The sequence below is a fragment of the Triturus cristatus genome, chromosome 3_1, assembly GCF_964204655.1.
Source record: "Triturus cristatus chromosome 3_1, aTriCri1.1, whole genome shotgun sequence".
Taxonomy (NCBI): Eukaryota; Metazoa; Chordata; class Amphibia; order Caudata; family Salamandridae; genus Triturus; species Triturus cristatus.
The window spans coordinates 992,092,429-992,164,517 of NC_140583.1; the positions used below are offsets into that span (position 1 = coordinate 992,092,429).

General features: G+C 43.0%; 1 long non-coding RNA gene across 2 annotated transcripts; it reads right to left on the reverse strand.

Moving 5' to 3' along the window:
• Positions 1-11,403: 11,403 nt before the first annotated feature.
• LOC146861366 (uncharacterized) lies at positions 11,404-26,409 on the reverse strand. 2 transcript variants are annotated; one of them, XR_014979252.1, is made up of 4 exons: positions 26,355-26,409; positions 26,213-26,270; positions 14,650-14,750; positions 11,404-11,898 (listed from the first exon to the last, which is right to left on the reverse strand). It is a non-coding gene; the product is annotated as an uncharacterized LOC146861366 (long non-coding RNA). The 2 variants fall into 2 exon arrangements; XR_014979253.1 differs by lacking the exon at positions 26,213-26,270 and having other exon boundaries at positions 26,319-26,398.
• Between the last annotated feature and the right edge of the window lie 45,680 nt (positions 26,410-72,089).

A 72,089-nucleotide genomic window follows, 5' to 3' on the forward strand; every position in this document is an offset into this window, starting at 1 on the left:
TGGGTCATTTGATTCGGCAGACTCACAGTTCTTTTTTGGTCAGATATGTAGAATTGGGGATTACGCACTGTTTGAGTCTTTAAACTTTTATCCCCCAGACCCTCACTCTTATTAGAGATACTTTATTATTGTGACTTTCAACCATGTTCAGCAAGGCCCTCTCATCAGAATCCGATCACTCGAGCACAGGCTGTAAACGGCAGCCATTTTATCATAGGCCAAAACGGACCATCTTAATTAAAAGAGACAAAAACAACGTTACCACAGCATAGTGATTAAACAGTGTTAACCCCACTAATATCCTTATGTGTATGTAATTATCTAGCCTTTTGCAACACAGTAAAGCATTAGTACACGTTATTTCAGAAGCGTTTTGTGCTTTAAACAAACAGCACTTAGCAACATGCATTTAATTAAACCTGCACATTATTATTAAGCAACATAAATGCACTCCCACGTGTAATTTCTCTTGTTAATTCGTGTTGGTTAATCAGAATTTTTACACAAAACAAATAATTAATGATTACAGATTAATATTTTATTTTCGACATATAGACAAAACTGGAGCTTAAAAACCCAATAGATTTTCAACAGAAAACTCTGCTCCAGCAATCCCCCCTTTGGTGATATTATCACCAAATAAACAACCCCCAAAAAAAAAAAAAATAGTAAATTTAGTCCCATTTTAGGAGAAATTGGAAATGTCTTTTTCTCCTTTCACAACACTACACACCAGACTCCCTTTCATCATCCCTCTTTGTTTCCAAATAAACACTCTCCCTCAATTCTTCTAATTCTATTTCTTGTGGTTCTCTTTTTGACCTTTTATTTCTCTTTTCAATATTTCTTTTGATTAATTTCTTTTTCCCTCCCCTGTTCTTACAACACAAACACACCAATCTTAGTATCAATAAAGCAACAATCACACAAGTCAAAGGAAACAGTATCTTACCTATAATAGTACTACCTATTTTTGCAATAAAACTCTTAACAGCTATCACTTTATTAGCTAATTTAGTCCAGATACTTTCAGCTTCCAGTGGTACTAATTCTTCATGCAAATCAGTAATATTTTTGATATAGACCTTCAGGTCTTTTCTTTCGTCAGGAATGTAAGTGCAACAATGTTGAACTTTCAGCATTCCACAGACCCCACCCTCTTTGGCCAATAAAATATCAAGGGCAAGTCGATTTTGCATAGACATGGCACGTACGGCAATCATCTCCGTATTCACCAAAAGAAACCCTCCAGCGGTACTTGTCGATAAGCGATCCACCACTGTTGACAGTTTCCTAATTCCATGTGCATTCAAAGAAATTCCCACTGCTGGAATTAAAGCTCCAAAAATATCACCTACAATTTCAGACCAAGTTTCTCTCTTAAAACGTGTTAGTAAATTAATATGTTCTACTTCTTCTATCTTATCTATATGAAAGATCTTTGGAAAGACCAGACCCACATAACACGTGCCATACCAATGGTCAGGCAACCTGTAATAAGCCTTGTTCCCACAAACATAATACACTCCTGGGAAAACTGGATCCTCTCCTCCCTTGAAACCCTATCCTGTTGCAATGAAGTATGTATCATGACACTCACTAGTCCCAACAAAATATGTATCATATTGGGATTTCTTTCTTGTAATGCATAGCTTACCCTTCTGTGGTGCATCTAGAGCTAAAGTTGGACTAGCCCCATTTCTCAATTCTTTCCCCATCTCAATGTCCCAAATTGTCTCACTCATTTTGTATTTCCCTGCTTTTTCATGCATGCTCATTCTCCTTTCCTCCACCATGTTTAGGAAAGCCTTCTCCTCTTCCTTCAAACTGCATGTTAAATTGTTCTTAAAAATGTAATCTAATGTTAACTCTTCTTTTTCAATAAAAATCTCACCAAAAATGTTAGCTTCTTTAGCTGGATTCAGCTTTTTGTTCATTGGCAATTGCCCAAAAATGTTATCTTTGTTAGACATTTCATAATCTATTTTCCTTAGCAAATAAAAAACACTACTCAATACACTACATGAAATTCCATACGTAGCTGGTAAATGGTGATAAGTAACACCCTCTGATACGGATGCAGGTAATTGCATACATACGTAGCAATCCCTAACTTCCATTGTCTTCACATATTCGTACAACAATTTTGAAAAAACATTGCTAGAAAAATCATTAATTGACCTATCTTTATGTACGTAAGCATTACTAATTCTAGTTGGAACTACTTTATGCGAACTCTTCTCTGCAATAGTCACATTCTCAGTATGTATTCCTAAAGCGTCTAATGTAACCCTAAAGGTAACTAATAAAGCTAAAACACCCCATAATAGCATTAATAATCCAGTACAGCAGCAGCACATTCTACACCATCTTTTTAAGAAGGCACATCTACTTTGATTATTCTCTATGTCAGCCATTTTACTACTTTGACCGTGTCTTTTGACTTAGCCTCTTTATTTCACTACTGGCACTTCTAGAACTTTGGATTATTTCAAAACAGCTTAATTTCAGACTTTCTCTTTTCACTTTTCTCCAAGTGACTCCTTTAATTCACTCAATTTGGATATTCATCATTCTTCACTTCAACTTCTTCGACATCAAATTGTATTAGATCTCCAACAATATCCTCAGTATCCGACTTTTCATCAATGTCAGTCAAGATAACTTTCAGGATTTCACCTGTTTCCTTCTCAACCACTTCTCGTACGGTCTCCTCTGGATTTCCTTGACTTTCTGCCTCTTCACCTTCAGACAGTGCCACATACGTCCATTCCGGCGACCTATACTTCTGGTTAGGTTTTCTTATCCTTTTGATCCCCTCTGGTTCTTTTGACTCTTTTCTTTTTTCACCTTTTGCTGGATTCTGACTCGACACCTCATTCACTTGTTCAGCCTTCGAGGTATTTGCTCGTGTCAATCTATATCTCAGCCTCTTTACTCTGTTGTTAGGCCAAAGATCTCCTCTCACAACCTTTTTTGGTCTTGTTTCTTTATTATTTCTTTCTCCAATCCAAGTTCTCTTTCTCAGAACTCGACCCTCTGATTTCTCATTCTCACTTTCATCCGATTCTGTTTCAAATGCCTCTTGTTCTTCAGCAGTTTTCTTACGCTCCACAGTCTTTTCCACCACTGTTTGAGACCTCCCTAACTCTTTCCCTCCTCAGGTCTCCAACACGCAATCTTCTTGCTGTCTACTTGTCCCTTCACCTAGCTTATCAAGAATGTTCCCTACACCTCCTCGGGGGTCTTCCGCAAACTGTCCCTCTCTATCTTCTTCTGACCCTGCTTCTTCAGGTATAATCTCAAGTGGTTCTTCAATCTCCTCATCTGATTCAGGAGTAGTCTCTGTGGAACTGCTCTTTTCTCTTCTTTTTTTCCCACTGCTTGTTGGAACTTCAGGCTCTCTTACAGAATTTGATCTCCCTTCTGAGACTCTCAATGATTCTCTTGAAGCCTCCTCTGATTCTCTTTCAGAATTTCGATTTCTTCTCACTGACTCAGTTTCTTCATCATCACTGGAATCTGATTCTTCAAAATACTCCTTACCAGTCCCATCTTTTGGATTTGGAACTCTCAGAGTATGAATTGCATGCACCCAGTTTTTCACACCGGCACACTTTACTGCAGTTGTCGTAGTCAGAATAACTTGTCTGGGTCTTCCCCACCTTGGAACCAAGCAATTTCTTCTTCTGTGCACTTTAATCCTCACCCAGTCCCCTGGACTCAGATCATGAGCTTGCTTCTTCTCAAGTGTTGTAGCGTCTTCTCCAACCTGGTGAAACACAGAATGAACTGCGTCAGCCAGGCCTTTACAGTAATCCAAAATCATGTCATCAGTTATTGTCATCAACTTATTGACAGGCACAAATGCATGTCGCATTGCGCGTCCCATCAAAATCTCATGTGGACTCAAACCAGTAGTTCTATCTGGAGTAGATCTAATAGTCATTAGCACTAGAGGCAAGACATCAGGCCATTTCATTCCAGTGGCTAAACACATCTTACCAATCCTGTTTTTAATTGTGCCGTTCATCTGCTCCACAACGCCAGAAGCCTCTGGCCTGTATGCACAATGTAGCTTCTGCTGTATGCCCAATGCTTCACAAATCAAACTCATGAGTTCATTATAGAAGTGTCCACCTCTATCAGACTCAATCGTCACTGGAAACCCGTACCTAGGAATCAACTCTCTGAACAGTAACTTTGCCACTGTTATTCCATCAATTCTCCTAGTCGGATAGGCCTCCACCCATCTCGAGAACAAGCAGACTACCACTAGAACATACCTCATCTGTTCACTTGTGGCATTTCAATGAAATCAATTTGCATTCTCGTAAAAGGACCACCTTCTCTGCCTATCGTTCCCAGACTCACCACTGTCTTTTTCCCAGTGTTAAATTGCTGGCAAATCAAACATCTTTGACAGATGCTTTCTGCAATCGTCCTGAACTTTGCATTGTACCAAGTCTGCTTCAAAGACCTGATCATCGCATCCCTTCCCAAATGTCCCTGGCCATGATACATTCTTGCCATTGTCGACAACATAGAGTTAGGCATGACTGGTCTACCATCTCTATAGATCCAAACATGATCTGTTTCTCTTGGGGCATAACCTGCCTTGATCCAGTCTTTCTTTTCTTCCTTTCCTGCCTCATCCTGCAACTGTTTCACTTCATCCCACGTTTCTAGGACATTAGTAAACATCACAGAACAAAAAGACATTTACCCTTCTCGTTCCCTATTAATCGAGTGATTATTTTTAGCACAATACTGTGCAATGTCATTTGCGAATCTATTTCCAAGTGTTACAAAATCATCTCCTTGTCCATGAGCAGCACATTTTACAACTGCTAATTTTTTAGGCAGCTGTATTGCCTCAAGTAATTTTCCAATCACTTCAGCATTCTTTATTGGAGTCCCACTCAACGTCAAGAAACCTCTTTGTAGCCAAAGCTAGCCAAAATCATGCACAACTCCAAATCCATACTGACTATGTCATCACAGGCACTCTCAGATCTTTCCCAATTTTGCAAGCTTTCGTCAATGCCACCAATTCAGCAACTTGTGCAGATTTCACTCCTTTCAATGGTGAAGCTTCCATAACTTCTGAAACCTTGCACACTGCATATGCTGCACTCAGCACACCCTCATCATTCCTCAGACATGATCCATCCACAAACAGCACATGATCACTCTCAGGCAATGGAAGATCTCTTATGTCTGGTCTAGGTTTTGTACAGTAATCAAGCACATCCAAACAATTGTGATCATCTTCTGTCTTTACACCCACATTTTCAATATCTGGCAACAATGTTGCTGGATTCACATTCACACATCTCTCAAGAGTCACATTTGATGCTCCCAGAATGACTTTCTCATATTTAGTCAGCCGACTATGTGACATGTACTGAGTTCTGCTTCTTGTCAAAAGAATTGCCACATTATGAGGTACGAATACCCTTACAGGATATCCCATTATGATTCCCTCACTCTGTTCCAGACTTCTGCATGTTGCAGCCACAGATTTCAGACAACCTGGCAAACCTACAGCTACAGGGTCAAGTGTCGATGAGAAGTACGCAATAGGCCTCCTCAGCTGTCCATGCTTCTGGATTAACACTGAAAGTGCACATCCATTTCTCTCACTGCAGTACAACTCAAACTCTTTTTCATAGTCTGGCATACCCAAAGCAGGGGCTTCACACATTCTGCTCTTCAGCTCCTCAAATGCTGCCATTTGTTCTCCATCCAATTCCAATGGGTCTTTTACCTCACTCTTTGTCAGATTAATCAGTGGTCTTGCTATCAGGGAAAAGTTACTAATCCACTGACGACAATAACCCACCATCCCCAGAAACATCCTCACTTCCCTCTGGGTCCTTGGGGCCTTCATTCCCCTTATAATTTTGATCCTGTCATCAGTCACCTTTCTCAGACCCTTTTCAATATTGTGTCCAAGATAATGCACCTCTTTTTTGCAAAATTGCAATTTGGCTGGAGACACTTTTAACCCTCCATCTGCCAGATGATTCAGTAAAGCTATGGTATCTACTTCACAAGCTTCACGTGTCTTTGATGCCACAAGTAGGTCATCAATATACTGCACTAGTACTGAGTTTTCAGGCATGATCAGACTCTCCAATGACCTTTTCAACAACTGATTGAATATCGAAGGCCTCTCTGTATACCCCTGTGGGATTCGACACCATGCCAAAATACGCTGGCCAAATCTAAATGCAAAAATCGGCTGGCTGTCATGATGCAGTGGAATTGAAAAGAAAGCATGACACAAATCAATCACTGTGTACCACTCAGCATCATGTGGAATCTGATACAAAATCACTGACGGATTTGGCACAATGGGACAACATGCCACCACAATTTTGTTAATTTTTCTCAAATCTTGTACAATCCTGAACTTCCCATTCGGCTTCTTTAGCCCCATTATCGGTGAATTACACGGGCTACTCAGTAGTTCTCTCAAAACTCCCTGCTGAATCATTTTCTCAATAATAGGAGTTATTCCTTCAATTATTTCTGGTGTCATTTTGTACTGAGGAATGTTAGGATAAGTAATTCCCTCTTTCACTGAAATTTTCACAGGATCTACATTATTCATCAATCCCACATCCTCTCCAGTAAAATCCCAAACTGTCTTTTTCACTGTGTCTCTCAGCTCTTGAGGCAAATCCTCTGGTTTAAACACAGCATATGTACCAACCATCTCACTCTCTCTATTATCTAGAGTCATCCGGTACAAAACATCCTCATCTGGTGTTTCAAAAGTTATTCCATCCGGAGTACAAAAAATTGTACAATTCATCTTGCATAGCAAGTCCCTGCCTAACAAGTTCACTGGACTAGTGTCACAGACAATAAATCTGTGCATGTCTGAAAATTTCCCTATTCTTACCCTTACTGGTTCAGTAAGACGTGTCTTGATTTGTGTATTTGCTACACCAACTACTTGGATTGCTTCATCCGAGAGAGGAAGATTTCTAACATCTGCTGACCTGACAGTTGATCTTGTCGCACCTGTGTCTACTAAAAAAGTAACACTTTCTTCATTTATTTTCCCATCTACAAATGGTCCTGCCTGGTCTATTTCTAGAGTTGCACCAAGTATGCACTCTTCCTCCTCTCCTCGGCACCGTCAATAATCACCTTCAGACTCACTCCCTTCATTCTTTAACAAATACTGTTGTATCTGGTTAGAACGCCTTGGTTTGTTTACCTGCTCATCATTGTAGAATCCTGAATCCTGATTGTACTTTTGTGACCCTCTATTCTGCGGCAAGGGCGGTTTTGGCTCTTGGCTCTGCTGTCTCACAACCTTCTGTTGTTGCTGCTGTTGATTATTTCCCTCGTTCTGCACCTGTGGATTTAAGGTTTTACTCTCATTATTCGCTAATGGTGGATTGGTACACTCGGACCTCCAATGTCCCAGTTGACCACAGTTGTGACAAGGAAACTTTTTCTTTGCTTCAAGATTCCCTTTTCCTTTCCCTGCATATCTGGGCCTATTCCCTGGATTATTTGCCTGTTCCACCAACTGTGCTTCTTGTCTTTCCGCAACCTTCACTTGTGCCCACATTGCCTTTTCTTTCAGCTTTCTTTGTTTTGCTTCAATTTCATCACTGAAGTACTTTGCATGTCTCAGAATCTCATCTATTTTCTTACTCTGCCAGTCCACTGTATGCTCACGAATTCTCTCACTAATCTCAGGTCTCAGGCCATATACAAATCTGTATACAAAATGACTCAAATCTTTGTCACCCAGGTGCTCATCTCCACTGAATTGTTTAAAAGCCAGTATCAGCCTCTCATAAAAAGCATGAACTGATTCTTTTGCTTACTGATGTGTTCGATCTATCTTAACCCAGTCTGTCTCTTTTGGAGGTACTTTACTTTTCAGGTATACAATCACCTGTTCATACTTCCTCATTACCTCTGGATCTGGTGCTCCTGTTCTCTGATCTCTTGGATATTCCTCAGTAGGCCAACTTACAACTATTTTACACTCAGCCCACAAGTCTGCTGGAACAATTATATCAAACAGACTATTCAGGTCAATCCACAGCACTTTTGACAATTTCACAAACCTGTCTACCTGCCTATACCACTCAACAGGCTTTTCTCTCAGTCGAGGGAAATCATTCGTAAATGATAAAATATCCTGTCTGGTCCATGGAACATGTACATATCCTCCTCCAGGTATTTCTCTCATAGGATAAGCATCCACTGTTTTCTCTTTTTCTCTCACAGGAAAGGCTGAATAAGTCCTGTCCACTGATTCTTCCCTTTTCTTATACCACCTATCCTTCCACTTTTCTACATCACCCCATTTTCGCAACAGTGCGATCATTTCCTTAATCTGTCCTGTTCTACCAGCACCATTCAGATTTTCAATATCTTTGTCCGAGAAATCCATCCTGTAAGACTTCTGCAATACTTTCACCTTATCAATGTCAACTCCTTGTTCATTCGCTATTGCTCAACCTGTCATGTGTATTTTTAGCTCTCCAGGTGATGTTTTTACACATAAATAATAATTCTCCATCATGATGGTTTTTTAGAATGTCTGTAGGAATTGTCCCTGCAACAAGCTCCTCTAATTCTATGCGTAACCTGGCCACATCAATTGCCTGTGAATCTTTATCCCTCTTTTGAAGGACTCTCATCCAATCATTCAAATCTTCAGCTGTTATTTCAGTAGTTTTTCTCACTGGAACCACTTTTTCTGGCATTCTCTGTGGTTCTAAAATTGGCATCCCTGAACAACCAGTATCACTAGTATCCAGTCTCGAATTAGACTGTACCTCTAATCCTCCACTACATGTGTCATGTCTGAATTGTCTCAAATCACTACTTTCTGTCCTTTTTCCTGAGTCTCCTGAGGGACCAGCCAAACTTGTTATTTTATTCCCAACATATGGAACCACCAAACCATTTTCACCTGTCCTCTGCTTATCAAAAATAGGCATAACTGGACCTATGGTTACAGGCACCGTAACAGCTTCTAGATTCTTCGTCAGTTCTCTAATCTTTTCAGTCAGTTCTGATGTAGTTCTGGCTAATTCTCTCGTATTCTCGTCACCACATCGATTCTCTCTCTCTTTTTCCCTGAAAGGATTACCACTCCTTAACTCAGGTGTCACAACTTCTGTCTCAATGATACGCAATGTATCTCTTATCGGAGAAACAACTGGTGTGCTCTCTTCGGGTTCTGGTCTATATGGAGGTGGTCTCTTGTAAATCATGTCATCCAAGACCTCATCCTCATAATCATTAACTCTATATCTTTTCACTTCTGCCTCAGGAACCCTTTCCGTACCCTTCCTTTCTTCCTCAACAGTCCTCATAGGATATAATCCCTCTGACATACTAGCATCTCGCCATCTTTTCATTCGATCATGATGAGTTTCACGATCATATTTCCTCCCAAACACGTACCTATAGTTGCCTCCAGACCTCTGTTTTTCTCGCTCATGTACTTCATCTTCCCATTCCACCAATGCCTCAAACTGTGTCGGCCTTGGTCTTGGGTCAAGACACAACATCTTTTCCCGTAAATTTCTCAACACAGCCATATTAAATGAACCATGTTCCGGGAAAGCCATAACACCATCCTCTCTAGTGTACCTAACCCAATTGTCCAACCATATACAGGTATGATACCCATATTTCGCAGCCATGAAGGATGCAGGCGTTTTCGTTGGAGGTAACAATTCACCTTCTCTTGTTTTAACATCTTTATCCTTGTCAAACCATCGTTTTATTTTCCCAAACAAAGATTTCTTCTTTTTCTCTTCTTGGTAATACATTTTAACGTTTACCAAAACTTTCTAATCCCTTCCGTAATACAACTGTACAGTACGATATTTCATCCAATAACAGCGCACCAATCCTGGAGCGTCTACGTCACCCTGTACCCCTTCCAATCCTTGCACGGCTCACACCAACGCACCAATCCCAGCGCGAACCTTGTTCTGATCCACTACCCAATCAGAGCGCGGTCTCTATGACGTCAGCAGCCGCTGACTGCAGCTTCTGCTCTGTCTCCTGTCACTCGTCTACCCCTCCTTTACAAAACTTCTCAGTAGACTTCGTATCAAATTCTACAAAATCTATTAGTTACAACATATAAACATCTCCATTGTCTGCTTCGCTAACCACAGAATAGTAAAGAAAATCTATTTCACAAGAATCCCGTCTTTCCCTGAAACAGCACTCACTTCTGTTCCACTACGGAATTAATACTCTCGTTGACACAGTAGCACATCCCTCTACTCTGCCCTTCTAACATGCATCCATTAACTGTTTCCTCTAGGACTGCTCCAAAGAGTTTTACAATCAACTAAATGCTCATACATTCACGCACATTCATTCAAGAAAATGTAGTACATACGCACAGAATTCTGCTTTTTCCGAGAACAGCGAACAGTCTGCTCTACTACAGAATTATAACACACGTTAACCAAGCAGTGTATACCTCTGCCTAGTCCTTCAAACAAGCTCAGAGAATACCTATTACTTCTCCAGCGATAAGCTTTAACGGCGAACCTTACGGATCCCTGGGACTTCAGACCAGAGTTTCACAGATAACCTTCGCTACCATACGCACTCCTTTTATACCGAAAATATATCCCTCATAGTAACATACGACGATGTCACTGATTCCGAACCCAGACAATGTGACGCGCAAATTCAATTGTCACACGTTTCTCCTGCATACATACAGGACCAACAATCCCGTCTTTCCCGAGAGCAGTATATACTTCCCTCTGCCCTACTACGGAACTGCTACCAGCTCCCAAGTTCCAGAAGCACTACATAGAACTCAACACGACGACTTCAACATATAGTATTAGTACATATATCAACATCAATCAATAATCAATAAATCAAAAAGCCAATATACAAGCAATCTAATCAGATCAAGACAATAATCAAAACCATCAAATTCTGCTACCAGGAAATTGGTGCAGATCAGGGCATACAAATTCTCCCTACTTCCACGGATAGAGTAATTTCACAGATACACGCACATGCACTCATCACACACTTGGGCCCATTTCACTAACATACGCTCGATTACTCTATCAGCATTGAACCTGCGGAGAGAAAACTCCTAAACACCCTGTATCTACAGTGAGGCCAATAGGATCAGTTTGATACTGTCCTGAGTCATGATCTAAACAACAATAATCAAAATAGAGTACTCAATAAACAACAAGAAATAACCACCAACACTGTATTTAAAATAATGGTACTTTATCTCAAATTAATTCAAAGAAATTCAATCAAGCAAAATCATTATTCTCATAATTACCTATTCTAGCTAAATGTCATAAATGGGTCAGGACAGGTCTCTCAGTAGAAGTCTCCCGAGTCACCGTCCTCACAGCATCGATCCTCACCAACGCAGGTTTGGGAAGAAGTGGCCTTAGACCCTCTCTAGGCTAACAATACTTATAGTAAATCTTACAAATTAAAGCAACATAAAATGTTCTGAATATCCGTTGAACCGCTGAGCAGAGCGAGCAGGAAAGGATGTAGCATCGCTACATTTGGAAAATCTCCGCTCAGAAAAATCACAAAAATAAAAAGACGGAAGAAGGAAACTCGAGTTTTACAAATGTTTCTTTTGCGCACACATTTCCTCGGAACCACCACCGTAATCACAAAGTTCATTGTGGCTCTCTTGTCCTCCAAGGTTATTTGGACGCTTGGACGCTTGCCTGGAGTCACTGTCATCACGGAAACTTTCAAAACTCCAGCAGAAGCCATGGTCAGGTGACTTTCAACCATGTTCAGCAAGGCCCTCTCATCAGAATCCGATCACTCGAGCACAGGCTGTAAACGGCAGCCATTTTATCATAGGCCAAAACGGACCATCTTAATTAAAAGAGACAAAAACAACGTTACCACAGCATAGTGATTAAACAGTGTTAACCCCACTAATACCCTTATGTGTATGTAATTATCTAGCCTTTTGCAACACAGTAAAGCATTAGTACACGTTATTTCAGAAGCGTTTTGTGCTTTAAACAAACAGCACTTAGCAACATGCATTTAATTAAACCTGCACATTATTATTAAGCAACATAAATGCACTCCCACGTGTAATTTCTCTTGTTAATTCGTGTTGGTTAATCAGAATTTTTACACAAAACAAATAATTAATGATTACAGATTAATATTTTATTTTCGACATATAGACAAAACTGGAGCTTAAAAACCCAATAGATTTTCAACAGAAAACTCTGCTCCAGCACACACGTCACCTTTCCTTTTGTAACGTATCGTTTGCTACCTCTTGTATTTTGTTTGCTTTTGAAACTTGCACAATTGCCTCCATTGCCTCATGTAACGTAACGTTTGTTTTAGTGTTTTGAGTGTCTGCCAATTATTGCAATATTTTACCTCTACTCTACTTGTACTTTGTATGCTTTTGTAACATGCACACATATCACTTTTTCCTTTCGTAACGTATCGCTTGCTCCCTCTTGTATTTTGTTTCCTCTTGATACTTGCACAATTGTCACTATTGCCTTTGCAACATGCTCACTTGTACTTTTCTCCTCCTGCATCATGTTCCTATTGTGAAGCGCGCTGCTGACACCTTCAGGTAAAGTCCGCGCTATATAAAAACGCATTAAATAAAATACAATAAAGGGGGAGCTTCGGCGCCTATCAAAGGACTGACACTAGGCTTTGTTTTTCGTAGGATTTTGGTTATTTTGGTGTCCATTGTAATTGTGAGTCTTCTCTGAGTAGACCCTTGAGCTTATTGTGCGACATTACACATGTACGCTTATGTTATGTCGTAGAAAATGGTTAAAAGGATGCTACTACTGATAACGAGACTTATGACTTCCAAAGATGTGACAGACGGTCACTACAGGGCAATGACGTCACACAATCCCATGTCGACGAGTACCGATTACCTCTGCCAATATAACCCACAATACCTTTTCTCTTACACAAGGACCTATTTGGAGATGGGAATTGATAACAGTAAAAGAGTTAATCTAGTTTGGGGCTTCTCACACCTATGAGCCGTTAACAGGCGGAGACTAGAATGGAGAATTTCCATGGTTTTATAATCTGACAACAAGGCACAATGCCATAACACGTGTACTTCAAGCAGAACGCGCTGTGTTTGCTTTGGGAGCTGCTCTTGTTCTCAATCTCAACTGCGGTCCAAGCCAAGGTCCCCAAATGGCCAAAGTGTTCCGACCCTACTACTCGACTCTCTATAGTGCTGCAGCTGCTGGCTGCTAGTGGTAAGTGAGGGTGTGAGAGTCACGAGTCGCACTGTCGCAGTCGTCATTATTCACCTGGCCTGGCAGAAAGGTAAGGCGGCACTGTGACTGATGTTCTATGCATTGATTTTTGAACCTGAATCACCATAGATGGCGGCGCGCCCGCAAGGTCTGATTAACGGTTAATCAGACCTTGCGGGCGCGCCGCCATCTATGGTGATTCAGGTTCAAAAAACGAGAGACTCACCACTAAACTGGATCTTGCCCTGACTTAACCTACGTAGTACGCGGCCGCGGCCTACCCCTCTATATACTGGCCCATCATCACTGACCTTTTCAGTCTGTTTATTCCCCTCTGAGCTGGAAACCCCCAGTGTTAGCATTAGGCTTCAGGAGAGTTCATGTACCTGATGCAGGTCACAAAATGCACATGAGGTCAGTGAGTCACTGCATTTGTCAGAGAGATCATTTTGTTAATTGAAGTTTGTAAGTAAAAATCCTAACATACAACAGTGAGCTATGAACTGTCATCTAAGAGCTGCATGCAAACTGCAAGGTAAAAATTGTAGCGTTATGTTTTTTTCCCCCAGTCTTTGTTTGATTACCCTAATCTTTCAAAAATAAATTGTTATATTTCTATTTTCAGCACCTGGTAAAGCCTGACAAGTTGCAACTGGAACCTTTACCTAATTTCTGGGCAATTTTTGGACAAAGAACAAGAGGCCCCAACCTCCTTTGCTGCTCTTTCATCCCAGCTACGACCCAGCAAACACCAGTGTTAAAGGTAAGGAAACTGATGATATTTTTATCTAGATTGGAGTTAGGGCTATGTTTCTGGTCACTCTACATGGTGGTTGGGGTGGGTGCACATTCTGTACATTGTACCCTCCCTCAGTGGACGGAATTTACTAATACTGAGCCTTAGCCCTGTGGTTTGGGCAATAACGGTTGTGAAAGGCACTATCTATTCCTTGCCTTCTTCAAGGCCCTCAAACAGTGTCTGTTTCAGTGCCTTCAGCAACCACTATGGCACACAGAGGCAGCGAGCAGCGGTAAGGCTGTATTTTTAGCAGTCCTGTTGCGCAAAGGGGAGCTGTTGGATTGGAGATATATTGCGAAAATGCACAAGATAGATGTATTTATACTGAAATTTGCTATTATTGCACCAAATCTTATACGTTGTACTTTGACTATTGACAGGCTTCTTTCATATTGGTAAGGACAACATCGACATGATGAATACGGTAGAACAATTAATTACACGGTCATTCCATGCACGGCAACTAGAAGAGAAACTACAGATAAAGAGATTAGGACCTGATCGGCCAGACCTACAACTACAACAAGTTACCCAGGACAGAGGAAAATCTTACACACGTACATTCTCAAACACCTGGTACACAAAAGCTGAATGGCTTACAGGGTGTCCGACAAGAAACAAACTGTTCTGCTTCTCCTGCTTGCTGTTTAATGGTGATTTTCCTTGGACAAGAGAAGGAGTGATAGACTTGAAGCATCTGTCTGAAAAAATCAAGAAGCATGCACACACAAAAAAGCATATGGAAAACGTAACAAGACTGGGAATGTTGGGAGACACACCGATTGAGCAGCACATAAGCAGTGCATACCGCCAAACAATACAGAAACACAATGAAACAGTTGATAGGAATAGGCACATACTATCAAAATTAATTGATTGCATTCGTTTCTGTGGTGCTTTCGAACTGGCATTGCGAGGCCATGATGAATCAGAAGATTCCACAAATCCAGGAATATTCAAAGGCCTTGTGGATTTAATAGCAAGCATAGACAAAGAAATGGAAGTACATTTAGCAACTGCTACAGTCTTTAAGGGCACCTCTAAAACTATCCAAAATGAACTCCTTGAGTGTATGCTCGAAATTCTGAGAAGCCATATTGTCCAAGAGTTGCAAAACACAGACTTTGTGGCTATTCAGGCTGATGACACCACTGATGTGGCCACACAAACACAGTCCGTATTAGTCTTTCGGTACCTGGACAATGACAATAATGTTGTGGAGAGGTTCTATGGTTTCACTCATTTAAGAGACTCAACTGCAGAAACCATTACTGCAGCTATACTGCGTCAACTGAACTTCATTTTTCCAGAGGTGCACCAAAAAAAAAAACTTATTGCACAAAGCTATGATGGTGCGTCCGTAATGAGTGGAAGCCTTGGTGGAGTACAGAAAAGAATTAGAGATGTGTACCCTTATGCTCATTACGTGCACTGTTACGCCCACCAACTTAATCTTATTATGCAGCAGGCAGTATCAAAGATATCCGAGACACAAATTTTCTTTCTGGATGTAGGAGGCATGGCAGCATTCTTCTCACGTTCCCCAAAAAGAACGGAAGCACTTCAGGAGATTGTGGACAAAAGGGTTCCAAGGGGATCCTCAACTCGTTGGAACTTTAACATACGTACAGTCCAACTAATATATCAATATAGGGAGGACCTTGTGAAATGTTTTCATAATATAGAAGTCAATGACACCTTTGATTTCAAAACTCAAAGTGAAGCCCGTGGCTTTGCTAGAACACTAGAAGATAGAGAGTTTCAGTTCTTTCTGTTTTTATTTCAAGACATAATGTCAGCTGTCGAAAATGTATACAATCAGTTACAAGCACGAGAGATCGATACTGTCTCTGTGAAAAGAAATACCGCTATGTTTGTCGAGCGCATAAGCATAGTGAGAAATGAGGTTGACAATTTAGACAGCAAACTGCCAGAGGCTTCAATTTTTGGAAACCACAGGAAAAACATCACCACTCTGGTCCGAAATGCAAAGGAGATATGTGACATTGTAATTGTGCATGCACAAGAACGGTTTGCTTTCACAAAACATTTGGTGAGTGCCGCATTATTGGAAAGTCAAAACTTTGCAAAATATGGTGAATCCTTCCCTCAGCATGCTCTGCATGAGGCTGTGGAAGCTTATCCCATGCTCAACCAAGAGGACCTCAAAAGTGAGCTGACTGTACTGTACTCAATGCCTGTGTACCGAAATGCCAGAGATGCCAGGGCTTTGCTGACTTTAATTCATAAACTTAATATGGAAAAGACATTTACAGAGACAGTGACTTTACTTAAAATTGTCATAACCACTCCTATGACAACAGCAGAGGCAGAACGATCTTTTTCCGCCTTAAAGAGGATTAAGACATTCCTAAGAAACACCATGCTTCAGGAAAGACTGACTGCTTTGGCAATGCTTTCTATAGAGAGCAAGTTAGTTCAAAATATCTCTGATTTTAACGTTCAAGTAATTGAAAAGTTTGCTGCTCTTAAAGACAGACGTGCTGAGTTTAGATACAAAAAGTAAACATATGTATGTTCAATGCTGCTAGTTTCCGACCACCTGTTTAGTTGTTTGTTAAATAAAAAACACCTGTGAGGTACTCAGAAATGCATTATATCTCAAAGTCTGTTATGAAGCTCTGTGGTTATACTGAATAAGCAGCTACCTATGTTATATGACATGATCTCTTTATTACTGTAATAACTGCACTTTCTTCATTGCTTTATTAACCTTTCTGCTTTCTCAAATTTGCTTGCAAATGCACCATTTTTCCACTCTTTTTTCAAAATTTTCACGGGGGGGGAACCCCCCCGAACCCCCCTTAGGTTGTTCGGGCTCGCTCGCTACGCTCACTCGCTATGCTGAAGTATGCCAAACATTTTACGGCGCACCACTTTCAAATGTCACCGTCCGCCACTGCTTTAAAGCCTGCTGACTCTTTTCAACAAATAATCAGTGGCATCAAATATGTCCAATCAATACCCCATGTAGGAAAGAAGAGGCATTTCTAGAACCTTCTAGAAAGGACTCTTGTTTAGGGCCAGACTTTTGGTCTGTACAGCATCTCCGCCTACAGTGAGAAAGCAGAATCCTGGGGAGGAGAGATGGCTTACCAGCACAAGCCAACAACATCTCAAGTGATCTCACATGGACATATGGACCAGGTCCAAGCCTGGTCTTGTATACTGCCCAGACCAAAAACTAGCTTGGAAAAGAAAAAAAAAACCTGACTTGGAGACAACATGGACGCTGTATATCCAACTTAATGATTTCATAAGGTTATAAACTCAACCACAACTGGGAATGTGACAAGGAAGGAGGGTAGAGTGGTGATATCATGCACCTAAGAGATGCAAGTACAAGAAAATATATCACTCTGCATGTATCTTTCAAATGAGTGGCCACGGATTGCACAACAGAGCAGAACTCTTCCTCTCACAAAGTGAATTATTGCCACCCTCCCCCCCCCAAAAAAAAATGGATAATTGATATATTTTATGGTTAAAATCCCAATCCTCAATTTGCAGTATTCCCTCATTTATTTTACATAGCTTATGTCACACCCTCAAAGTGCAAGTAATTGGTATACCAGTCTAAATGTTTAAGTACTTTTCCTGGAACATTGTTTGCTTAATTCAACTTCTAGCTTGGTATAGACAGTATTGTATCCATTCACTTGCGTAAACCTCAGGCAAAATACAAACATTTGCAAATGTGATGGTGGATTAGTGATGTGTTTAATTACAAATGCGCTACATATTAAGTGGGACCGTTCTATATTTCCTTTAATTATTTTACGCGCCCAGGATACTACGCCTTCAATTCTGTATGAAATCAAAGGGCTAGCTCTACATCTCAAACCATCGCCTACTAATTAAACTGGACATTTCAGTGTATGACTAGGTAGTCCAGAGAATAGCAGTACATCAGATCTACAAAATAAACGGAGGCTCCGGGCATTAAACAGCTTGGAGTTGGAAGTGTCAGGAAGCAATGGCAGTTATAACGCGGACCCAGTGTGCATAAATAACAGCTGATGAAACCCAAACGGATGGACCCCACAGACAATGACAATTTATGGACATTTTCTTTGACATTGTGAAGTAGGATTATTTGGCTCGATTACAACAATATATTTCCCACCGAGTCAGCTACTACGCTACCTAAGTGGCAGCCACAAAATGGTGGCTGGCCCAACAAAATGCCCGGTTATATACCCACTGGGCTACAAACAGAGACCAACCCCGGATTGTCGCCCACTTCCCCAAAAACCTATGGGGCAGACTTCCTTGTGTGTAGCTGCCCCAAAAAACCCCCATGTCGATTGGAACCTCCCACACACATTTTCTACGCATCATGCATTGCTGTCTTTTAGTCAAAAATCCCCCACCACCTCACATCGTTGCTTAGCCCTTCCCCTTTTTAATATTTCTGGTCTCCTTGTCTATACCCCTCCTGTCCCTGGTCCTTTTCCCCTTACTTTTTAGGTCTCGCCTGGCATAAGACTACGCAGACATGCGCAGTCTCGCTGGCGAGATTTATTGATTTGAAGAGATTTCTCTAATGTGCTTTAAGCCCTGCCCCTCTTTTCCATTTGCTAGCGTCACCGTTTATGCTAAACGGTTGCCAGCCATTGGAAAAGAGCGTCTAGTGACGTACACTTTTCTCTTTTAGAGCCGTCCCAGTTGGACTGGCTCGCTTGCTTTACTTTTGTAGTAAAGCCTTTTCTTATCTTTATGGGGCCATGTGTTTCAAACACATGGCCCCATAAAAGCAAGAGATCACCGCCTGGAGCTTCATAAAGCTCTGACGTCACCGCAAGCCGCGTTGGGATTGGCCCAGCCTCGCAGGTTGCCTAGCAGGCAGCGGAGGGGGGGCTTGGCTGCACGCTTTCCTGCTCCCTTTCCTTCCGAGGTGGCGTGTTGGAGGCCACGCATTGCTCCGTTCCAAAGCCTCTGCTGAGCCTCTGTTTGCAGACGGCGAGAGGAGCGGCGGCCTCTCGCTGCTTGGCCGATCAGACGCCGTTCCGCCTCCATTGACAGATTGATGACATTGTTTCACTGCTTTCTCCCATTATTAAAGTCAATATTTGTGTTTCAGGATACGCTCTAGTCTTCCGCATCTTCTCTCACAAACATTTTAGTCCATCAGCGCCACTTTCAATATCAAACATTTAAACTTCTCTTTCTCGCAGGTTGGTTTTTGCCTTGGTTAGAAACAGTTCCCAAATTTTTCTTTCGTATGCTTCTTCTTGCAAATGCTTTAGTCGAGGCGTGTGAAGCTACACGCTATGAAATCTATATGCAGGGCGTTGCTTTGTCTTGCAAATATCGAGCACGCAATGTTTGCACGTGCGTGTACCTACTGCTGACCTCCTTGCACACATATCCATATTAGGAAGATAAGAAATGAGGACAAATGAAAGTTATTGTATTATCTGGGGCACCTTAGGGTAATGCCTGCGCTATGTATAAAAATAAATAAACACACCAACCACCCCCCGGTGCGTCCCACACATGCCTCTAGCAGCGGTGATCTCCCAGCCCTACGCTCTCCCAGGAAGACATCCGCTCGGAGCAATTCCAAAGCTTGAGCTCAGCGCTGGCTGCTCGGGCGCTGACAGGCAGTGCCAGCATCCAATGTCAGGCTGCCTTTGTCCCCGGAGGGCGGGCCTCTCCCGGGAGCCGGCCCAACCGGCGCCGGCAGGGAGGCACTTCCTCCAGGACTGCAACCATTGGAGGTGACATGTAAGTGGAGAACCGGGGAAAGGTACCTCCAGGACGGGCCTGGCGCGACTGGGAGGCGCCCGCGGGACATGCCTCCGGCCTTTGTGTGCACAGTGGCCGCGGGGCGGCGCTGCTGAGCCGGGAGGCGGCCCTGGAGGAGCAATGCATCTGGCGTTTGCAAGCCTGCGAGTCTGAGGCTCTGTGCTGATCTTCCCGGACACCAACGGTCCGCCTCGGGATAGCAACAGTTGCAGCTCTCGATATCCGTGCCATGACCCCGGGGCAGCCAGGGGCAGAGCGCGTGTGAGACCCGCAGCCGGCCTCCCACCCGCGGCTAGCCCTATGAGAGAGACGATGGTGAACAGGTTCTGCTCCCGCAGGCAGCGGAGGGTTTTCCAGGTCCTGCTCCTGCTCACCGTGGCGACGGGCTTCATCTACGGGGCCATGCTCTACGACGACTTCCGAAACCAGCTAAAGAAGGCAGAGGCGGTGGAAGCAAAGTACCAGCAGCACCAGGAATCCCTGTCAGCACAGCTGCAAGGTTGGTACGACAGCGGCTTCTAGGCGCCACCGCTGTCTCAGCGCATCCCTTTGCTGCCTGTCTGGGTCTGTTTGTAAGCATGTGTTTTTTTCACATCGTATACGCGCTAACCTGCACGCATTCCAGCTGAAGATCGCTACCAAACAACCTTCCTTTTTTATTAAGTAAAATGTTGCTTATTCTGAACATTGCCTATCCATATATTCATCATGATTTATAATTTCTCCCGTGACCTTCCTAACTGTTAGCATATGGGCATATGTCATGTGTGTAAACCGCACTTTTAACAGCATTTAGTGCATTTGAGCAGAGTACTTTTCACGAGGGTCAACTCTGTGTCCACAAGGAGCTTTCACTTATGTTGGATAGCTCAGTTGCTTTGTGTGCTTGCTGCAGATGGCTGTAGCCTGTACGCCACTAGTTCCATTGCATGAGAACCTGACTAAGCCCGCCCCATCAATAAAATAAACTCGTGCCATTCAGTTTGTTATAGTTCAGGGTAGTACTGCGCCGTGTAGCCACAGTACTGCCAGTGAGTGCTGTGTAAGACGCACTGTTTTTGTTGTTCTCAAATTGCACCCACCACGTCTTCAGAGAACCAGGGAAACTTCTTCTAACTTGCTTTTGTGTAGCATTTGCACAGCTCTGCTGAAAGGGCCAGAATAAGTGTGTGTTCGCCTGGCTCCACTGGGTACCTGGGCACTGAACAGACCCGGCATTGTTATCACCACCTCCTCTGTGCGACAAGGGGGCGCGGCCGGGTGGGTCTGTGTTAGTTCTTAATGCGTGCCGCGTCCCTGGGGCCTGAAGGTTGTAAGACACCCTGGCAAGTGATGACACAGGCGGTGCCTCTCTCTTCTTCACTTGTGGCTGCAGGCGAAGGAAAGGCAGCAGCGTATGAATGAAAACAAGCATTGAAAATGCAATAGGCCTCGCCTTTTATTAAGTTAAAGCCATTTGCTTTGCTATAATACCATTAGCAAAGCAAATGGCTTTACCTTAATAAAAGGCGAGGCCTATTGCATTTTCAATGCTTGTTAAATTCAGTTATTCTCTATTGTACATCTTTTAATTCCCAAACCAGCAACTCTCCCCACAGATGCCCCGCTTTTGAAGCTCCTCTGTACTTGTCCGCTCCTCTTTTGTTTCTCCTTCCTGCAGAGTGGCAGTGGAGGAAATACATAAACTGAACAGAACACATTCTTGAACATCTCCAAATTCCCTTTTCAATCGCTTCTTTCTATTTTTTTCAAAATTTCTATTAAATTAGCTTCCCATTCGCCCAACTGTCCGATTTGTTGGCAGCTTTGATCCACGATTTCAGACTTGGGACCTCATTACGGGTCCCGAGCTGGGAAGGCGATTATTATCGCACCTTTTAAAAACTGATACCATGGTGACCGGCACGATAACTACCACCTATTACAACATGCAGACATTGGTGCTTTGCACACAAAAAGCAGCATGTCCAACTATTTACCGGACATTTTTGTTGTTTAAAATTCGGCAGGTTTTACCCGCCGAAATTTACCTGAGGAAAATTGCGAGGCAACACCTGCCACACATCTCTTAATTCTGGTTCCTGTGACAGAGGTCGGAAAAGAACGGGACACTAGTAATGAGAGTCCTGGTCTATGTAGTGTTCCCTTAGTGTGGTATCCTGGTTACCATGTGCAGCCTCGTCCTGAGGCTCAAAACCCAAACAAATGGACCCCAGAACCAATGTAATGGAAATACCCTGCCCTTGTGTCTTATCCTGAATGTGAATGGCCTCAAGGCCAGAATCAAAGGAGAAGGGCTGTCCTTAAAGCAGCCAAGCACCATGCCCCGAACATGTTAATCCTTAAAGAGACCCACCTGACTGGCTCACATGTTCCCTTCCTGGGAAGGTCTGTATGTATGAATCAATCAACCATTTGTAGAGCGCGCTACTCACCCGTGAGGGTCTCAAGGCGCTGAGGGAGGGGGGAGCAGCTACAGGTTGAACAGCCAGGTCTGAGCGTTCTTCATTCTGGCTTGTCAAAAGGGTCCTGTGGTGTGGTGCTGCTCCATGGAAATTCTCCCTTTCTCAGTCATTCCATCAAACGCCATATCAAGGGAGAGCATCTTATGGTCTCCAGCTCTCTAAAAAGACACTTTCGTAATTCCCTAAATGTTTACGCCCTTCTCCATTCACTGTTTTCTGCCTCACAACTCTTACCCAGATGCTGCCACTTGACCCATCGGGCACTATGCTGATGCCAAGAGATCTCATCAGGGTCATGGATCGGGAGCTGGACAGTAGTCGGAGAGCATGGCCTAAACGTTGCCCATTAAGGGGCTTCTCTACGTTTTGGGGATTCACAGGTTGCCTGGCACTTCCTCCACCCCACGGCCAAAATGCATACCTTATTTTTGGGTGCCTATAAATCTTTCTCAAGAATGGATCTTTACTTTTTGCCCATGGCGGACTCCCATATTATTCCCAAGGATAATCTTCTTCCCTGCGGTATCTCAGATCACTCCCAGTGATGCTGTCAGTGGGCCATCCCCTTGCACAGGATGACAGGATAGAGGGAGTGTAATTCCTCCTGGTGAATGGAAGAAGCCTTTTTCTGCTGCCATCTTGTGGCAACACAATCTACTTCCAAGTTAATGTGGGTTCAGTCGAGTCCCAAGTCACCTCATGGAAATCTGTCCAACCTGTGTGTTGTGGGAATGCAAAGGGCTACATATCCCTTGGAATAAGCGAAAGTCAATTGCAGTCTTAGGGGCACTTCCTCTTGTAGATGTGCTACTAATCCAGTGATCCAGACATGCTATCTGCCCTGAAAGAGGCTCAGATCTCATTGAAGCAGCACGGCAGAGTGAGAAAACTCAGAAATGTGCACTGTAAAGATAGTGTAAAGGTTGACCTCATGTTGCTTTACCATCTGCCACTTTGCTCATGGTAAACAATGGTGTCCAGGTTGCCTCCCCTTCTTGAGTGGTTCACCTTATTCTCAAACTTGGTAGCACCGTACAAGGATTTTGAATTTTCTAACTCAGCCTCTATATGCTAATATGCATATATCTCTTTTTAATATCCTATGTCTTTTTCAGAGCAGAAAACCAGGTGTCTGTGGCACTACTTAAGCTTCAGTTTCAGTTACATATATTTCCTTTTGATGTTTTAGTGCTTTACTGCTTTGAGGGGGAAACTTGGCTTGCTTAATAAATACATTCAGACTTCAGGTAGGCTCAAGAGGTGATTTTCTTCAAAACCAGACTAGGCCACGCCTCGGTACCCAGGCATGGACCACATGCCCACTGTGCCACTGAAACCAAGTTACACCCGACCAAACCGGTCCTGGATTGCTTGTGTTCCGGTTCAGGGAGGACTTGGCCTGGCAATGTGGGCTGGACTGTCCCTTTCGGAGGAGGTTCAAGTCTGATATTCATATGGCTGGGCCAAACTGAGGTGGCATGGTAGGCAAAATAACGATGTATTGGAACGCTACTTGAGATATTGTCAGCGGTTAGACAATTTGCAATCATTCCCCCATCACCTTTTGTACGTTTCTTGTCTCAAATCAGACCAACCACCAAGATAAGCTGCATTAATGATTTATTTTTCTACCCTTTCTCCATTGAGCAGGGTACCAGACAGGGAAGTCCCCTTGCCATTTACTCTTTGTCCTTTCCATTAAATAAAAACTTTATTCAGTTAAGGCATACTAACCATAAAATAACCATAAACAAAATAATAACAATAAAAGTACAAAATCCTGAAACATACATACTAACGACAGCAAAAGCACTTAAAAGAATTATCAATGTTAAATGCAAAAACACCCAAAACAATAATTTGACAGCAACTAAAAAAGCATAGAATTATTGATCTGTACAACTAAATTAAAAAACAATCCCACAAGAAAACAGACCGATAACATCGCATGCACACTCACACATGCCTGTGAAGAAGTTGGGCCTACACATGATCACTGAATGGTAAAATTAGGGGTGGGGGTAACTGACTTAATTATTTCCAGCATAATTGTTTGTAACTATGGCAAAATAACTCGCAATTATGCGTAATTACGTGAGAAGCGTAATACAGCATTTAGCACTATTTCCTTAGTGCAATGTGCACCCTTGTGTCCAAAATGGGCCAGAGGATGCATTTTGTGCAAAGAAAATAAATAGCACTAAATGCTACAGGACAGAACAGCAGTAGCCAGCAGCCGCTCACTCTCTCTTAGACCGTTGCTCCTGTGTTCCTATGGTAGGAATTTTGCTACAAATTACTACTAATTGCTCACACTGGTGTAATCGCGTAATTTTGGCAATTTTAGATCAAAAGAGTGATGTGTAATTACTCCAATTACTCTGATTCCTCCAGTGTGATTAAAATTTGTCCAGGCCTAAATAAGATCAGTGAACATGGTTGTTACTTCCATGTTTTAAGGGGCTTGGGCGCGTCATTGATTTGCATTGAATTGCAATTGCATTCATATTAGCCATGGCATGCCTTTAAGTTCCCAAGCAGAAGAGCAAGGCATGGCAGACCCAATCACGGCCTTCAATATAGCCCATCCACAATTTGCAAAAGTATCCTGTAGATATGTGGTTTTGGCGTAGCTAAATCAGCCACCTTCTATCTTTTCAGAGGTGTTAGGCTATTGTTAGGTGTTCAGGATGCTGGCCTAGTGGTAGTATGTACTCACTGACAGGTAACTGTTCCTATAAGACAAGCAATAACCTAATCGGTTACGCAGAAAGAGAAGAAAAATGGTAGTCTCTATATGTGGTGCCAGCTTGATGAAGGTGGGGGAATTTCTCCTTTAGAAAATAGTGCCCTCACACACTCTTGCGAGTGTCATGCTTCATCATCGGGTGTTGCTCCTTGTGGGGGTGGCACTGCTGTCTTCCACGGGCCCCGCGAGAGGGCTCTTTGTCGGAGATCTTTCAGGAGACGCCACAGTTGTGCATGTGGGTGTGTGGGCCTAAAAAAGGTGTGTTCGAGTGTATTAAAATTTCCCCACCAGTACTCAGAAGTCAAGTTTTACTCGTGGGTCTGAGAGGTAAGAATAAAATAATTATTTAAGGGAAATGGAGCACCTCTAATAAAGAAATATAATAGAGGTAAGGGTATTACTCTGCTGCTCTCAGTACCCGTGTTTGTGTGTGAATGTGAGATCTGGTCAACATGTTTCGCACTTGGAAAAGGTCCCTAATGGATCCTGGTGCGCTTCGTCAGGACCGGGAAGTGTAAAACTTGTGAATAAAAATAGGAGCAGGGACAAAGACACTCTGTATTCCTATGGTACCTATATTAAGGTGTGGATGCGTCAAAAGCGCTCATGGGAACATCTCAATTGTGTTCCTGTTTTCAACCTGGTGGAAAAAAACAAGAGTGGGAGACAGACACATAGAGACAAACAAAAGTCAAAGTGAATAAATATGTCCACTGTTAACTTAATTACAGCAGGTGTGTATCAGTTACAAAATGTATCTTGCTGCGGCAGGTATGGGAAAGCGTGCCCCTGACATCATCATTATGACACATGTACATGTTAGACAGAATCTACTGTCTTTTTTGTGATTTGTAAAGAGGTCTCATGCGCAGGCCTCATTGTTAACTACGCTTGGCCATGCTTTGCCAATGTGAATTAATCAAAAACACTCGTTTGAATCATGTTGGCCACCGTTACTATTGATTAAAGTGCGGAATATGTAGGTGGAGCGAAAAAAGGCATAGCTGCCATGGTGTAAAGTGGCAGTCCATTACCGTCACACAATAGTGCAGAATACTCTCTAGAAACGATGTGTTACGTGACATACTGCATATGCAGGAAGACGCATACTATCACTCACAGCATTCATACCAATTACCCCTTCAAAAGAATGGAGTGCCTCCTCAGCAAGTTCCCGCGGTCACGAAAGGAGATATCTGTGGAATGATAATTCAGTTGTGAGCCCAAGGCGTGGTCATACATACCTGTGTTGTAGTGAGAGGCAGCAGAGAGATACTCACAAGTTAGCCCCTTCGTCGCGGCCCAATACCTGCCCTGCCGCTGGTCAGATGCCGGTGGAATACTGAGAAGGGGCCGGCCGGTTCAGATTGTGCTTGGGCAGAAGTGATGCAGCTCTTCCTAGGGGCGTGGTTTGTGGACGGCAGGGCTGCAGAGGTAGACTGGTACTGGCAAGTCAATCATGCCGAAAATAGCAGCCATCTTGGAATGTGAACGTGTGTGTTCACGTATGTTCTAGTATGCCGTACTTTGGTCAAAAAGCATGTTTCGTGCTAATGTAGCTGCTGCGATGCAGACAGGAATAAATACTCGTAAAAACTCACTAAGTTATCTGGTCTTGTACAAGTGAGGGACCCTTAATACAGATCAGGATTGGAAGATGCCGTGTTGGAATAATGTGGTGTTTATCGGTATGTGTGTGTGGCTCACTTTGAAATGCACTTAGTGCAAGGGAGTGGTCATGGTTAGGAATAGATTGTAAATATTTAAGTCACCCTGTCTCAACGGTGTGTGTACCCACATACATGTGGAAAATAAAAAATGCCATATAGGGATGATTGTAGATACCGAATGTAATGTGGTAGGGGTTTATTCTAGGTGGTTTGGTACCCACAGCTGACAAGTGTACTGATGCTGGCTTGGTTCTGACTGGTGATTAGCGATTCTCTCTATTACCTCGGGTGATGAGTTCAGCCCACGGTATCTCGTCATTTAATCCCATAGAATTACACGTTAACCGGAACACCCAACGTTGTTCCTGCCTGAATAGGGTGCTCGGGGTCCAATTGGGATTGGATTCGATGATGGTCCATCTAGACTGTCTGGGGCATGGTTCTTCTCAAGGAAGTGGCTCAGTAGCTTTGTGCTAGTCTTCTTGCAGAGCCTAGTACTCTTGTGTTCCCCTATGCAGATTTTCACAGGCCTGGTTGTCATCCCTACATATTGCATGTCACACGGACAAGTGATTAGATATATGCAGTTTTTTGTGTTGCAGTTTGTGTGTCTTTTAGGGACCCAAGGTCTAGCCAGACCCAGATCAATCTGTTTGGATACTCCTGTAAGGGAACATACAGAACATGACCCGCATGGGTGGTGGCCTTCGACAGGTGGAAGTGACCACAAGGTTGGTTGAGTGGTGATGGGCAATTCTGGTCGTTTATGGACCAAGAGGTCCTTGAAGTTCTGTGTTTGTTTGAGCGAGAAGTGTGAGGGTGCCCCAGGTTTGAATGCTCCAGTCTCCAGGATGCCCCTGTCTTTTTTAATCAGTTTTTGGGTTTTGTTGGAGTTGGGAGTGAATGTAGCTACACACGCAAGTGCATCTGTCTGGGGTCTCTCCTTCACTTCCAACAATGCCTCCCTGTGATTATTTCTAGCTTGATTTTGTGCTTGCCGTATTGTCCTCCTGGGGTAGTTGCATGCCGTCAAGTTGTTCGCCAAGATTGTTGATTGTTTTTTAAACTTGCAGATGGTGTTACAGTTATGGTGAAGGTGTGAAAACTGCCCCACCGGGAGGTTATCCCGGAGTGCTTTAGGGTGGTGACTCTCATACATCAGGAGACTGTTGCGGTCTGTGGGCTTCTTGTAATTTGTAGTCAGCAAGGTCCCCTCATATAGGGTTATCCAGAGATCCAAAAAGGCGATGCTATCATGTGATATCGTTCCTGTGAATTTTAAAACAGGGTCAAGGGTGTTCAGCCATTCACAGAATGTTGTGCATTCGTCTCCATCACCTCTCCAGAAGATCATAATATCATCTATATAGCGTCGACAAGTGAGTATATTCTCCCTGTAGGGGTTGGTCTCGCCCAGAATTAACGTATCTTCAAAATTAGCCATGTACAGACAGGCTAGACTAGGCGCGAACGTGCTTCCCATGCTGGTCTCTTGGATTTGATGATACAATTGTTTTTGAAAGGCAAAAAAGTTTTCTTCCAGGGCCAAAGATGCGCACTCACAGATGAAGGAGACTGGTGTTTCCTAGGGCCATGGGTTAATGCTCTGTAACATGACCTCCAGTGTGGCATCTTGAGGGATGTTGGTGTAAAGCACATCAACGTCTAAGGTAACTAGAAGATTGATTGTTTCTGGTTCTGGGAAATTCTCGATGAGATTGAGGACCTCTGTCGTGTCCCTTAGGTAAGTCAGGGTTTTCGTGACTATGGGACGTAGGAAAAAGTCACAAAACGAGCAAGGAATCAATATCTGACACTATCGGGCATCCTGGGGGAGGATAGGTCCTTTTGTGTATTTTAGGAAGTGTATAGTAGTATGGAATCCGGGGGTGTTCATTGATGAGGAATGTTGCTTCCTGGGATGTAATCCAATCTTCGCTTTCAGATTTTGTGACTAGATTTCTAATCCTCGAGGTCAGTCGCGCCGTTGGATCATCTTCAGTCGGGAGATAGTATTTGATGTCAGTAAGCTGATGCCGACATTCTGCATCATATGTGCCTATGTCCTGAATCACGATGGCACCACCTTTATCGGCTGGTTTCAGGATGATGGATGCATCTTCAGTTATTCCTTTCAAAAGTGTCCTCTCTTCCTTCGACATGTTGTCAAAATTGCGTTTGTACGTGAGGTTCGTGAAGTTCGTGATGTCCTTCAAGACAGCCGGCTCAAAAGTGAGCACTTCATTTGGAGTCATCGCCGCTGTAGCTGTAAATTTGGATTTCTTCTTGAGCCCAGTGCCAATGGAAGGGGTCTCTGGTTTATCTTGGAAAAAGGCCTTCAATCTCACCTTCCTGAAGAACTGGTGGAGTTCTTGATGAAGTCTGAGTGAGTCCTCGCAAGGTGTCGGGACGAAACCCAAGCCCTTCTCAAAGAGCTTGGATTCTTCCCTTGACAGCGACTTGGAGGACAAGTTGACAACTGATGTTTCTGTTCCGACGTCTTGCTCCGCAGAGTCAATTTCTCTGGTTCCTGCCAGTGCATGTTCTTTGATCCGCTTCTCCATCTGCCTCTTCCTCTGCCCCTTCCTCTGTTGTGAAAGGGGGGTTCGCAAACTGCTGGTACTGTGGTATCTGGAGGGGATGTCCTGGTGGTGCGTTCCACACCGGTTGATGGCCCATCCATTGTCCCAAGTATGGTTGTTACTGAAATGGGAGGGGTAGGAAATTCTGGAACAGTGGTGGTGGTTGTTGTCTCCAGGTCCCTCTGGATGATTTCTCCCTTCATAGCTGGAATCACTACTCATCGACCCCGATCTCCTGGAGTTATTGCTACTCATCTCATCTGATGATGTGTCATGACTTTGAAAAACATAATCCTCTTTCGTATATGGGTACACCTTCTCCTGGTCAAATCGTTTGATATCTTTTCTGAGTTTTGTTATCTTTTGCTTGGTGAGGAAGTCCCTGTGTTCTGTCATTTCTTTATTGATTTCTGCCAGGCGTGTCTTGAATGCTGTAATTGAGAAAATAGGGCTTCAGGAAACATTTGGAGGCTTATCGAATACTAAAAACGGACTTATCACCACTAACAGTTTTTGCCGTCAGCAAATTTTTAGATGCAATGTGGAAAACCAGAAGAAAGTCTCTGGAATAATGAGATCATCCTGTTTATATGTTTCTGTGTATGTTGGACGACTGGTCCCAAGGTCATCTTCTGTGTTTTGTTAACTTGATAATCATTCATTCATTTTACGGCTATAATGTGTATTGAGGATGTACTTTAATCATATGTTGTATATTTGTAATTTTATGCTTTATTTCTGTGTTTCTTCTTTTATGACTCTTTGTAGTCGAAATAAAGATATTTAAAGTAAAGTAATTGAGATCCCTGCTTTAAGGCCCGTTTCTGCCAAGGTAATTTGAATCAAGAGTTCATTCGACAGACGTTTGGCCGTATTGATTATAAGTACAAGCCAATCCCTTGTGCATCTCCACACTATTTTTGACCACTCTTTCCTGAATGTTAAGTCTTCTAAAAAGATCCGAGGGATGAGTGTCACTAATAGACCATTGGGTGCTATATTCACTCTCAGATACTCCGTCATTATTGTGCCATGTAGGGCTGTCTTTATCTGGGAGCAATTGTACTTGACCTATCTTTTTCCTCATCGCTCCCTGTCCCTCCTCTTTGCAGTGTTTTGTGCTAGTTGTAGTATGACCTGAGTGTGGGCATTTTGTGGGTTTACTGCAACCCTGTCACAGGATTAAGTGAAAACCGTATTTTTTTAATGGGTTTATTAATTTTTGTGGGTGTATATTGGTGTGTACAAGGCACCAAAAGGCTTAACAGCACCTTACAGTACTCTGACACATCTTGGCAGCTTATTAGGAGCTTTCAATGAAACATAATTAAACATCCACATAAGATCCCAACAACAAGGTAAAGGTGGCAGCAACAACCTGCAGTTTACACAAAACATTTAATGGTGGTATTGTGTATTTACATCAACACTTGGCACTAGAGAAAGAGCTCCATCTCCATGAATGTATACACCAAATTAGTATGGCTTAAAATACCTTTTTTTCGTAGATATGTTTTAGGATATCAGCTAAGAGCAGTAATCAGCTTAGTCAATAGGGTTCTCAAGGCGACTTCCAAAAATACGAAATGTATGTGTGGGTGTAGTCCGTGGCTAAATCATTTCTCCTGAAGGTGTGCTTTTCACTGAGCACTTTAATTGTTTGAAATTATTCACCAGTCTAATGGAAATAGGTATAGTCCCTTAGCATAGGTGCATGGACTGAGAACAATAGCGAAGCCGGTGATCTTTACTTTAAGCATCGATCTGTAATAATAATTCCCTTTGTTTAGAGCCATGTAGAAGTCCTCGGTGATAACCAGTTTTTGGGCTATATTGAAGCGTATTCAGGTATAGCTCCTGTCGGAGCAAGGTGCAGAGGGCACTAGGACCCTGCACAAAGGCGAAGGGGGGAGCCAGTCATCGGACACCACTTCTGGTTAGGGAAGTTGGACGGGGCAGTATGTGGACATAAGGGAAGGAGCAGGATGTGCCTGCGAGCACGGGAAAGAGGAAAGTAAATAAAGGATACTACCTGTGTCCTGGTGTACTCCTTGGGATCTGGAGCAGATGCAGAACATGACAGCCCCCTCCCAGTCGGTTAGGCAAGCTATTTATTAAAGCATCCTCCATGAATTGGGAGCCATGTTAGGAAGCAAAGGAATGACCAATGGGATTGAGATAACATTTACAAGAGTTTGAGACAAGGCAGGCTGCTACATGGAGGACAGATTTGAATTGCATTGCCAAAACCAAATGGAGAAAACAAGAGATTGCACTAAGGTTTGACATCAGTTTGCAATTGCACAGGAGTTTGATTTGGAAAGAGACACCATCCATCGGGTTTTGTAAGAGTTTCTAGGTGATGTTTCTTCTTATAAAGCCTGGAGACGTGGCGTATTCTATAGCTTGAGACTGAAAGCCAGCATTCTAGGTCGCATTTTCCAAAAGTCATTTATGTGCAAGGTTGTGTTTGGAGAGAGCAGGAGAAATTTGAATTCCAGCTTCCGAAATCTGCTTTACTTCATGCCAGGTCTGGAGAAGCAACTTTTGAGGTGTCATTCTTGTAGATATCTAAGTAAATTCCCAGGGTCGCCAGTAAGGATGGGTCCGCGAATCTCAGTGCAGGGGTTGAATGGTAGGAGAAGGTGGTACAGAGCTTTGGGCTAAACTACAGGTTGAAGAGCTGTGTGGAGAGGACTTGCCAATGTTTTCGCATTGGACCCTTTTGAGAAGGTTGGACTTGAATCCATTTAGCACTAACTCGTAGATTCTAAATCTTTCTTTTGGAGTAGACAAAATAATTTTATTGTTTTTCACAATGTCAAGGGCCGAGGAGGAGTCTGCTTGAATTAAATCACAAGTTTGATTTTCAGAAAAGAAAATGTAGGGCGTCATCATGCATTGGCATTTTGGTTCTATGCCCCAAGAAGAAAACTGACAAAGTCACAATGGAGGTTTTATGCTTCCACATACTGCTCAAATCAAGAGGCAACCATTTTCTGTGAGTTTCCTTATATTACATTAAATTGCGTTTTGTAAGAGTTTCTAGGTGATGTTTCTTCTTATAAAGCCTGGAGACGTGGGTTATTCTATAGCTTGAGACTGAAAGCCAGCATTCTAGGTCGCATTTTCCAAAAGTCATTTATGTGCAAGGTTGTGTTTGGAGAGAGCAGGAGAAATTTGAATTCCAGCTTCCGAAATCTGCTTTACTTCATGCCAGGTCTGGAGAAGCAACTTTTGAGGTGTCATTCTTGTAGATATCTAAGTAAATTCCCAGGGTCGCCAGTAAGGATGGGTCCGCGAATCTCAGTGCAGGGGTTGAATGGTAGGAGAAGGTGGTACAGAGCTTTGGGCTAAACTACAGGTTGAAGAGCTGTGTGGAGAGGACTTGCCAATGTTTTTGCATTGGACCCTTTTGAGAAGGTTGGACTTGAATCCATTTAGCACTAACTCGTAGATTCTAAATCTTTCTTTTGGAGTAGACAAAATAATTTTATTGTTTTTCACAATGTCAAGGGCCGAGGAGGAGTCTGCTTGAATTAAATCACAAGTTTGATTTTCAGAAAAGAAAATGTAGGGCGTCATCATGCATTGGCATTTTGGTTCTATGCCCCAAGAAGAAAACTGACAAAGTCACAATGGAGGTTTTATGCTTCCACATACTGCTCAAATCAAGAGGCAACCATTTTCTGTGAGTTTCCTAATATTACATTAAATTGCGTTTTGTAAGAGTTTCTAGGTGATGTTTTTTCTTATAAAGCCTGGAGACGTGGGTTATTCTATAGCTTGAGACTGAAAGCCAGCATTCTAGGTCACATTTTCCAAAAGTCATTTATGTGCAAGGTTGTGTTTGGAGAGAGCAGGAGAAATTTGAATTCCAGCTTCCGAAGTCTGCTTTACTTCATGCCAGGTCTGGAGGAGCAACTTTTGAGGTGTCATTCTTGTAGATATCTAAGTAAATTCCCAGGGTCGCCAGTAAGGATGGGTCCGCGAATCTCAGTGCAGGGGTTGAATGGTAGGAGAAGGTGGTACAGAGCTTTGGGCTAAACTACAGGTTGAAGAGCTGTGTGGAGAGGACTTGCCAATGTTTCGCATTTGACCCTTTTTAGAAGGTTGGACTTGAATCAATTTAGCACTAACTCGTAGATTCTAAATCTTTCTTTTGGAGTAGACAAAATAATGTTATTGTTTTTCACAATGTCAAGGGCCGAGGAGGAGTCTGCTTGAATTAAATCACAAGTTTAATTTTCAGAAAAGAAAATGTAGGGCGTCATCATGCATTGGCATTTTGGTTCTATGCCCCAAGAAGAAAACTGACAAAGTCACAATGGAGGTTTTATGCTTCCACATACTGCTCAAATCGAGAGGCAACCATTTTCTGTGAGTTTCCTTATATTACATTAAATTATGTGAGTTTCATTCTTTTGTTTTTCATCGAGTGGACAGTGTGTGAACGTTGCAGTTTGGTTCAAGATGGCTATGTGTTAATTGCATGAGCATATATTGAGCTTTTTGTGGTATGTGTGACTAGGTGTGTCTACTTGGTGATAGCGTTCGTATTTTAGTGCTTGTGTGAGAGGGCTATTTCATTTGTTACCTTGTAATTTGTTGCTTCCGAATTTTATTGTTCTCCAGTTATGATGGGGGGCTGGGGGGTGGGTGGGTGTGTGTGTGTTTTTTTTTTCTTGTGTTGCCTCTGTATCCTGTTCTTCAGATGTGTGTCATTTTTATAGCCACAGATGTAGTCTCTATTTTTGTGAATACATATTTTTATTTTAATGTTGGTTTCAGCGAGTTTCAGTAATAATAGTTCATGTTTTTTAGAAATGATGTTAGTGGGGCAGAATTAATGATCTGTTCACTGCCTTGTTAGTGACATTTGGTATTGATCTTTGCGCCTCTTTCTACTAATAAGCCTGCATAGCCCCGGATCTATTTGTGGCAGCTGGACCAGAGACATCTAGGTTGACCTACTGCTATTGCCTTATCTCCTGGTGAGCCTCTTGAAAATACTTACCGTTGTTCTGGAAATAAACCTTACTTCCACCACAAGCTTCCATGATGAATGAAGAGTGTCAGAACACGTTCAGGGTCCCTGGGTGGGCATGGGCTGCGGGGCCACAACCGAGGGGCTTGTGGTCTTTTACCACTGACGTCCTGTGACCTCACCTCGTATGGCACTGAATACTGAGCACCAGGTACACCCTTTCAGCACTTGAACCTCAGGATAGTGGGGAGATCACTCCCATGATTTTCATGGATGTTGTGTGGGGCAGAATCTCAGGGCTCAACATTAATAAGATAGTGCAGAATAACGACTATCCAATCCAATGTTGACCTTTATGGAAAAGAGAATTATTTATGAACCATAATGAAATATTTTTTAAAAAAAGGCATATAAACAGGGACCAAGGGTCCTAACGAGGTTCTACAGAAAAAAATGCATAAACATAATTTGCATGTCAGAATCACAGGTGCAGGCATATAGTGAAAGTGCAAGCAGATTACTGGACCTGTGACCTGTAGGTCAGTCTCTAAGGCAATCAATACATGTTCACTTATCAATTAGGCCCCGGTCTCAGTTCTTGGCCCTTGTAACAGCTTAGGCCCAAATGACCCGATCTTGATAGGAGTTCCCGGTGCAAGGTCCTTGCCATGTACTGTGGGTAGGCGGACCCAGTCTCCAGGTGTCACAACTGGTGTGCAGATGCAGCAGCAAGTGGCAAAGTCACAAACATGCCCAGTGCAAAAGAACCCACCTAACCAGTGTAGATCCTACTCTTGAGATCTTGGTGGAGCCTTTGGTTTCAGGCAGTGGGACGTCTTAGTACTGGTTCCTCAAACATTGCATGAGGGGAAACTGAGCTGCAGCCGAGTTCGTCTTTGTAGAAGCAGGTTGCCTGTCAGCAGAGGGCACAGAGAAACCCACTCCAGCACTCTGCCCAGCTTCTGTGGCATCCCAACAGCCAGGGTGACCACGAACAGTGGTTGCATTCTTTTGCATCTCTTCAGCGCAGCATGCCAGATGGGTTACCAGGTGGCAGGGAGACCCAGTCCAGCACTCGGGTCGGCTCATGGGACATCTCATCAGTCAGGGTGACCATAGGCAATGGTCCTGCTCTCTTTCTTCTCTTCGGCGCAGCACACACTATGCAACTACATGAATGAATTGAGATTCACTCAAGCACTCCGGTCAGGGTAAACAGCCATAACAACGACATTTTCACAACGAATACTATTACCCCGCATTCCAACACAACGCAACGACCAATACTCCGCAATGCCATTACAACTCATGGCATTAAAATGCATATGCATTTATCACGCATGCCTTTACAACGAATTTCGTTATAAAGGCATGAATGGTAAAGGCATATGTATTTTACATGTAAGTATAAGGTAAGTATAGTGTTTAGGGTGGGTTTGGGTTTTGGAGTGTAGGGGTATAGGTCTTAGGGGTATTTTTAGGGTTGAGGGTGGCTTTGTTTTTCGGGCTGCACAGGGTAATTTTAGGGTTCAGTGTGGGTTTTGGATTTGGGGAGCAAGGGTAATTTTAGGGTTGCGAGTGGGTTTGCGTTTTGGGGTGCCCAAGGTAGTTTTAGGGTTTTAGGTTTGTTTGGGTTTTGGGGTGCCAAGGGTAATTTTAGGGTTCAGGGTGGGTTGGGGTTTTAGGGTGTGCAAGGTAATTTTAGGGTTCAGGGTGGGTTGGGGTTTGGGGGTGTCCAGGGTATTTTTAGGGTTAAGGGGAGGTTTGTTTTTTTGGGGAGCATGAGTATTTTTAGGGTTTAGGGTAGGTTTGTTTTTTGGGGTGCAAGGGTATTTTAGGGTTCAGGGTGGGTTTGGGTTTTGGGGTGCCAAGGGTAATTTTAGGGTTCAGGGTGGTTTGGGGTGCGCAGGGTAATTTTGGGTTCAGGGTGGGTTTGGGTTTTGGGGTGCAAGGGTATATTTAGGGTTAAGGGTAGGTTTGTTTTTTTGGATTGCAAGGGTTTTTTAGGGTTCAGGGTGGGTTTGGGTTTTGGGGTTCCAAGGGTAATCTTAGGATTGAGGGTGGGTTGGGGTTTTGGGGTGCGCATGGTAATTTTAGGGTTCAGGGTGGGTTTGGTTTTGGGGTGCAAGGGTATTTTTAGGGTTAAGTGTGGGTTTGATTATTGGCGTGGCCAGGGTAATTTTAGGGTTCAGGGTGGGTTTGGGGTGCCCAGGGTAATTTTAGGGTTCAGGGTGGGTTGGGGTTTGGGGGTTCCCAGGGTAGTTTTAGGGTTAAGGGTGGGTTTGTTTTATAGGGGTTCCCAGGGTAATTTTGGGTTTGGGGGACCTAGGGTAATTTTAGAGTTCAGTGTTTGTTTGGGTTTTGGGGTGCCAAGGGTAATTTTAGGGTTCAGGGTGAGGTTGTTTTGGGGTGCAAGGGTATTTTTAGGGTTAAGGGCGGGTTTGTTTTATGGGATGCAAGGGATTTTTAGAGTTCGAGGTGGGTTTGGGTTTTGGGGTGCCCAGGGTAATTTTAGGGTTCAGGTTTTGGGGTGAAAGGGTATTTTTAGGGTTAAGGGTTTGTTTGGGTTTTGGGGTGCCAAGGGTAATTTTAGTGATCACGGTTTGTTTGGGTTTTGGGGTGTAAGGGTATTTTTAGGGTTCAGGGTGAGTTTGGGTTTTGGGGCGCCCAGGGTAATTTTAGGGTTTGTTTAGGGTATTGGGGTATTTTTAGGGTTCAGGGTTTGTTTGGGTTTTGGGGTGCCCAGGATAATTTTAGAGTTCATGTTGGGTTTGGGTTTTGGTGTGCAGGGGTATTTTTAGGTTTAGGGTGGGTTTGGTTTTTGGGGTGCCCATGGTAATTTTAGGGTTCCGGGTGGGTTTGGGTTTTGGGGTGTAAGGGTATTTTTAGGGTTCAGGGTGGGTTTGGGTTTTGGGGTGCCCAGGGTAATTTGAGGGTATAGGGGGTACGGGTATTGAGGTGGTAAGGGTAATTTTAGAATTTGGGGGGTGTATAGTGTACAAAGGGTAATTTTGGGGATTAAGGGGTATTTAAAAATAATATATATAGTTATATATATATTTTTAAATATATAAATATTTATTTGAATATATAAATATATATATATTTAAAAAAATATCTATATATAGATATACTTACCTTAAACACTTTTACAAAGTAGATGCCTTTACCATGCATGCCTTTGCGTTGTAATGGTATGCATGGTAAAGGCATTTGCGATGTAAAAGTATGCGTTGTGATGGTAACGCGTTGTAACAGCACTTGCTTTGTTACAAATGCGTGTTGATGGTATGCGTGGTGTTGGAATGCAGGGTGAGAACATATATTCCCGGTCAGATATTTGACCTCCCTCTTGTCAGTCCATGCTCTTGAGTAGCTCCGTCCTCCGGGAGACTGCAGCTGGGCTTTTCCAGTAGGCAGTCTTCCTGCTGCGGTTGTGCCCTCCTCTCCCCGTTCCAAGCAGGCCAGACAGGCGCCGTACCAAGGTGGAGCCACAGCTCTCCTCTAGCAGATGTAGACATTCATATGATGTCCTGTGGGAGACAGTGAGTGATACCAGCTCTGGATCTCAAGAACTACCTAATATGATGAGGAGCTCCATTCTTCGGTCAGTGAGAATTTCTGCAACACCTTTGGAAGGTTTCAGTCCCTTACTGATAACCAGTTTCCAGACAAGAAGTTTTAAGTCTACTTTCACTGCTCTGGAACTGTTTCAAGGTGGTTTCTTCAGATAGCGTATCAATCTTCTCCGGGGTAGACTTTATTAACGTGATGGTCCTACAGCAGGGAGTGATAAGATGTGTCTGGTTATAGGGCATCCAAAAGAAAAGCAAAGTCAGTGGCAGCCAACCACCTTCTGAGAGGAGCAACCCTGGAAGAAACAAAAAAGCTTGGCCCTGGCAGAATGGTTTCCTTTGCACTACAAAGGAAATGGCTGCCTCCATCCTCGATCTAATCTAATGGGAGCCCACAGGAAGGAATAATCAGGCAGGCCACTGCTGAAAGTTGACTGCCACATTTCTAAAGGCAGCTCTGTCTTCATCCTCCCACAACTAAATATGCAAAGCCCTCAGGAATGTCAACAATGAAATTTGCCAGGCTGCAAGTCTGTGCCCCGCCTCCATATTGTGCCATGCTTTACCAGGGGTAATGCAAAATGGATCCCTCTTGTCTTATACTACTCAATCATCTGTCTTTCTTACAGCTCTATGTCAACAATCATTCTTTGTTTTTAACGTTCACTTACCACGAGCGCAGCATGTCCGCGTGAGGCCCCACTTAGATCGATTCAGCAGAACTTTACAATGTGAAGCAAGTAAGCAACTTGCTAGTTACCATGAGCAGGGAAAAAGGCCCTGCCTGGCCCTACTGATTCAAAACAGTATACTGTTACCACCGAATTCAGTACATGGATAGTATTGCCATGCAGTGAGCACGACACACTTCAGAGGCATAACATAGGACCCCCGCAGCCCTAGCAGTGGGTGGGAAGGGGCGAGTTCCAAGTGTCCCCCTCAGCACGGTACCCTGGTCTGAGATCTCTTGACTGACTCCGGAGGGTGGTGGGGGGACTCCATGTACTTTGCAAGGGGGGGGCGCTTAACTTTTGTTAGGCCACTGATCACACTTGGTGCATCCTTCCAGACCATAGAGTCCCACCTTGGGTCTCAAAACCTTTACTCGTGCCAGGGCACAGGGTGTTCACAGGATTACTGTGCTTAGTGTGCACAAAAATCAGGAATACCGTGGGACTTAGCAGTTGTGTAACACACAGCATTCAGACATCCCTGTCCCCACAAAGCGTGTTACATCTTTCCAGCAAGAGTGGAAGCACTTGACGTGTACATGTGGCCTGGGCCTTCATAGGCTGCTCTTAAGGTGCCAGATGGAGACTGAGTTATGAGTGAGTGTGTGTATATCAGTCACTCAAGGATCTTTAGACAGGAGAGTGGATCTGAAGTAGCACCTTCTCAAGGCCTTTAAAGATGAGAGACTACTATGGAAAATCTGGCGTAAAAATGTAAAGGTGTTAAAAAACAGCTGGCACACTATATTAACAATTAAACGAGACTTCTGAGTTTCTACACTTGAGAAATACCGCGTGATTTGTGGCGTGCCAGTTGCAAAGAAAGGGCATTACTCATGGAGCGAGGCCTGAGACACACTTTGGGGAGGCAGATGTGACTCACCTCCGATTTGTTCACCTGACTCCCCCAAGTAGCCACAGAAAAGCCGTTTAGCGCTCTCTGCCAGTCACAATTTAGTTATAATGGAGTCTCTGAGGACTTTGGCATCCGAAGTGGAAAATGTGGTCCAGAATGATCCATCAGCGTAACATTCAGTTAAGTCATTTTTATGGGGTGCCAACATACATTTTTCACACTTAGGAATGAAAGGGTAGTGATAGGGTCTGGGCGGGTGGTGGGGGCGGTTCAGCCCCTGCTCTTAGCGAGTAACACTCAGACCCGCAGTGAGAGCGGCACGCTCGCCGGCCACAGGAGCGGGATATATCATGGCGGGCCTCAATGGTGTGACGCACTCATAATTTCTATAAATCAACTTCCCACTATATTCGTTTCATAACGCCCGCCAATGCGGCTATACATCAGTCGACAAGCTGACACCACTGACATTACCGCTTACCAGAGAGGTCCGCGCAGCACAGAATGAAGGTGTTATTTGTTACATTAATAATTCTGGCACAAAATTAAACTAGCTAAACGAGTTTTTGAAAAAAAAGTGAAAGGGGATTACGGCCTAATTATACTGTGTATTTTTAAAAAAACTCAAATGTATTTTAGACCAGCACGGGATAATGTAATTCATTTAAATGCCCGGCAGATGGAAAAGCATGGATACAAATTGGGAAGGGAGGGAAGGAGATGGGGGAGAAGGGTAGGGCAGGACAAGGGGTCAAAGGCAAAGCCAAATGGAAAGGTAACAGAAGGCGAAGAGGAAAGGACCAGGGAAAGAAGAAAGAAGAAAAACAAGCATTGGCATAGCCAATAGGTCTCGCCTTTGGGACCTTATAAGTGGTTAGTCATGCAGCACATTATCCTGGGGGCTGTGCCGCCATGGATTAAAGCATTGTCAGGCTTGCCAGCAAAGAATGTCATCCAGCTTCGACTGTGTAGGGGAAAGGACTTTAAAAAATAATAAGAAAATAAAAACAAAATACAATATTACTTCTCTGGCATTTTAAGTCTTAAAAAATGTTTAACTTTTAAACTGATTGCTAAAGAATGTTACATTTAATTGTTTCAACAGGAAGGGGGATGGGGAGATTAGGTACTTCTAAGTAATTAATGCATATTTGAAAAAGAGCAGGAAGTCTAACAAGATGCTTACACAACATTTTGTAATGGAACATCAGACTTTGCACCACTGGACATGCATTTGCAGATTGGAGAAGTGACTTAGGAATAATTGTAATGAATGCTAAACGCATAAATATGCAACGTGATACTGGGTAATTCTAAATTTAAATATGTAGAGAAATAAGATTTACATACAGTGATTGTTGTGCCTTCCCAGTCCATAAAGTACAGCCATATTTTGTTGTCGATCCATTAAGAAAATTAAGTTTTCTTATTTTTCTTTTTACTTGGCACCCCAGAGGGGTGGGGACATAAAGCTGCCGCTCTACCTTTCCTCATGAAAGGGTCAGCTCACAAACTGAATGATACGCTAGATAGTGTAAAATGTGATGCCATTACAATGCTGTGACGTCCCATTGCATAGTGGGTTCCACTGCATCATACAGGTCAGTCACATGCTATCACAATGCACAGATGGGTCCTCTGAAATCTCTGGGCACCCACGTGCCCTCCTGTAGCATGACAATGCACAAACGGATCACACATCACCATAACGTCCGTGGGAGCCGAGTGAAACGTCAAAGCACAGAGGGGGCCCTAGGAAATAAGAAACTATGTGGAGGTGAGATCTGTGACATCACAGTGCGCAGTAACTTCACTAAAAATCCGGGTGCTGTGTGCCTGACTGCCACAGTCATGAAGCACTATTGGTTAAACTGTCCATACTATAGTTTAGAACTGCTTCTTATTAGAGCAACAACAAACCTACTTTATTGACCTAAACGATGTAGGTTTGCATGCAAATCATAATCGTGACTATACATAGCTGAAAGCAAAATGCGTCAAACAAAAGACTTGAGATGATACTCGGACATTAAAAAAACATCTGGTGCCTGCGGGAATAACAAGCCATTGTACTGAGGCTTAAGTTACTTACAGCAAGGCATCACTTGCTGATATTGCACAGTTGTAAACTAGCTTCTTACCTAGTGTTTTACATTTTCATCAAAAAGAAAATACGGAGTGATCAACAGCTTGCCCTCAAGTCAGTTTAAGGACCAAAGCCCATTGGTACAAAAACCTGTAGCCACGTCTAAAGAGAATGCACATCCGAAAGTCTGAGAAATAAAGGAGGTTGAGCAGTCAATAGAGAAACTCTCTCTCTGTCCACCCTTCTCCTCCCCAAACTGCTCCTTTGGAAATTAAGGACATCCAGGGTGATCCGATTTCACCCCTCAGCAGATCCGGGGCAGATAACATCAGAAAAGAGTGGCTATTATTGACAGTAACAAATACATTATAATATTTGGATCTCACAAGCACTGACCATGCTTTCCGAAACCAAAATTTAGAGTACAATTAAAGCGGACGTCTTTGATTTTCTTTTTCTTTGGATGGATCAACATTTAAATATCAGTCTTTTAAAAAGGGAGGCGGGATAAGTATCTCTCCCTGCTCCCCCAAATGCGTTTGCCCCCCCAAAATTTTGAGACCACAGAACATTACAATGCATTTATTTAAATACTTAACCATAACTTGTAGACCAACTAAAGGGGAAAAAAACACAGACCCTTACTACTCTAAACAAAGTCAATGATCAGATCCTTCATAATCTGATCAATGAGTACTATGCAACTATACTGGGCAGCATCAATAATTGGGCAACAGAGGCACTTTAATTTAACCATTATATTGTACTGTTTTAGCAGGCATTCTCTGACATAGGTAGGAGTCCGAAACCTATACAATTAAGTTCTATCGAGTGTCACCTTAGCCTAAACAGGTCCAAGTACAGCACCGGTAGCGTCAAAAACGGGCAAAGCTCAAAAATGTAAACTACGTTGAAAATGGTTGTTCAGCCGATGATCTCGTCTGCCCCCGTGAAGCCCACCCGAGTGGCTCTGTCGGTTCTTCACCAACTCTCTGCTAACGAACAAGATGTAAATAAGCATGTTGGATCTCTGTTTGACCACGTAGTGCACCGGTAGTGGCCCAGGGCTACCTCTCAACAGCGGAATCCTCAATCTTCTCCCACCCCCAGCACAGAATCAAACTGAACACAGAGCGGCAAATAACTATGGGTGCCACAGAAAACGGTCAGATGGCACCGTACTGAGCGTACCTTGAGTTAGGACAGTAAGATTTTGCAACAGGGGAGTCTCCTCTTGCCGCCACCTTACCTCTCGCACACAAGCAGCAGCAAGTCGCTAGCTGGAGAGCTTCAGACCTCCCACCTCTCCTCCTACTGCGGTCGTGGCCATACTGCATGCCGCCCCCTGTGCTTCCTGTCCCTGCCCCCTCCTCTGAGCATCTGCCCACTGTTCTCTCCAACAGTCTCCGCAGCCCGGGTACGTACTTTTAACTTGCGCATTGGCTTTCGGCGACAACCTGTTGCGATATACCGATACGCAGAGTGACGTCGGCAGCAAACATGGCGGACTGTTACGTTACATTTGGTTACAAGCGAATAGAATACTTATTGACTAACGTCCGCAGACACATACCGTAAAAGCACCTAACCCATGCTCATTTGAAAGATGTCTGGCATTTTTTTTTGCTTCAGTTTCTTTAAAAATGTAGCTGAAGATGTACAAAGCATTTGCTAAAAATCAAGCTTCCATTCAAATGGAGCAACTTCCCGCTTCAATCTTACTAACAAGCATGACGCGGTCCCGAAAGTGAAAGTGGACTATGCCAATGTCCTTTATCTGGGTCTTCCGAAGCTCCTTCTCTCACGCCTGCAGGTTGTGCAGAACTCGGCCGCTCGGGCAATCTTTGGCCTCGGCCACCGCTCCCACGCTACGGGACTGCTGCAGTCTCTTCACTGGCTGCCTATTCAGAGGCGCATCGAATTCAAGGCGCTCACTATGGCATTTAAGACCCTTTATAGCACTGGTCCCCTCTATTTGAGGAAGAGGATCGGTTTTCATCTGCCGGCCAGAGCCTTGCGTTCTGCGTCACTGTCTCTCACCACGGTCCCGGCAATTAGGCGCGCCCGGATCGGAGGGCGGTCTTTTAAATATCTTGCGCCCCGGGCCTGGAATGCCCTCCCACTGTCCTGAAGAAAGAGTGAGAGCTTGATGGCCTTCAGAAAGAAGCTCAAAACATGGCTGTTTGGCCAATAAGTTTTCTCTCCCCTGCTGGAGCTCTACGGTTATGGGTCTGACAGCGCCGGGACACTCTGCTTGAGTAGCTGAGCGCTTAACAAAACCCCAGATAACATAACATAACATAACAAAGAGGATCTCTTGTCTTTATGGGGTCATGTGTTTAAACACATGGCCCCATAAAGATAAGAATCCTATCACGACGCACGGAAGGCAGATGAGCCCGTCCAAATGGGACTGCTCAAAAAGCCGAAGGTAAACATCAGGAACAACTCTTTTCCAATGGCTGGCCACCGTTTAGCATAAACAGTGATGCCGGCCAATGGAAAAGAGGAGCGGGGCTTAATGCCCTTTACAGAAAATACCCAAAATCATTAAATCTCGCCAGCGAGACTGCGCATGTGCGCAGCCCACGCCAGGCGAGACCTAAAAAGGGACAGTTCAAAAGACGGCCATAGCACAGCGTGATTTGCTGTTTTCAGATCAGCACTGCTATCAGGTGATGTGAGTTAGCGTGTAAGTGAATTATCACCAACAAAGAGGAGATATAATTTGATTTTTCAGAATGACAAATTAAAATCATCTAAATATTTAAATCTTCACACACAGTAATAATCTCACTTTCAGTGTAATTAAGCCACAAGAGTCATGAAATGAACAACATATTAAAAAAACTCTAAAATAAGAGCATCATTTGCCATTAGGTTCCACTGCTGTCACTGAGCCCTGATGCCTTGGTGCGTGCGGACCTCAGACACCCACCCTACCCACCCAGATTCCTCAGTTTACTGAGACAAACACTACTATTAGAGTTGTGTAATGGAATGCCAAGGGTGAGAAGTGTGGTGAAAAAATAGATTGTCATCTCATGATTACACAAGAATGAAAATGTTACAATAAAATATTAAGGCCCCTATTTATCATTATTTCATGCAGTGCAATGCAGCAAGCCCCCTTGCTGCCCTGCACTGCGTGAAAGAAATGTGCTTTATTTTGCATTATACGGCCCATTCCTGTCCTTTCCTAGCGCTGACACACTTTTGGCTGCCTAACGCCAACGCAGGCACCCTGGCGTCATGGTACAAGGAACCCTGTAGGCAGTATAAATTTTGCGCAGGAAGGCACATCTTCCTGCACCCAAAAAATCCTCAGAGGCATTTTTCTCTTTCTCTGTGTGTTGCAGCACAGGTAGAAGGAGGAAAAACAGGGAGAAATAAAGAGATTTCTCCTCGTTAAGCCTCACCTGGTGAGGCGCAGATTTATGATGCATTTCCAGGTCTCTCACTATTGCTAAATCTGGAATGCGCCAAATTCCATGGGCGGATGGAACGCCTCCCAGGGGCACAGCAACGCAAGGCAGCGATTTGCACTGCTTTGCGTTACTCCAGATTTGTCAAGCCATGCAGGACCATGCAAGGTGGCCTTGCGTGGCTTGATAAATCGAAATTAGGATTTGCGTCACCCTTGTGCATGCCCCCTGATGTGGTACAAGGACGACGCAAAACGTTGATAAATCTATCACTGGCGTTGCACAGCATTGTGTCCGAATGATTTGCACCATGTTGCGGCAGTTTTCCGCGCCATGAATACGCCGTGTGTATCATACAGCGCACCATGATGTAGGGCCAAGAGATACGTCATGCATCGCAAGGCAAAGAAGTTGATCATGGTGCAAAGTGCCGTAATACAACTAGTACAAAGGTGACGCTAAGTCGATTTGCGTATCGTAAAACATGGTTGTATGTCGGAACTATGAATGCCATTTCCATGCATGTCTTTACAACAGGGTCTAAACCATGAATATGCCTGAACCACACCTGTCTTTAGCAAGCATACCACTAACATGCATACTCATAGAGATACTTTAAAAACTACCATTACCACGCATACCTTTACCATGCATACCATAACAAAGTAGCTTTATTTTACATTTAAAATAAAGGTTTCTGCATAGAAATTGTTCACAAAAAAGGAGATTTTGACATTCTCAAAATTTTTACAAAAATACAACAGGGCTGTGATGTTACCTAAAACAATTATTTTACCACTAAATATTATTGGTGAAAGTGAAATACAATACATTTATAACTTAAAGAAATTTATCTGAGACAATCCCGTTTCAAGAGTAGTCCTTCCTTTGTTTTAATGCTAATAATACATAGTGCTCAAACCTAAAACGACTGTCGTAGTATGAACGGACTGAAATAAACATTATTTTCTACCATTACAATCAAATACACATTCTTTCAGTAAAAGAAACATCTTAAAATGCAGATTCCATAACATATTTTTGTTTGAAATGTGGTTTTCCCTAGAAAAAAACATATAAATTGAGCCAAACTCCATTTTGTGACCAGTGGTACACTGACACTGCCCGTGACCACATATCTCTCGGACTCTCTGAGGAATGTGACAATTTGCTGAGGAGACACTGCCATCTACCAGGCAAAGTAAGTACAACGTTTAAGCAAAGCATATCCACAGTATGCCCAAATTACTCCAAAATATAAATATTAATAATTTTTTTCTTTATTTCACAGATTGTGACATCTAATAAAAAAAATCATATACTACTCTATTCAATTACCGTAATGTAAGTAAATATAAATTACTTTTTCCTGAAACTAAAATAAAAATGTACAAACTTATTTAAAAAAATATTTTTTAAACTTAGGATCTGATTAAGAGTCAGGTAGTGCGGGAGCGCGGCGGCACGCCACCGCCTGCACCGCAAGACTCAACCGCCGACCCTAGATTACAAGTTTTCTTGTTGTCTGGCGGGCAATACATTGGCGTTCCCTCGGTGATGCGTTTGAAAAAGGCACCGCAATGGGAATGCCAAAGCCTTTTTCCCTGCACTTCATGAACTATTAAGTTCATGCTGTGCAGGAAAGGGATGCATGCACACAGTGGGGGCTCACCATGTGCCCCCTTCATGCACATAAGGGCCCAGAGGCACAGGAGCTTTCTTTACTCACCACCAAAATTTCATGACGTGAACACCACCATGAAATCCTGGTGGTGCGGAAAACTTGTAATATTCTTGGCGGTGTCGCAGTGGCACCGCCAGCATATTGCGTGCCTCTGACCACCGCAGCACTACCAGAGAACGCAGTTCACTGGTAGTTGCAGAGGTCCTCTGGATATCCGACTGCTGTAGTTGTAATACGGCAGTCGGACCGCTGGTATGGTGGTCCACGACCACCACTGCCCACCACCACGGGTTCAGTGGTCTGATGGACCGCCAAACTTGTAATCAGGTCCTAAGAATCTAACTCCACTGGGGGCGTCCCTCAGGGTAGTTGCAGAACAGTGAGTGGTGGCAAGTTTACTATTCTATCTCTGCTTGGGGCCTCCTTCGGGGCAGGTGATGGACAGTGACTGGCGGCAATGCTACTGTTCTAACAGTGTTTGGGCCATACCTCAGGGCAGGTGCTGGACAGTAACTGGGGCAAAATTAGCATTCCAACTCCACTGAAGGCGTCCCACAGGGCTGGCGCTGGACAGTGACTGGGGGCAAATGTACTATTCTAACTCCGTTGGGGCGTCCCTCAGGGCAGGTGCTGGACAGTGACTGGGACCAAAATTACTATTCCAACTCCACTGAAGGCGTCCCACAGGGCAGGTTCACTGGGGTCATAACTCAGGGCAGGTTCTGAACAGTGAGCGGGTGGGTGAATAAAATACTAGAAAAAAGGAAAAGAAAACATTTTAAACAGATAGTCCAAATGCTGAGGAAAGCCTGAAAATTCATACCTTTTGAAGCAAAAAATATCAGGAGGCATCACCGATTTTGAAATAAGTGAACATAAATAATGAAGTCACCAACAAACCAAAACCTAACAATACCAAAGGATATTAAACTAATAACGTATTTTATGTTATTATTTACACAACCAGAAAACCGACAACGCTGAAAGTCTAAAGTCACCAATGCCAAGACGGAATTTGAAAATCGCAGTCCTCCTTTCTAAAGTACCAAGACCGACCATAGTGCAGGTAAAGAAATCTCACCTTTCCATTTCTCCTTCTCTAACAAAATACACTTTTTCCTAGGTAAAATATGCTAATCAACAATGCACCTTCGCATTTTCAATCGGGTATCTAATGTGTTCATTTTCTTCACAGAAAGGCAAAATTAACAAAACCATTTGCATATTTTTTCCATACAGGCAAAGCAACAGAGTGCAAAAAGTATACAATACCAAAAATACAGTAACAAACACTTCTCTCTGTTTCACGTTTGTTAACAGATTCAACAATTATGGCTAAAGCTACAATGTATGTAAAATCAAGAAGGGGAAAGCAACTTCTGAAATATGATGGCTATCTTTATTGCAAGAATCGATTGAATGAGCCCAGGAGTCATTGGAGGTGTTTGCAATATTTTTCATCCCATTGCACAGGCAGAGGGCTAACTCTAGGTGACTGTGTTGAAAGCAGCTCCGAACATAACAACTCTGCTTCTGCAATGGAGATAGAAGTAGAAGTACGAGAAAATATTCAACAGATAAAAAGTCTTGTATCCACCTCCAATAAACCCTGTGGCACAGTTTTGAGGGAGGTAGCACAAAACATTCTCATTTATGTAGCTACTAGTCTGCCCTCAAGTCCCAACCTTAGAAGAATGATCTAGAGACAAAAACAGGCCAGTAATCCCCAACATGTGACCTCATAGACTTTTTCTGATATTAATAATCACCCAGAACTAACTATTACTTTCATTAATAAAACTTTCCGACTGCAAGGCAGCGAAACCCCTCAAAAAAGGATACTCATTTTTGCAATTTCACATAACTTGGTAACACTTGAGAATAGTGAGGTGTGGATGATTCATGGAATGTTTAAATCAATGCCCCATCCATTCGCCCAAACATGCACTATTCATGCTAAAATAATTAAGATAACCATATCACTAGTATACAGTTTACAAACAATCCTCAATATATCCTGAATTTTTGACAGTGATAAAATCCAAAACCTTATAAAAGTCCAAGAAAAGTGATAATTGACTTTTAATTAACAATGATTAACACCATTTGTAAATTGTACCCCACCACTTAAATTCAAGGATATTTGTTTCACTTTTCTCAAGCATATTGGAATAATATTTAAAAAATCCTTAGTTGAGAATTATATGTCTGACAGTAAAATGTAATTTAAATTATGAAAACTCACTGCCTTATGCTTCATTTCTCCTGAGTGTACAGATGAGTTCTACACATCAATTACTGAATCTGACTATTTTACGCAAAATGAGGTGAAATTGGCACCCTTACTAAGGGCCTCATTATTATGGCGATGGGACCGCCAACAGTCCTTCGGTATGACTAAAGCATTACAGTGCTGGTGGTCTGACCCTATTCTGTCAGAGGACAGACTGCCACCTTCGACAGCATCTCAGATCCCAATGGGGCCACGGCAAAATCGCCCGGGGGGCACATGTAGTGCCCCCGCTCACATCCATGAACCTTGTGCAATGTACCACATAGTGCATGGCACACAGTCCATGGATGTGCAGGAAGTGCAATTGTTCACAGCGGCTTGTGCTGTGGCCCTTTTCCTGGGCCGCAGCACAAGCCTCCATGAAAATGAGCACTTTGCGACTGCCAGCCCAGCGGTTGCATCGTAATTGGGTGGTCAGACCACCGCATTCTTTTCAGGCAGTCTCCTGACCACCATAATAGCGGGCGGCGGTCCGACCGACCGCTATCATAATAAGGCCCTTAATTATTTTGAAGGCACTTGCATTGGCCATCTAAGCAGGTCGAGTCACATGAGGAAGCCAAGGTTGCCTATTGACAGTTGGAATTTGTAAGGGGACCTGCTTAGAGGGAGGTGTAAAGGGTAACAATGCCATTGAGGGCTGGCACAACTGCTTCAACAAATCTATTGGCAAACACCCCTCACACCTATATCACTTCCTAGAAATTTTGAAGAAGGAGAAAAGTTTCCAGCAAATGAAAATTGCTCAATCTTTAACAGGCAGTCTGAACCCCCGGGTATCTAAAAGAAGCAAAGAAATGTCAGAAAGACTATTGGCAAAGATTACAGATTTTTCTACTAACTACTAACATTGTCTAACACCCTATCCCATCACTTCCCTGTTTTAACAGCACTCAAATTATAATTGGCATTTTGTAAAAGATTTTATCTCAAATTTAACAAACAATTTTCTCCTACCTGAAGAAGTGTTCTTTTTTTCAACTCTTGGCAATGTTTTAACTCCACATGCCACCAAGAGTCTTTTGCGTTCTAACTATCCAAATGTGTATCCAACATCCACACCCAAGTCCATAACCCGAAAAATATGTTAAATTGAAAAACAAATTCCTTTCTGAATACAAAAATCCATCCAGTGTTTGAAGAATGGATCATCAAAAATGCCATTTCCAAAGACTGTTCCAAAAATGAAGTGTACACCATTCCCATGCAGAAATCTGACGCAGATGTACAAAATCAGAAAAAAAAACATAATCCACGAAAGTCAATAAAAATGTTACAACATGTACAAATTCCCAAACTGTTCATTTTTTAAAGAAACAAAATCCAAAAGAAATTCCAAATGAACTCTGACCACCTGCTCCGGGCTGTTTCCACCAAGTACGTATTGTATGTTTGAAATTCAAAAACACAACTAAAAAAACAAACACATTTTGATTCTTTTTAAAAAAACATTGCAAAAAGTACTTGCTAATATACTTTATCACTTTTTTAAATGTAAATTGAAAAAAATGCAACCACCCCAATGCAGGCCTACTATAGCAGTGCGTTTGGGAATGAAAATGTGTTCAAAACATGGAAATAATACAACATCGTACATCCTTACTATTATATACCTACCCCCATCTATCATTGCTATAATATAGTCACTTATATTCTTTAAATATGCAAATAAAGTTGTTCTTACCTGACTGCAGCTCTTCCTTACTTCCAATTTCCACCATGACTCTCAACCGACTGTCGATACAGATGCAAAACTGCGTACCCCATGGCTGAAAATAAAAACAGAAACAGGACACTTTCTCCCATTTAAATGAATGGGAAACTGTGGGAAAGTAAACAAATGATAAACATTCAACACATATTTATGACATTTTTTACAGATTAAAAAAACTGTTGTAACAAATGATAAAAATTCAACACATATTTATGACATTTTTTACAGATAAAAAAAACTGTTTTAACAAATATTTATTTAAAAAAAATTGTGTTGCTTCTTTTATTAACTAAATTGACAACAATTACAAATGTATTTTATGTATATTATTTTTAAGTTCACAAAATATTTCTAATAATTTACAATTTTTTAGAATAGTGTTCTATCATGTTGAAATATGTAAAAAATGTAATTTATACTATTTCATTGATTAAAAAATTAATACTCTGGTATTTGAATGAATACCTGAGCATTAATACACTCTATTCCCCATAAATACCTTACATTTTTGTGTTACAAAGTTCTAAGCACATACAAATGAATTTTATTAGCAATCATTTTGTGGCACAAATTAATACTCAAGTATTAAAATAATACCCGAGTATGAATACACTTTCCCACACTAAATCCCAATATCCCTTGCATCCAGTGTCTAATTCGCAGTGTTAGAAATTACTCAGCCTACCTCAACAGACGACTTTCCTTCTACATTCCCAACCGCCAGCTCTGCTCCGCCGACTTCACACTCGCCGCCGTCCATCGCATCCGAAGAACAACCACAGGCGGGAGATCCTTCTCCCACCTCGCCGCCAAGACCTGGAACACCCTCCCACTAAGCCCACGACAGAGCCAAGACCTGCTGACCTTCAGGAGGCTACTCAAAACCTGGCTGTTTGAAAATGCACTGGTATTTAGATTATTATATAAATGAATATTCAGGTATTTAAATAAATACCTGAGTATAAATACACATCCCCACCCAATACCCCTTGCATCCCAAGCCTAAATGTTAGAGATACAAATTATTCTTACCACATGTTTAAAAATATTATTAATATTTACAACATAGTATACATTAATACTCAGCTTCAAATACGTACCTGATTATTAATACACTCCCCCACCCAGCACACCTATAACCCTTGCACAAATTTCTTAGAACATTTATAAAAATATTATTAATATTTACATTATTGTGTACATTATTAATAAGGCATGTAAGTGATAATCTAATAACTAAAAATCACCCAAAAACGATTCCAAAATATTTACCAATATACTAACCTATATACTTAAACATAAATGCGTGGTAATGAAAGGCGTATTAATGACTTTGTGGTAAATGCATGTTGTGGTAAAGACTGCGTGGTAAAGGCTGTTTCCCGTAAAACACCTTCACATGCTGCAAATCAGCATTGCGTCACGTAGGAGAGCATCATGTCACAGGAACCCTTAAAAAAGCAAAAAGATCAACACAATTAAGACTACCAGTAGAAACATGGAAGGAAGCCAGGCGGGCAACAACCCTAACCCCGAAGACCTGCCAACATCACTGGGGAAAAGGAAGAGGAAGTCAAACTTCCATTATAAGGAAAAACAAATACTCATCAACGAGGTGATGAGCATCTATTATTTGTCATCTTCAAATGCCATTAGCGAAGAAGTACTCTATCTTGCAGTTTATAGTGGACAAGATCAACTGCATTGCGCAAACAAGATGGACTGTAGTGAGTGTAAGAAGAGGGCACACGATTACAAATGTAGGACCAATGAAAAACTGTCCAGGAACCTAAAGGCAGGCATAAGTACCAGAGGAGCACCTGATGTCCAGGAGGAGTTGGACCCATTGGAGGCGCAGGTGGCATCCCTCATTCCAAAAGAGTTGGTAGCTGGAATGAACGGTCAGGAGAGTGCTGATGTTGAGGACCAGCAAGAAGGACAGGGTGAGTGAAAACAATAGGTTTAATGTCAAGTAATGTTAGAGAATTGTACATGGACATAATGATCATTTGTCAAATGAGCAACAGTTAAATGGAATAACCATCTGATTGCTGGAACAACAACCTAGTGGCACATTTATCAATGTTCAGTGTTGCCAGTGACGGGCAGTGACCCTCAACAGTGAAGGGACGTCGAGCAGACCGAGAGCCAAACCCAGTGATCGGCATTGTCATAAATGCCAATGCCTTTAGGCTCAAATGCCAAAGGTCTCAATCATGGCTCATGAACAGATTGCTGTTTATAATAGGCCATGACTTAGAGCTCTGGAGTTGAGGTTCAAGGCAATGTGAATTTCTCACACTGTCTGTCAGTGGCCCAAAAGATAACAAAATTAAAAATGTGCTTACCCATGCTTCCTCGTCTTCCATGTTTTCTTCTTGAACGTCGTTAGTGCGAGTCCTCATGGAGCCTCAGCCAACTCCCTTCTCCAAATCCGGATTCTGCTCTCATGCTGGAGATGAGCAGCTCCAGGATTGGCTGGAGTGGGCTGCCATGATGCTCCAGCACGCTCTGGGGCCTGTGCCTGCTCTCCACCCAGCTTTCAGGCGGGGCTCCGCAAGACAGATGGCTCAAGTGACATGCGCACTTTAAACTGGAGTGAGCAACACTTCCCTGCTGCCAGTGAGCAGCAATGGCTCCACCCTCAAACACTGTTTGGGCTAGGAGCAGTGAAAAATAAAATGGTAATTCATTTTATTACCATTTTATTTTTCACCTTTGCTGCCCTGGCGGTGGTGCTTCTCCACCCTAATGGGGGCCACCGCTGAGTGTTGCCCTCATGCCATGAAAGGCGATTCAAGTGCCAGGCAAAATGTAAAATCCAGGCCGGCAGTGACACCTTGCATGACTGTGAGTTGCATCAGATAACTAGAGGCATATATATCAAACTTTCCTGCAGTGCAATGCAGCAAGTCACCTGGCTGCACTGCGCTGTGTGAAAGGTAAAGACCCATATTTAACATTATGCAGCACATTACTGTCCTTTTCTAGGGCTGCCCCACTTTTTGCAGCCTTATGCCATTGTTAGCTCCCTTGCAGCATGACCCAAGGGTGCCTGTGCTGGGGCTCGCCAGCCAAAAATGTAATGTGGCTTTGTAGAGTGTGACCTTGTTACCCAAAAGGGTTTCCAGGTGCTGAGTAGGTGCATTCTCTGCAAGTGGCATCAGTTGAAGAGCCAGGTTTTCAGTTTCTTGTGGAAATCAATAAGTGACACAGCTGTCTTGATGTGCTGGGGGAGGTCATTCCATGATTTGGCTTACAAGTAAGAGAACACCCTACCTTCTGTCCTGCTTCTATAGATACAGGGGTGTGGGTGAGCGCAAGTGAAGCAGAGCGGACATTCCTGGTTAGTTGATGGAAGTATAGACAGAGGTTGAGGTAGGTGGGACCCTGGTATTGCAGTGCCCTGTTGGGGTGGGAGAGCATTTTGAGCTACCAGTGCTTCTGAATGGGGAGCCACTGTAGTTTTATGAGCTGAGATGAAGTGTGATATGCATGAGGCAAGGAAGGTTGAGTACTAGTCTGTCGGCAGAGTTTTGGATGGTTTGCAGCTTGTGTAGCAGGTGTTATGAGATGCTGTAGTAGAGGATGTTGCCGTAGTCCCTCCAGCTTGTGATGAGGGACTGGGTGACGTTCTTTCTGGTGTCAGGAGGGAGCCATTTGACAATTTTTCTGAGCATGCAAAATATGTGAAATCAGGTGGGGGTGACGGCGTTGATTTGATGTCTCATGGTGAGGTTGGTGTCCAGGATGACACTCAGGTTTCTGGCATGGTTGGAGGGTGGGGCCAGTTCTCTGGGCCACCATGTAGAGTCCCAGAGTAAGTTATTGTTGCAGAATATCAGCTCTTCCCACTTGTCAGGTTGAGTTTGAGGTAGTTATCTCTCATCAAGTTGGCCACGTTGGTCATGCACATTTTGAATTTTCTTTTGTTGGTGCTGTTGTCTTCTGAGAGGGATAGGATGATTTGGGTGTCATCGGTGTAAGAGAAGATGTTGAATCTGTGGTTCCAAAAAATGCTTGTTAGAGGAGTCATGTATATGCTGAAGAGAGTGGGGCTGAGTGACGAGCCTTGGGGACATTGCAGGTGAGGTCCTTGGGTTCTGGGGTGAGCGGAGCAAGCTTGTCCCATTGCATTCTTCCAGTCAGGAAAGAAGGCTATCCACTTGAGAGCTGGTCCTTGGATTCAGGTTTTGAGGAGTCTGGAGTTGTGTGTGCACTAGGAAAGTACAGGATTGCCCTGTAAAATGTAAAATATGGCACGTACATGCCCTTCTCCTTTAATGCAGTGCAGCAAGGTGGCTTTGTGTAGTGTTGTGTGCATTTTTAAAAATATGACCCTTAAGGTGCTACTATGCACATATGGCATGCAAGACAGTGCAGCAAGGCAGCTTGGTGTGCTGTACTGCGTGAAAGGTAGAGTGATGGAATGTGATTTATTTAACAACAAATGGTGTATTACATCCTTCATCTAGTGCGGTGGCACAAACTGATACATAGATCAAATGCAGGCACCCTTACAACATGGTTCAAGTGTGCCTGCGCTGGTGCTAGGCAGCATTCTTTGCATCAGTACAGGCAGAGAGCAGGAATTCACCGTATAATGTTAGATGTGGCCATTTCCTGCCCTCTTCCTTTCCTGAGGGGCAGCTGAGCACGCTGTGTTACGTTGTGTGAAAATAACAGTAATATGCCCCCCAGTGAATAATGAGGGTGTGAGATCATTGTACATGGAGTGCCATGTACAAAGTAACAACAGTACAACATGAGAATATTCACTTGTAGAAACATATGTTCTACTTATCCCTGCATACTTGAAAGATCTCCTGAAGTTCAGCCTGTCTGTAATGTTCAACCTGTTGATGACACCAGCCTGTCCTCCCTGGATGAAGTAACCTTTCAACCGATCCAGGACACATTAGAAGCATCTCCTCCTGTTTTGGCAAGGGAAACCAACGTTGTTGGGACTCCAGATGAACCAACCCCGACTGGATGGACATGGACCATCAACAGATCACATTACAGGTGAGGACTCTGAGAACCCCCAAGTGACATTCCAAGTGACATTCCAACGGCGAGCAGTAGGAGTTCAGCAGCGAATCGTTGATGAAGTCAGGCTGGGATGGAGACTATAATGGGCACTCTTGAAGGAGTCCATAGGTGTTTCAGCCCCAATAAGGGGTTGTCGAAGGCTATTTTAGACACATACTCTTGGCTCCATGGGATTGATTTCTCCTTAGCTGACATCACTGGTGTCATGATGCAGAAGGACCAACAACACCAGCCTTCAACATCTGACACGAGTAATATTGTTAGCCCGCTGGGATCCATCAATTCACCCATTCAGTCCTTGGAAAGAGTACTGGAAGCTTTAGGTAAAAGTTTGGAGGTCAAGATGGATTCCTTCATGGCATCTTCAAGTGCCCTCACTAGCAACAACTTAGCTGTGCTGTCCAGCCAGCAAGCCCTTCCTTCCCAGGGACTACCATTCTGCCTTACTGGCATTCAGATATGTAATTGGGAACATGGGAATTATATCTACCACCTCTGATGTTTGCATTTCAGAGGCAAGTACCATCCCTCATCTGCCTCCCATTCCAACACCACAACTTCCAGTGGAAGCAGAACACTCATCAGAGGAGTTTCCGAACCAGAACTTCCTGATAAGCATTTGTGTATGCCCCAAGCCAGTTTTGCGATCCGTCCTGTGTAGGACATCATGCCACCTTCTTTGCAACCCACTACGGTACTCTATGTGAAGTATTTGATTTTTTCCAAAGGTACTTGCCAAATTGCGCCAATGTTTGCAAATAGCAATTTGTTCCTCCCTTCGATTCATATGTAACACATGTGAATGTGAAGTACCGTTTATAGCTACATGTATTGGGAACCACTGCACAATGGTATTTGGCACTATCTGAAGGTATTGAAAAAGTATATGGTAATGTGAGAATCTGAACCTGGTTAATAATAAACACATTTTAAATCCTATTACCAGATATGTACAGTCCAATCTCAAATGTCTTCATACATACTGAACAAAAACAAAAGCAAAAATTCTTAAACCTAAAGAAGAGGGGCCTAAATGAAATATCACATGCAGTTTTTAAATGTGCAACTAGAACAATGCTATCCACTGCAACGGTAGAGTGAGCAATGTTAATACTTCTATGGAACGTCAGAGTAAATGTGCAGGCAACCTCATCTTGATGGACACACAGTGAGATTATTGCAAAGTACACAAATACTTACCACCTCTAAAAAGAATGTGTGAGATATGTGGTCCTAACACACCGTTCCACTGATCCATATCCATGCTGCAAAGTATTTAGCACAACAGCATTACACACCTTGTATACCTCACTGCCCACACAAAAGTTGATCATCGATAAATGACTCTGGATGGTTGAACCAATACTGGCCAGATACTCATGTCCATTTTTATCATGGATTTTCATTGAACCTGAGCTTCACGAGGGGGCACAAGGGCAACACAATACCTTGAAGGAGAGTTACCAAGCCATGCTGAGCCACCCAGTGTGGCACTGTGTGTCTTGGTAAATGTGGAATAATGCAACGCAGGGCAAAATAGCAGCCTTGCATTATGCAGGGTCCTCTTTCAAAGTCAGCTGCATTATGCAGCACAGTTAGCAAGAAGCTAATGCATATGAGGATTAGTTAAAGCCAGGCAGATGTCCCTTCCTGCACAAAAATTATTTCTGTCAACAACATGGGCCCCATGGCACTATGGTGCAAGGGTGTTTGCATTAGCGCCAAGCAGCAGTGGGTGTGCCAGCGCAGGCAGAGAGTAGGAATCTGTCAGAAAAAATATAATACAGCACTTTCCTGCCCTCTCCTTTTCACTCAGCGCTGCAGTAAAGAGAGTACTTGTGTTGTGCTGTGTGTCAAAAAAACTGAGCCCCATTTCCAGTGTATAAGGTATGAATAAGGGTGTATTCATAACTCTAATTTGAAGAAGACAAACAGTTGTCAAGAGGATTCTGACACTGCAGCCTTTTGGTAGTATATACTCTAGACTATTCGAACATCATGTACTCTCCTAACTCAATAGTAGGAACTTAATGCAAAAAATTACTAATCACTTAAAGATCTATGAAAAAGGTATTTAAATAGAAAATATATGATATAAAAACACTACCAACCCCTATCTAACTTACACTACCTGTCATTAAACCTATCCTAATGTACCTTATCTACCACTTGACCTATCTTAACTATGAACACATGACAAGATAACCATCAACCCCCTTAGGTCAACACAATGCAAACATAAACTATATCCTAAACATGTACTACCTATGCATATTAGCATAAACAAATATATATTTTTTGTGGATATGTCTATATATATATTATCTACTGGCGGTCGCCAGTAGATAGTTATAGTTAGGACCTATTTTCCATAGGAAATCCGCAACATTCTATTCCCAATAAGTCTGGCGCCGATTGACGAATCTTCGCAAAATTTTCCAAACTTTTGGCCAGCTCCGCTCCGCTCCTACTCTGAAAGTTTCGTGGTGATTCGTCAAGTGGGGGCCGAGAAAAAAGGAGGGTCCCAAAACGTGTTTTCCCCATGCAATTTCCCATAGGATCCCCCCGGGGCTTGTTTGTTTAAAAAAAAAAAAAAAATACCTGTCTGGGGGGCTCGAGCCCCCCCACACGCCCCGGGGACCACCCCCCCCCATTGAAGCGAGAGCAGGGAAACCTGCTCTCGCTTCAATGAAGCAAAGACGATTGCTTTTCCACATGGGGAGCAGCTAACATGCTGCTCCCCATGTGGAAAATCAATGCCGGCTCCCGCAGGAAGCAGGGAGCCGGCTGGGACCGTGGGGGGATTGGGACCCCCCACGGTCCCCAACGAGATGGCCAGGCCCAGGGGGATGGGGTCCCCGGGGTCAGTAGTGGCCCGGGAGGGGGGCCAAGCGGCCCCCCTCCTAAAAATAAATAAACATTAAAACGGCCCCAGGAGATGGGGTTCCCGGGGCCAAAAGGGGACACAGGAGGGGGGCAAGGCAGTCCCCCTCCAAAAACAAAACATTAAAAAAAGGCCATGCCCCGGGGGATGGGGTCCCCGGGGAAAATTATGGCCTTGGGAGGGGGGCCACGCGTCCCCCTTCCCGATTGTTTTTTTTTTTTTTTAAATAAAAAATTACAAATTGGGGGCAGGCCCTGGGGGATGGGGTCCCCAGGGCCAAAAAATAAGAAAAAGAATGGGGGCTACACAGTCCCCCTTCTTAAAAAGAAAAAGAAAAAAAAAAGGGATGGGGAGGAGGCCACGCCCCTCCTATCATCACTCTGCAAACGCGCCCCCTGGCGCGTTTGCAGAGGGGGAACAAATTCCCCTTCAATACTGGGGGTCCCTGGGGGCCAACTAGCCCACCAGGAACCTCCAGTATGTGCCAGGGGGCTGGGTTGCAGACAGGTGTAATGAGACCATGCCCCTTTTTACACCTCTCTGCAATGCAGCTCCCTGGCGCTTACTGGAGGTACCTGGTGGACTAGTTGGCCGCCAGGGGACCTCAGGATTCAAGGGGACATAATCTCCCAAATTAAAACGCGCCACGGGGCGCATTTGCACAGTGGTGAAGGTAGGGGGCGGGGCCTGAGTTGATACTGTGCAAACACGCCCTGTGGCGCGTTTTAAGTTGGGGAATTCATTCCTCTTCAATCCAGAGGTCCCCTAGGGGACAACTAGCCCACCAGGTACCTCCACTAAGCGCCACGGAGCTGCATTGCAGAGTGTTGTAAAAAGGGGTGTGGCCTCTGAACACCTCTCTGCAACGCAGCTCCCTGGCGCATACTGGAGGTACCTGGTGGGCTGGTTGGCCGCCAGGGGACCTCAGGATTCAAGGGGACTTAATCCCCCAACTTAAAACACCCAACGGGGCGCGTTTGCACAGTGGTGAAGGTAGGGGGCGGGGCCTGAGGTGCGATCTGTGCAAACACGCACTGTGGCGCGTCTTAAGTTGGGGAATTAATTCCTCTTCAATCCTGAGGGTCCCTGGGGACCAACTAGCCCACCAGGTACCTCCAGTAAGCGCCACGGAGCTGTGTTGCAGAGTGTTGTAAAAAGGGGTGTGGCCTCTGAATACCTCTCTGCAATGCAGCTCCCTGGCGCATACTGGAGGTACCTGGTGGGCTAGTTGGCCCCCAGGGGACCTCAAGATTGAAGAAGAATTAATTCCCCAACTTAAAACGCGCCACAGGGCATGTTTGCACACGTCACCTCAGGTTCCTCCCCCTTCCTTCACCATTGTACAAATATTCCTCTAAAATCAGCCGAACTTCGAATTCCGATTTACTCACCTGTAATCAGGAGAGAACCCAGTGCTGCATCTTTTAGCCTAGCACAGACTCTGAAAAGTAATTCTAAGCGTACTGACCAGTAACTTGTATTTCCTTCCATAGGAATCCATTGTGTGGTTTTCACCAGAAAATTTTCTGTGTCCATTTTTGAAATGTACAAATATTCCTCTAAAATCAGCCGAACTACGAATTCCGATTTACTCACCTGTTATCAGGAGAGAACCCAGGGCTGCATCTTTTAGCCCAGCACTGACTCTGAAAAGTAATTCTAAGTGTACTTACCAGTTACTTGTATTTCCTTCCATAGGAATCCATTGTGCTTTTCACCAGAAAATTTTCTGTGTCCATTTTTGAAACGTACAAATATTCCTCTAAAATCAGCTGAACTACGAATTCCGATTTACTCACCTGTTATCAGGAGAGAACCCAGGGCTGCATCTTTTAGCCCAGCACTGACCCTGAAAAGTAATTCTACGCGTACTTACCAGTAACTTGTATTTCCTTCCATAGGAATCCATTGTGTGGTTTTCACCAGAAAATTTTCTGTGTCCATTTTTGAAACGTACAAATATTCCTCTAAAATCAGCCGAGCTACGAATTCCGATTTACTCACCTGTTATCAGGAGAGAACCCAGGGCTGCATCTTTTAGCCCAGCACTGACCCTGAAAAGTAATTCTACGCGTACTTACCAGTAACTTGTATTTCCTTCCATAGGAATCCATTGTGTGATTTTAACCAGAAAAGTGTCTATTTTCACAAACTAAAAATATTCCTAAAAAATCGTCTGTATGACTTAAACACATTCTTTCAACTGTTTACAGGAGGTTGGCCAGTGCTGGATCCAGGATAGGATCCACCACTGAGTAAGAAAAAGTAACGATAACACTACTTACCTGCTAAGTGAATTTTCTGCCATAGGATAACATTGGTGATTCTATGGGAAAAAGTTTCTAAGTGTCAACTTTTAAAATACAGTAATATTCCTTAAAAATTACTACTGTAACCAAAGCGCTTTTACTCAACTGTTTACAGGAGATGTCCAAGGACTGAATCTAGGATCCAGTCCAGTGGTTAGAAAAGTAATCCATAAAGTAACTAATTGCATTTAACTAGGAATTCACATTGAGCTCAATGTTGCTTTGTGTTTGAAATTGTGTTGCCCATTGCAACAACTGTAACTACTGTACTTAAAAGTCTGGTGCTTATTTGCCAAGTATTTAAACTAAAGTAATTAATTCTGAGAAAGTATATTTTGTATTGTATTGTATAATGTAACTATAATGTAATTAAAAAAAATATATCCAAAAATAAATAGTTTAAAAAATGTAGTAAATCAGTATAAAAAAAATCAGTATAACAATTAATATATTAAAAATTGTCATTTACAAAACCTTTGAAATTCACTGAAAAAACCATAGGTTTCAGGCCTGATATAGCTAGGAATTAGCATTTAAAAAACCTTTGAAATTCACTGAAAAAACCATAGGTTTCAGGGGCGTTATAGTTAGGAATTGGCATTTAAAAAACCTTAGAAATTCACTGAAAAAAACATAGGTTTCAGGGGCGTTATAGTTAGCTGGACATTTCCCTCATACAAAACCCTAGAAATTAACCCGTTATAGTTAGTTCAGCTAACTATAACTCGCGCCCCCGCAATGCACTGCTGATGACGTCACATATTACATCACTCATGACATGGTCAATGACATCACTGATGATATCTCAAATGACATCACTGATGACGTCATCCATGTGATAAATTAGTGCATCTTCTCACACCCTTTGATATACTCAATCAAAATTTCAGACATCCATTCTCAAAACCATAGATACTCCAATACCAATAACTACATACCCACTCATTGACTCTTAGATCTACACACACATCCACTCACTCACCTCTACAGTCACTCATATTTACAGTCACTCAGTACAGGACTATCATATGCATTTATACACCTACTTAGACACTCACACACCACCAATCATCCGTAGAGGTACTCTCACACCTAGTTAGTCATGCAAATAATTAATCACACTCCCATTTACTCACCTATGCAGTTATACACACACAAGTTCACTTACTCATAAAAATAGTACCACATTCTTACGCTCTTATACAATCATTGATGCAAGCACACACTCATCCATACAGCCACTCTCACAATCACACACTCTCACATATACCCACTTATATACTCTTACACACATATATACTGCCGTTTCACATATGTAGTTAGTCACACATGTACCACTGAGATATACATTCAATCCCTAACACACCCATACATACACTCACCCAACCATACTGTCCATCACAGATGCACTCTTAAAACCATGCACCCATAGAATCACCCACTCACACATGTATGCACAGAGTCACACACACCCCACCCACACAAACACTCAGGCACCCATACAGATACTCAGACAACCAATCAATAACCCATAGAGACACTCATATAGCTATTCACAAAACCATGCAGCCGCTTATACACCAACAGACAGACAGATACAGACATTCACACAGTTTAGTCACTAGTGTGCAGTTAGATACGTTTATTGACTCACTTGTAGAGTTAGTCACGCACCTACTAAACCATCCATTCACACACTTATACACCCACTCATTCTTCCATAGGTTTTCCCCTATATATATATTAAACATATTTAAAATTTACAACAACACACACTCACTAGATGACGTCGTCAGTGATGTCATCAGTGATGTAATTTCAGATGTCATCAGTGATGTCACTGACAATGTCATGAGTGATGTAATATGTGACGTCATCAGCAGTGCATTGCGGGGGCGCGAGTTATAGTTAGCTGAACTAACTATAACGGGGGAATTTCTAGGGTTTTGTACGAAGGAAATGTCCAGCTAACTATAACGCCCCTGAAACCTATGTTTTTTCAGTGAATTTCTAAGGTTTTTTAAATGCCAATTCCTAACTATAACGCCCCTGAAACCTATGGTTTTTTCAGTAAATATATATATATATATATAAATATATATATATATATATATATTTAATTATTAAACACAAAACATTCACTCCCACCAACTAAAAACCTTAAACATTATTAAAAAAAACGTAAACATTCACCCCATCCACTAAACACCATAAACATTATTAAAAACTTAAACTAAAACCTACTTCAAAATATCTTACTTAACTATATCTAACCTACACTATCTCTAAACCTATACTCAACACTAACTATTTACACTTAAAATACTATATAAACAGGTAACAACTACAGGGAAGGGAATGTTTTGAGGGAAAGTACAGGGTTAAATCTGTGTGGCAATGTTTATTAAGGCCTAGTATCATTTCATTAAAATCGTTGTCTGTTTCTTCTGTTCTTTTGCCATCTTGACCAGTAGCCTGTCCATCCTATGCTTTGTCGTTTCCAGTCTCTGTATCATGTGGTATGCTGCACGTCCTTTTCTCTTGTGGACTGTTAGTGTTGGCTGCTGTACACATGCAGGTCCAGTGGTGGGTTGTGTGCTGCTTTGCATCTGAGTGGACACTTGAGTGTTGATAGTTACCGAGGGTTTCTGTTTGGCCTGATATCTTGTTGAGGCAACCCACATACCTGCTGCCCTTTCTCGGTCATATCTATGCCCTATCTTTCTGAAGCTATGCGCTATATTTTTAATGCACTCATATCTTGCCATTCGCCAGACTACAGTTTTTGCCATATCAGCAGACAAGTGAGCTAGGGAGAAAAGCGTACATCATATTAGGTCATGGTTTGTATGGACATCTCTTATTTCCATAACTTACTCACATTGTTATGAAAGAAAAAGCCCAGTCCATCCATACATCTATTAGTGGTATAGATACATGTTCAATATGCCTTCATTGCAATGACATTTCCAATTACCATATTTCAATCTTACAAGATGAAGGTCAGTGTAGGTTGACCAAAATCTCTTTAGTGACATTACACAATCACGCATTTCACTCATACCAGTGATTCCCACTCATACTAATATATGATTGGAAAAAAAACATGATTTTGCGTTGGCCTTGCATCATGCAAGGTCAGGTCAAAAGCTAAGGGAGATGTGTTCAGCTAAGCAAGGGCAGTTTGCGTGACTCTGCATCTCTTGAGTAATCTTGAGTTACGCAAGGTAGCGTAATTCTCTGCATTGCCTTACTCTGCGACAGGGAGGCATTCCATGGGCGGAAAGTGGGTGTCTCCATGCATCGACCCATGGATTTTGACAGCTTCCTATATTTATTATTATTGGTAGACCTGTAAATGCGCCAAAATGCATCACGTCCCGAAGTGAGGATTAACGTGGGGAAAGATAATTATTTCTCATAGTTTTGACCTCTTTCTACATGTACTGCATTCAGTAGCACAGAAAAAAGAGGAAAAAGTCTCTCAGGAGTGTGTTCGTGCAGCTTTGTGTCCCATCCTGCCCAAAACCTATTCTGCCTACAATGCACTCCCCCTTGCACCATGATGCAAGGGTGCCTGAATTGGTGCTAGGCAGCCAAAAGTAGACCACGATTAGGAAAGGACAAGAAAGCACTGTATGTTGGAATTACAGTGCATAACTGCCCTTTCACGCAGCACGGCAAGGTGGCTTGACGCAGAGCGCTGTGTGAAAGATTGAGAAATAAGCCCCATAGTTTAGAAACTGCCCATGAGGCTAGCATTGAGTTGTCAAATTATAGAAAAACCATGGCCCGGATATTTAAATTGTCAAATCAAGCAATTCTAGTGCTTACGTCCTGCTGGCTAAACGTAGGGCAATACATTTGTATCCATGCTGTGAGGTCTACTGGAGCTGCATAGGTGCATCATAAATTATATTGGCTCTCTGTGCTCTTTCAAATACATTAACATCTGAGATATGCAGGCTGCCATCCATGGAATATCGGAAAGGACACAGCACAAGCTCCCTGCCAAGAGGACATATACCTTCACATTGTGCATAAAACTGGCTAAGAGCTATCACTTTGTAGAAAACTTTGATTCAATACATTAGCTGCCCTACATCCAAGCGTCCGCCAGGGCATCAGTCTTATGGGGCCACTGTCACTCCATTCTACATAAATCTGACATGGATTCCTCTGATGGAGGGTCAGACACCCCAGAGACAGGATATCAACAGCTACACCACAGGTAAGTGTTAATAGTGAGGGATGTGGACGCTAGAGAAATGTCTCACACCCCTGAGTTGACACAGTGAGATGTCATTTGCATTTTTTAATGCTGTAATCAAGATACACCTAAAGTTGGGATGCTACTGCCATATTTCCTGCATCAATCTTTTGTGCAGTGATTGCAATGTGATGGCTAACCTGGTGCCACTGTGCCTAATGTCTATGCAGAGTGTAGTTTGGTATAACATGCAGATTCTGTTAGTTATATCATCCCCGTATTTCAAGCTGAAATACTTACAAGTAGGGGTGGGCGGAATTTGCAAAATTAACTTTCTCAAATTATCGCGAAAATGTTTAAAATTATCGCAAACAAGCGGAAATATCGCGAAGATGCAGAAGTTTTTTTCCGGCATGTTCGCGAGATTTTCTGCATGGTTGCGGGTCGCCAACTTACCCATGTGGTTGCTTGCGGGCGCGGCCATCTTGTATTGAGTTGTCTCGCGGTGCATGATCGCGAGAAGAAAGACGTGATCGCGCGACGCATGACGTCACTATTGGCGCGAACTGTCGCGAGACAGCGCAAATGGCTAAAAACAATACAACATCTCATGGAGAACGCGACCGGATCAAGAAAACGTAGGGATTCAGGTAAGGCGATCGCGCGCGCGCGAGAATGTATTAATTTACAGCGCGAGCAAGAAACAAATTATCGCCAAGCTGCGGAAACCGGAAATTTTGACATTTTCGCGCTCTCTCTGCGGAACGCGAAAATGTCAAATTATCGCAATTTCCGCGAACGGAACGAAATTTTCGCCCAGGCCTACTTACAAGCATCAATATTGACACTTTATTCACATGAACAGGGCTCCTTGTTTGTTACACAATATGCCTAGACATGTGATGTTATATTTGCTTAATAAATCAGAGTGATAAGTTTCCATGTGAGGAATACCTTGCCATACACATTACACTGTTACCACTATTATGAGTCACACACAAGTTTGTGACAGAGCTACAACCATGCTGTCATGACACTTACTTTCCGCATTAGAATCCCTGAAGCAGTCTATTTAATCTCTAGAAAAGGGGCAATGAAAAACAAGTACAGATACATTGCTACAGAACTGGAAAAACTACACACAGTTCTAAATCCATGCTAAGCACTATGATATCCCATTGTAATGGCACATTGTGACACCCTTAGACAAATATTTAAACATATTTAGACCATGAAAGCAGCTAGACACGTTGCAGGGCAGAGCTGTATGAAGGTGAAAAGCGTGAAATGTGTAACATCATATGGAAAAATCATCCTCCATGCATGTGCTGTTGTAAGAACTGCTGTCTAGCTTCAACACAAGCACCCTTGCAACATGGTACAAGGGTAAATGTGTTGTAGGCATTATAGATGTATGTGCAGGAAGGCAATCCGTCCCACAACAATAGTTTATCTGAGGCAGAATACCACACACTTCTCAAGAGGAGCCAATGAGTACCAAAAAAGGTATTTCATGGTGCAAGGGAGAACCGAAACCATGGAAACATCATAAGCAATATTATGTCCTTATGCACACATATTTACATGCACTGGAATATATACTGCTTCTTGGACGTACATTGAGTAGTAGATTTAGGTAATTGTGGCATGCACCAGTGCTATGCATGGACACACAGTGAAATATTTGGAACATATATAATAGCTTTGCCACATAAACATACCTTGTGCAGCGTGGGTAATTATATGTGTTGAAAATGTAGCTTTAGGGGCAGAGTTTCCAACATTTTGCATAGCGTTTGCATCACAAAAGTGAGGCAAAACAGTACAAAATGTTTTGTTCAAATTTACTTTCCAGTGCAAACCTTCTTTAGTGCTGAAAATTGCCCAAAATAATGCAAATTAGGGCAAATTGCTTGCTTGTTGCTTGGGACTTGTGAGCCCTCACTGAAGGCTGCTATTTTGCTGCTAGTGCGCTGAACATATTTTAAAATAGAATTTCTGCTTTTATTGTGTGTTTTTAAACTGTTTTGTGTGCACTTCTACATTAGCGGTAACTTTTCCTCGCCAACCCGCAGTGTCTGCCTGTAAGAGCGGGCCCGCTTACATCGGGTTAGCGTTCTAGTCCTCCTGCCCATCCAGATTTTAAAATCCACTATGGCGCGATACCTTCTTTCAGAACAAGGTGCATGTGATGTACAACAGTCTTGTCAATTCATTGAACTTCCTGACAGATAACAATCAATCTTCCTCTGCGGTGGAGACAGTGCAGTCTAGGTTGACATGTTTTGAACCACTATCCACAGATGAAGTAATCAATCTCCTTAAACCGATAAAATCCGGGGCACCTAATGACCCCTGCCCCCCTGCTATTCTGCATCTGGCCGCCGAGAAGATCAGCGAGATACTTACCCCCCTGATGAACCAAGTCCTTGCATCGGGGACCTACCCTATGGCCTGGAAGACTGCATGTATTAGGCCAATCCTGAAGAACACCACGTTAGAGCCTACTGAGTATAAAAACTATCGTCCGATCTCGGGTTTACCCTATTTTAGCCAAGGTTTTTGAAAAGTCAGTCAACAAGACACTGACCAACTATCTAGAGACCAACAGGCTATTGGATCCTACTCAACATGGCTTTCGACCAAGACACTCCACTGAGTCTGCTGTGATTGCGGCTTCAGAGGGGATCCGGAGAGTTGTGGATGGAGGAGGCAGGGCGACTCTCTTTCTCCTCGATTTGTCGGCCGCATTCGACACCGTGAATAACACAGTGTTGGTGCGGCGACTGCGGGAGGTAGGAATTGGGGAGTTGGCCCTGACCCTCCTCTCCTCTTTTTTAGAGGGCAGGAAACAGAGTCTGAGTTGGGATGGTTTACAATCTGATAGCTTCTATCTGCCCTGTGGTGTCCCACAGGGATCGTCTCTGTCCCCGACGTTGTTCAACGTCCATGTGAAGCCACTAGCAAGACTTGTCAGGAAACATGGCTTCACATTTGTGTCCTATGCCGACGACTCACAATTGGTGAAATCCCTGTCGGATAGGCCTGAGATTACAGCTGCCAGTTTTCATGCTTGTCTAAAGCACATCATGAACTGGATGAGCCTAAGTTTTTTGAAGATCAATCCAGAAAAAACGGAAGTGATAGAGTTCGGCAATGAGACATCACTGTGGAACAATTCCTGGTGGCCGCCGAAGGCTGGGAAATGTCCTCGCCCCGTCGGGAAGGTTAGGAACCTTGGAGTCATCTTCGACGACAAGCTCAATTTGTCGGTGCAGGTTAACAGTTTAACGTCAGACAGTTTCTTCCTGTTAAAGATCTTTCGTAAGATCTTTCCTTTTATCCCTCCCAAACTACAGAAGACGGTATTGGTTGCCCTCTTTCTGTCCAAACTGGATTATTGTAACGCGGTGTTCCTGGGTATTGATAAAACTCAGATAAAAAAACTGCAATCATTACAGAATGCCGTGGCACGATTAATTTTAAACCTTCCTAAGGGCCATTCTACGTCAAAGGGAATAAGGGCACTACACTGACTCCCCGTTCAGAAGCGAATTGAATTTAAGGCGCTCTGTTTGGTGCACAAAGGCACGTTATGGAGGAGGTTCAGATGACAGCCAGGAAATGTTCAAGCTATACACCTCCTCACGAAACCTCCGATCAGCCAGTCTTGGTCTGATCTGTTCCCCCAAGTTTCGAAGGGCTAGACGGGGGGGAAGGTCCCTGTCCAGTTGTGCAGCAAAATTGTGGAATGAACTGCCAATGGCTCTGAGACTGCAACCTAATCTATTACTTTTTATGAAAGCTCTGAAAACCTGGTTATTCTCATCTGAGTTGACCCAGCTTAGTCTCAGCTCTTGCGTATACACACTAGTGCCAAGACGCCTCAGCATTCGAGCGCTTAATGAGCCCCATATCATCATCATTATCTTTGCATTACTTTGCGTTAAGGGGGTTTCCTCCCTGTAACGCAACACAACATTTTTGCCTGCCTGCAGTGCAGTGCTGTGTTGAATAACAGTTTGATACATCTGGCACCTGGTGTCACTCTGTCTTGCATTGTGTGTTACAAGGCATTCACACATCAATCTCTTCCTAACAATGTGAGGGCCCGTGCTATACTATCCAGTCCAAATCAAATAGCCACGCAACTCATTTACTTTCTACGTAGTGTACATAGTGCTATGGAAATGGCCATGCAGTAGCACTTATTGTGCAACGCAAAGGGCCATGCAGTAGCACTACTACAGCAATGCAAAGGGCTATGCAACTCATGTGTTAATGTTGTCCTATTACCCATCACATAGAATGAGCCAATAATATGCGATGGTGTTTTTCAGCCATACAGTTCAACCGGTAATGTTATTAATTACTACATATATGTGTAGAGATACATATTGTAGATGTACATGTGACCCAGCACAGAAATGAACACAAAGAGCCATACGTATCAATGCTTAATGCAACACAACACAGCAAACTACCTTGCTAGCCTCCTGTGTGTGAAAGGGAAAGAGCCGGTATGCTCCATATTCATGCTTCTATGTAGCATTCCTGTCCTTTCCTTCCGCTGGCACATTTTTGACCACCTTGTGCCAACACAGACACTCTTCCACCATGTTGCATGGGTGCCTGCGTTGCAGGCAGGTTTGCTTATGTGCAAGAAGTTACACCTACCAGCACATACGCAATCCTCTGAGGCATGTTCCTGTTTGTAAGCGTGCTGCTGTATGCAGCACACTTCAAAAGTGGAAACAAAGAGGAGACAATGCGATATTTTAGCACCATGCACCTCTGGTGAGGAGTCGTACAGCTAATACACATTCCATGGTCTACCAATATATGTCAATCTGGTGATGGGTCAGAATCCATTGGTGGATGTGCAGGAACAGTCACACTCCACCCATGGCATTTCTCCCTGCCGCAGAGTAACACATGCCTGCGTTCTGTGCAGATGGGTTGCTCTAGATTCATCAAGTCACCCAGGGCCACACAAGGTGCCTTGGAATGGCTTGACAAACCTAATTTAGTTCAACCCAGCACTTAATAAATATGGATGAATGAATGAATGGGGGGATTTCTAAAGTGCTCAGTTACTACGAGGGTGTCCTGGCCCCGAGGAGAACGGCACTCAGAAGTATAACATCCACCTTACTATTTAAACAGATGGGTTTTTAGTTGCCTACCAAACAGATTTTTATCCGGAATGCATCTGAGGGGGATGGGGAGCGCCTTCCAGTATTTGGTTTCCAAAACCGAGCAGGCAGAGCCACCCCACTTCTTCAGTTTGGTATGCGGAATGATCAGCAGCAGGTCTGACTGTGAGCATAAAAATCTTTTAGAGCAGTTTTCAGCCATCCTTTTGTGTAAGTATTTAAGACTCATCTTACATAAGACCAAATGTGCCACCGTGAGGGGTTTAAAAATGATCCTTTTCTTCACTGGTAACCAGTGCAACTGGTTACGGTACTGAGAGACTGAGGTATGTTTGGGAAGATTGAACAGAAGGGGAATTGCCAGTTTTTGTAATATTTGCAATCACAGGATGAGGTAATCTGGTACGCCTATGTACAAAATGTTGGCGTAGTCCAGTCATGATAGAATCAGTGCCTGGACTATTATTTTGTGGGCCTCCCAGGGCAGGAGTTAAAGAAATGTCCTTAACATCTAGTATCCAGCATGCAGTCTTCACCACAGCTGAGAGCTGGGGTTTAAAGGATAGAGGTGCGTTGACAAGTACTCCTAGGTTATTGGCTACCTCGGCAGGGGAGGGTGGGGGGGTAAGGTCCAACTGGCTGGCCATGCCCCTGACCATCCGGGCATGGGGCCGACACCAAATAGAAGGACCTCAGTTTACTCTGGGTTGCATTGTAAAGAGTTGGCTTTAAGCCAACCCATAACTGCTACTATTCAGGGTACAATTTTAGCCTTGGGCTCTGATGAATTGTTGTCATAAGTCAGCAATAGCTGGGTGTCATCTGTATAGGAGACCATCTGAATACCAAATGTTTCTATTTGGTATGCTAGCAGCGTTATATATATATATATTCACTGAAAAAAACCATAGGTTTCAGGCCTGATATAGTTAGGAATTAGCATTTAAAAAACCTTAGAAATTCACTGAAAAAACAATAGGCTTTAGGGGTGTTATAGTTAGCTGGACATTTCACTCGAACAAAACCATTGAAATTCCTCCGATATAGTTAGTTGTACTAACTACATCTCGCGCGCCCGCAATCCACTGCTGATGATGTCACATATTACATCATTCATGACATGGTCAGTGACATCACTGATGACATCTCAAATGACATCACTGATGACATCATCCAGTGAATGTGGTTTGGTTCGTTATTTAAATATGTATTATATATATATAGCAATTTGCATTGAAGAATGAGTGGATATATAAATATAAATATCTGGATGGAGGATTTAGTATCAGTGTGATTGACTGTTTACTTGACTAATTTATAGTGTCTCACTAAATATATTGGATAGTGACTAAACTGTGTGAATATCTGTATCACTTTGTCAGTTGTCGTGTAAACTGCTGCACCAGTTGGTTACTAGCTACGTGAAAGTCTATATTATTTATTGATTAGTTAACTGAGTATTTGTATGGGAGAGTGAATGTGTGTGTGGTTCGGTGGGGGGGGTGTGACTGCCCAAAGATGTGTGAATAGTTGATTCAGTAGGTATCTGAAGTTAAAACTACATGTTATAACAGTTGTTTGGGTGAGTGAATATCTTTATGGCTGTGATGATGAGCCAATATATATCTCAATGGTACTTGTCCAACAAACTAGAAAAATAAACGCCAGTGTATGTGTCAGTTGTTGTATATAAATAAGTATACATAAGACTCAGTGATTGTATGAGTGACTGAATGGATAACTGTATACTTGTAATAGTGTTTTTATAACACACTAAGTATGAGTTATTATCTATATGAAT